The 72,089-nt window shown below is 31.2% G+C and overlaps 1 protein-coding gene across 3 annotated transcripts; it reads right to left on the bottom strand.

Moving 5' to 3' along the window:
* Nucleotides 1-17,449: 17,449 nt before the first annotated feature.
* Nucleotides 17,450-68,876, bottom strand: LOC118182735 (adenine DNA glycosylase-like). 3 transcript variants are annotated; one of them, XM_035352121.2, is made up of 9 exons: nt 68,741-68,876; nt 66,055-66,338; nt 56,992-57,317; nt 54,855-55,009; nt 47,743-47,844; nt 41,132-41,177; nt 32,579-32,843; nt 18,383-18,580; nt 17,450-17,646 (listed from the first exon to the last, which is right to left on the bottom strand). In XM_035352121.2, exons 2-9 carry the CDS (start codon nt 66,322-66,324, stop codon nt 17,572-17,574), a joined length of 1,437 nt encoding a protein of 478 aa, XP_035208012.1. In that variant the 5' UTR covers nt 66,325-66,338; nt 68,741-68,876; the 3' UTR covers nt 17,450-17,571. The 3 variants fall into 3 exon arrangements, with proteins under 3 accessions (XP_035208012.1, XP_035208011.1, XP_035208010.1); XM_035352120.2 differs by having other exon boundaries at nt 68,503-68,811; XM_035352119.2 differs by having other exon boundaries at nt 68,533-68,811.
* Nucleotides 68,877-72,089: the final 3,213 nt, after the last annotated feature.

Genomic DNA, 72,089 nt, shown 5'->3' with positions numbered 1-72,089 from the left:
GGTTCTATAAGATCCCATTCTAACAGTTCTTTAACTGTTAGAATTAGACGATCGACTTCCTCTTGAAGTGAAACAGGAACACGGTAGGGCCTCAATCTTTTCGGATTACATCCTTCTGTAACCTTGATGTCATGACCATCAACATTGGCTTGACCAGGTTTGCTACTGAAAACATCTACATAAGATTTTAGTACTTTAAATAGTCCTTCCCGTTGGTAATATTTTAAGTCACCTTTCAAATTTTGTAAATGGGTCCAGATATCATCAGCAGATTTATTCATAAGATCTGCTGGTGCATAGTGGATATCTCCAAACTCTTCATCTTGGTCAAAAATGATACCAACGTGATCTACACGAGCAATATATGGCCTTAACTTATTTATATGGAGTTCTCTAATACTTCCGTTTTCCATTTCGATTTTGGCAGAGTGTGGCCTGGTAAGTTTGATCACGGTAGCTGGTCATTGCCACGTGTTGAGCAATTTATGTGATGATGATGGCATTAACACGAGGACTTTGTCCCCAACATTGAAAGTCTTTTCTTGAGAACGTAAATTGTATCTTGAAGTGTACTCTTCTTGAGATATTTTGGAATTTGCTGATGCAATGTCATGAGCTTTTCTTAATTTTTCTAAAAGATCCTGTAGATAATTTTCAATTGAACGGGAAGCTGTAACTGGAATGCTACGTTCACCTGTCCATATCTCTTTCAGCAAAGATAATGGTCCTGGTGGTATTCTTCCATATACCATTTGGAAGGGAAACAAACCAGTGGTGCTATGTGGCACTTCTCTGTAGGCAAACAGGAGATAGGGAAGATTCAAATCCCAGTTTCTGCCATGTTCTTGGATATTTTTGTTCATCGTCTCTTTTAAGGTTCTATTCCAACGCTCGACGGCACCCATACTCTCGGGGTGTCCTGGAGTGGAGAATCATGGAGACACACCAAGTAAGTTCTCAAAGGCTCGGGTGAGTTTGGCTGTGAAATTAGTTCCCTGGTCGGAACAAATCACTTTTGGAAATCCAGTTTGAGTAAAAACCCTCATCAAAACGTTGCATGTTGTTTTCGCACTTATGTCTTTGACGGGGGTGACTTCTGCCCATCTGGTGCATAGGTCAACTGCACATATCACAAACCGATGACCCCTCCTGGATGGAGGTTCTAATGGCCCGATACAATCCACGCTCCATACTTCAAAGGGTGTTTCCGGTCTAACAATAGGTTGAATTGGAATTCGATCTTTGTACGTAACTGTTCTCCTCAATTGGCATTCTTTACAACTTTCACAGAATTTTTTAACATCTTGCTTAATAGTAGGCCAAAAGAATGAGTACTTGATTCGTTGAATTGTCTTTTTCTCACCGAGGTGGCCGGCAAGAGGGATTTCGTGTGCCATTCTTAGGACTTCCCTTCTTTTTTCTAAAGGTAACACAACTTGCTTAATGTTTTCACCACAGATATATTCGGAATGAAGTAATATGCCATCATAGAAAGTATATGAATTTTGATTTTTATTTGCCCATTCAAAGCATTTTTTCAGAGTTTCGTCTTGTTCTTGATGTGTCTTGAATTCTAGTCTTACTCTATTCGTTGTTTTCCCAGACATGTTTTCTTGGGAAAGCTGATTAACAACAGCCAAATTTGTAGTATTTTCTTCAACTGGTAACGGTTTATCATCTGTCTCTTTGTACTCTAAGGGGGATGCATCCCAATAACGATCACAGTTAAACAGTTCGATATTCCCACAGAGTGTTTCATAAGCTGAAGAACTCAATAGCAAATCGGTAACTAGCTTTTTTGAAACAGCACACGCAATGGACACTCTACCGTGAAAATCATCGTCAATTTTCATCTGGAAAATCTTTAGTGGAGTAATTTAGTTTTCACCAAAAGCAGAAGATATCTCTATTTTACTTTCTCCTTCGCAAGGTATGTTGTCAACCAATTTCTCACGGACTACTGAGATTTGTGCTCCCGTGTCTACGATTCCATTTAAAATAATATCTCCACATTTAACTTTGACAAGTTTTAATTCATCTATGTTTCTAGACACGTCCACTGATTTTGAGACAGGAATAGAGATCTTGGCAGTTAGCACTTCTGGTTTTTCTTTTTCTGTAAGGGGTGCTTGTGTTTGTATTAAGTTGTTTTGTGCTGTTGCAGAAGCACTTCTTGGTATCCGATTTTTGGTACATAACTTAGATGTATGACCTTCTTTTCCACAATTATAGCAAGTTAGTTTGAAACTAGGCTTTTGTGGTTCGTCACTCTTACGGGATGGGTACACTCTTGGCGTGTTTTCAGCGGACAGCGATTTATTTCTGAAAGCTCTTTCTGGAAGTGGAGAATGAGGTTGCCATTTTTTATTAGTTCTGTCTGCTGATGGATTACCACCAGTCCGTTTTGAGATATTACGAACACTGTCATATTCGTCAAGTTTATCAGCTAATTTGGTTGGAGAAACGAACTTCGCCCAGTCGTCAAGAAGATGGTCTCTTACTTCATAGGGTACTCTTTTCTTAATTTGGTCAGTAATAATCAAGTCTTTTAACGCGGCAAAATTTGTGATTTCAAGACCATTGATCCATTCTTCAAAATAACTTGTAATTTCGTAGCAAAAATCTCTCCATGATTTTTCAGCGCTCTTTTGGTGCATCACAAATTTTTTTCTAAAGTTTTCAGGATTTAATTTAAATCTCTTCAATAAAATGGCCTTAATGTACTCATAATCTTCAAAATTTTCTTCAGATTCCCTACCAATTAATTGAATGATTTCAGATGGCATTAAAGTCAATAAACATGAAACCCAATCTTTAGGATCAATCTTTGTCCTTTTAGCTGGTCTTTCAAATAAGGATAAATAAATCACAATATCATCGTGTCTAAAATTGAATTTGGGAATAAGCTTAATTAAATCAAAATTATGATGTCCATTTTCATTTGTTGGTGGAGTTTGTGTTAGTCGAACACGAGATTCAATTTCGAGTGTCCTCAATTCAAACTCCATTTGCTCTCTTTTCTGCTGTGCTTCTAATTCTTCTTTCCTTCGTTGTTCCTCAATCTCTTCTTTCCTTTGTTGTTCCTCAATCTCTTCTTTCCTTCGTTGTTCCTCAATCTCTTCTTTCCTTCGCCTTTCTTCAAGCTCTTCTTTCTCCTTTCTTCGCTGTTCCTCTTCTTTTCTTTTCCTCTCTTCAATAATCGTTAAAAACACTTCTTTAACAAATGCTTCATCATATGTATCACTTTGAATTATTTCATTTTTTATCGCCACGATTTTCATACTTGGATCTACTTGAAATTCTAATTCAGCAGCTAAAGCCAGCAAATCCTCTTTTTTCCCACGTCCCATAAAAGCCATGTCTCGATTTTAAATAAACCTTATTCTTTGCAAATTTAATAAAAAAAAACTAATTTCTTGTTAATGCGTCCTACAATTTATCCTTAACATTAGTTAAAGTATGAACTCCCTGACTGCGGTTTTCTCTTTCGTTGGGGAAACAAAAAAAATCGTTTTTATGTGCAACACTGTAGCAGCTGGCTGACGCTACAGTACTGATACTGTACAGTACTACAAGTACTGATTTCTGATTTTATTCAGTCAATACTCTTAGTTTTATAAAAAGCAATTTTTTTTCTTTTTCTATTCAAATATAATTCACAATGAATTTAATTTTATTCGGCACGAAAATCAATCAGTGGAATCAATACTTTATGTGTTGTTCACCTACTCTGACGAGTCACATGAAATTACATTTGAACACTGGCGTATTCATTACTTTGACAAGTAAATAAACTAAGATTCCATGACGGAAATAATAATTAACTTTTCATAATCTTAATTAATTATTTTACGTTTACAAGGTAAATTGAGCTCTCACCTGAGTTATTTTTGTTCGTAATTATATACGGGGAAATCCCGATCCTGTCGACTGCGCCAGTAAAAATCCTTTCCTTATTTCAATATAATGAATATTGAATCTTGTAGGAAGGATAAAGCTAAATTCTCAGAATGAACAAAATACTTTTATTTGAATTTTAAAACAGAACCAAAAAAAAAAAATAAATACTGCAGCTCTTAACTATCAAAATTTTAAACTCTTAACTACTACAGTTAAAACTCTTATAATTATTAAAATATTCAAAATCCTAACTCTCTAAAAAAATATATATATATATATAAATCTTTCGAATCCTCTTCTTGTTGCCACACCGTAAAATGCAAGTTCTTGTCCTATTATTTATATTTCACGTTCTCTTTAAGTCACGATCTTCACAAGTCATGATCTTTACAAGTCACGATCTTTACAAATATTATGAAGATTATTCATGTAAAAAAATATTTGCCTTCAACAATTATTTTGTTTATAATGATTAATCTCGTACTTTAAGCAAAATTTTCGACCGGGTATTTTTGCTGAAAATATTTAACCAATGAATCACCGTCTTTATGAGTGATCTATTTTTAGTCAAGGTCACCGTTTATCAGAACATTACATCAGTCAGATGTTTATATTTGTGTTGGGAAGGAAGCGAAAACAGGTGTTGCGCTGAAGCAACGTCAGCAGGAAACGGGTAAATCAATCTCCTGTTTCACTCATTCCTTCCGATGTTGTAGTTCATGTTCTGGCTGCTTTAAAAATGCCTAGAACGAGGTATCTTACATTAGAAGAAGCCCTTCAAAGATTTTTTGATGAAGAAACAGATGATGATAATCTTAATAATGACGAGAATGAAACTGATATTGTTGCTGTTCCCCCAGAAATTGCAGAAGCTAGTGATGAAGAGGAAAGGAATAGCAATGTTTTGTTATTGTTATTCCTTTCCTGCATATTCCGCAAATGTATCACTGCTGGGGAAGTTGAAATTCACGTAAGAAGTAAGTTTCAGCCTTCTAAAAGCCGTTGTAGTCATACTAAAAAGTTTAAAAAGCAGAAGACTGAAAGCTTGAAGTGGATAAAAAAGGAAGTGTTAGTTAAGTCTCAAGAAGAACATGAAGAAAGAGATAGAAGAGAAACTATAAAAGACAAAATACAAGGTAAACTAGTGCACAAATTTTCGATTTCCTTTCTGGTTTAGACATTTACTCTCTTCTCGTTGAACACACAAATATATACGCTGAGCAAGAAAAAAAAAAAAAAAAAAGCCCAGAATTTATTACATCTGAAGCCTATATGAAAAGATTTATTGGAATATTATTGCTTACAGGATATCATTCTTTACCTCAAGAAAAAATGTATTGGTCTTTTGATAAGGACATTTCTGTTCCTGTTGTACAAGAATTGATATCACGTTTGCAGTACAGGAATATGAAATAGAATTTGCATTTCAACAATAGTCAAATTGACAATACTGATAAATTATATGAGGTGAGACCGTATCTAAACTTACTAAATATCACCACTTCTTACTACTGGAAATATAAAGTCTCTTTTATATTTCAGACGCGAGAATGCATTATTCTTTTTGAACTCCTATTGAGAGTGTAGAATTAGCCAGAAATAGATCAGCAACTGGAAGACCTAGTAAATTCAGCATTCAAAAACCATTTCATGGAGATGGTAGACATTTTATCGTAAAGTCCGTTGATAACAAAAGACTTTGTTGTAAAGAGTACCATAGCCAGACTGTTTATAGATGCAAAGTATGTAATGTAGCTTTACATCATGATTGTAATCAAGATTTTCATGCTTGAATCTTTCAATTGAAATAATCTGTATTTGTAAAAGAAATACAATGTATATTTTAATATTAAATTAATTACAAGTAAAGTGATTTGTAGATTTATAAAACGTTATACAGCTAAAAAGTAATCCTGCGCTCCACTCAAAGAAAACATCGCACACGAGTACAATCCTACTCACTAAACATCCGTAGTCTTATTCCGCTGACGTTGCGCGAACACAACACTTGCTTTTTCCACAGGTAAGAGCAATTTTTTAATTTTCAATGTAAATTTGTGTTATAAATGCTTAATTTAATATTTGTTATTATTTTCATGAGAAAAGAATCATTCCTTGTAGTTTTGGCGGTTAATGGGTTAAGAAACGTTTGACAAAGTAATAAAAATAAACTGATAAAATAATTCACATATGCACCTTTTTATACATTATGTTATGCATATGAGATTTAGTTTGATAGATGATGGCAAAGCACACTAGGATTATCTGCTTAAGATGCCTCCACGATACCTTCGTGGAGACTTTATAAGGAAAATGGCTAGCACACACGTTACACATGCGGAAAACAAAGAAAACGCCTTGCAGCCAGCCCGTTTGCCTGAAATCCAAACTAGGTCGGAACTGCCAATGTTCAGCGATTTTACTACTCAGCCGCCGGTGGACCAATGAGATTTAGGAGAAAAGATCCTGTTCTTTTTCCTATTCTTTTTAAATTCCTCGAATTTTTTTAAAAATTTATTATAGTGTAAGACGTAACTTTTGAAAAACCCTTAGCCAAGTTCCGACTATCTAATTCGGGTCTTAACTGTGAAGGCAAATATTTGTTAAAAGCGCATGAGTGTTAAACAAGGTGTAGTTTAATAGTTAATTAAGCTTATTATTATACGTTTTCAGTAAGCTAAGCAAGTGCTATGGTGCAGTTGGGATTTAAAGAAAAGACTACGAACTTTGCAGCAAGCTTTAGCAATGGAGCAACAAAGTATGTTCATAATTAAGACACAATAAGACGCCGAACAAATACTAATTCAAAAGTCAAACAACAAAAATCAGCGTTAATTTTTCCAAAATTTTCACAGGACTAGTTTCGATGGTTTTACCGAACCACCATCCTCAGCTGTAAAACCGCAAAAGAACAAGATAGGAAATTATGATTAGATAAGATAAGAAAGCTTGGACAAGAATAAGCAAGTGTTGCCATCTGTTGATGAAACCAGAACTAAAGCATAATTTCTTTAAAGGGCGAAGGCAAAGATGGATTAGAATTAGGATCGTTAACTAGAACAGAAAGATTTTTTTGAATGTGAAATGCTCTTCCGTTGCTCAACATTGTTGGTCCAAAAATCACACTTTCAATATTTCTGCTGCCAAAATTATTCAAAAAACATCTTTCATTGGAGAACTGGATTTTCTAGAAGCATTTCACATTAAAAAAAATCTTTCTGTTCTAGTTAACGATCCTAATTCCAATCCATCTTTGCCTTCGGCCTTTAAAGAAATTATGCTTTAGTTCTGGTTTCATCAATAGATGGCGACACTTGCTTATTCTTGTCCAGGCTTTCTTATCTTATCTAATCATTATTTCCTATCTTGTTCTTTTGCGGTTTTACAGCTGAGGATGGCGGTTCGGTAAAACCATCGAAACTAGTCCTGTGAAAATTTTGAAAAAATTAACGCTGATTTTTGTTGTTTGACTTCTAAATAAGTATGTTCATACCCTAAGTTCAATCGCCGCTGCTGTACACTTGTATAAAACATTTATAACGTAGTTACCATCCAATATAGTCATATTATAAAAAAGGTATTTCCGCAATCAAGAAAATTAAGTGCGTTCACTTAGCGCCCAATTAATTCGGTTATTTGCAATACTCAGCTAAAGAAGAGATAATTTGAAGACCGTTATGGCACTCGAAATGAAACGCAAAAGGTCAGATGAAGAAATGACAGATGGCTTTCTGTTATTTACCCCCCACAATGAAGGGAACGAACGCCATGTAAGCATACCAACCCCAAATAGGAATCATATAATAAGCAGCGTAATTAGTCAAGGCTAAAGGAGACAATCCGTTTGCGAAAAAAAAAAAAAAAAAAAAAAAAAAAATCTGCTTATGGTAGTTCGTTTAATTTACTGGAGGTAGCTGACCTCCAAAATGGGTTCAAAACTGTAGGTGGTTAATAAGCATATGGAAAGATACATATTTTAAGTATGGATTCAAAATGATTCCTGAGATGTTTATTTATACGCTCTGAATACGTAGAAGTAAACTGCATTTCTGAAATAGAGGTTCTGTACCTTTGCACTTTGTCGAGATGTTTTTATCGTTTCATACGCAGTTTGTTTCAGAAACACCTGTAGAAACTATCGTACCAGAACATCTGCAGAAAATATCGCATTAGAACTAATTTTCTGAACACATACACTTATTATTAAAAACATAATAATAAGAGTTATGGTATGATTTTGTACAGTTACTCTTGTGTTTTAATATAAGGGTGTTATATATAGTTAACATTTAATTTGGTTGCATTTCTTCTTTGTCTTAGTTGAAAAAATATCTAGGTTTGGTTTCGCTTCCATGTTTGAATGAAAGACAAAACAGTCGGAAAAGGGCATGAATATCTCGCAATTTAATTTTCTATCTAATTTTGATCATTCTAGAAATGATATTCTCCAAATTGAAAAGTTTATTTGCAATACAGAAGAATTTTATCCTTACTAATTGTTCCTCTCATGAAGCAAAGGTTTTGTTAAAATGACGGGAGACCCTTGTCATATAATCATTTTAACAAACGAATAATTAACGTAAATTCCATTTTTATTTTTAAGCCGTAATAATAATTTGGTCAAAGTATTTAAATTAAACAAGCAAGTGTTAAAAATTTATGAGCGTATTGCGTACAAATTCGATGTAGCATTAACTACTTGTCAGATGAAATGGCCGCGTAGACAGTGGAAGGCTTCTTCTGTTAACGGAACCCATTTTCATGTCCTAACTCAAATTTCGATTAAATTTCAGAAGATCACTTTTAAGTAAGAAATATGTCTTCCTCTGTCGCTGGAGTAGAAAATTTTCAAGTGCGCATTGTGTGTGCAAATGTTCGGGTCAATCTCGCACTTCTGAAGAACAAGCAGAACGTTTCGTGGCATCCTTTATTAAAATCCAAAGAAATCAATAGAGAGAGTACTTAATAACCTAAATCTGAAAAATTTTGAACAAGAAAGAACAAATCACCTGTTTTTTCCTTTCATGTACATTGAAAGGGAAAGGAAAATAGGTTATCGTAAGTTAAGAATTTCGCCAAGTGGCGCAAACTGCAAAAAGTGCGCCGAAAGAAATTTAAAAATTTCTTGGTAAGTTTCTCACCAAATTTTACAAAATTTAATATTCAGGCATAATTTGAGTCATAGAATCGAAGTATGGGGGAAAAATCGGTATGTCAGTTCAGAAAAAGTCCGACTTTGTGCCAGAATACCTATGTTAGAATAATGCTATATACTATATAAATTTATCTCAAGTTACGCTTTCGGCACATGAAAAACGCAAATTAAAATTTCTTAATAGGCCCAAGAGAACGGGAGACATAAAACTGTCCCGCCTTTTTTTACCTTTGCAGAATGTACAGCAATATTCTGCGGTAATTTAATTTTGAAGAGGCATTTAACTTTTAAAGACAATAATGAACAGGAGTAGAGGAGAACTATAAACTGACAAAGTAGTTTCACATATGAGCTAAACAAAATATTTTATGCAAGGAAAACTAGAAATACAATAACTCATTTTAAGACAGGCAGTTTTTATTTATAGGTTACTATAAAAATAAAATAACTCATTATTATATGAAAGATGAAATTATTATCTGACAGAATTGATTTGTATTTTTTAAGTTGGTCCACTTTTTGAAAAAAATTCCAGACTTTCCATGACTTTTAGAAGAAATTTTATATTTTCACTGACTTTCCAAGTGAGTGGAAATCCTGAATCATCATCATCATTTGAAAAGTATTTTATCAAAACTAAATTAATTAGTCAATTAGAATTTTACTTTCCAGAACAGTGGAATGTAAATGTTATCTTTGAAGAAAAGGAACTCTCCGATCACTGAATTAACTGTTCGGTGTATGGAATGAGGTTTACGCCCAAAGCGGCCTCATCGAACTGTTCCCGAGATCTTCGGCAACGCCCATATTCAAAGAACAAATTATAATTGAAGTCATATGATTGTTTTCCTCACCTTTTTGTTAGAAGGTAGGATATTCGAGGCCGAATAATGACCTTCCTATAATGGCCCCCTTATGTACACCTGTGGAATTTGATTTACGATTGGTAATGGCCATAAAAGTCATTCATTCGAATTTACGTGCTCATAACCTTTTCGCAGTACTATTTTACGTACTACATTTCAAAAAAGATTAAAAAGGAGTTGTTAATTAACGAGGTAAAGAATGTAAACAGGGATTAAAGGAAAATCGCACCGTTATTATAGGTTTCAGGCAATTACTTTCTCTTATTTCTTTCATTTAAAGAAATATAATTCGATAATTTGAATTAAATGCTTATTACTGCAGTGTACCTTTACCTACGTAATATCTACAGCATGAAGCGCGTCTGTGCGCCTTTGTTTCTCAGCTGAGTTTTAATAACATTAAAATGTTACATTGAAAAAACAGGCAGTTATGTATAATTCCTTTAGTTACGTAGAATTAGAATTATTACATTTCATCTACGCTAAACACAGATGCGCTTGCAGTATTTTAGCTTTCATTTTCAAAATGAGTATTTCATAGATTTGATGTAAAAAACGATCAACATGTGCATTGAACTTAATTCATGCTGCATGTGATCATTGATGAGCTTGAATAACAAATCATTATACTTAGTTCTATCAAAAACTTATCGAACAACAACACTGCAACTGAACAAGACGATTGCAACAACTTGATGCTTCTCCATTCTAAAGCTCATGAGTTCCGAGATTCTAACAAGCTATTTAACAGTTAAGTAGCAAATAATAAACTACAAAGAATCAGCGTAAACGTCAGAGTAAATCTGTGGGATTCTAATTTCGAATGCTAAACAAAATTGGTTAAACATTTAGATTTTTGGCATGTTCTTTTCCGTTACATAAGCTATTTATCTGTTAGCTACGACTAGTATAATTCTAGAACATTTTCTACTACACAGAACTTTCTATAACTCCAGTGAATTTCTATAACTCCAGATCAGCAGCCAAAAAGATTCTCAAAGAGATACATAAAGAAGACGAAAAACTAATTTCTGAAGAAATCTGCAGTTTTGATGCAATTGATGCCATTGTAATAGCTTGGAATAGTGTTAGAAGCTTAACAGCAATTCATAACAGAAGCAAACTAATCTTTGAAATCGAAAAGAAAAAGTATCAGCATCTAGTCTTATTGAATTTATTTCTCGTATTCAAGAATTCAAAACTATAAGTGAAGAAATATGAAAGAATTGTGAACTAAATAATGTAAGTGAAATGTGAATGGAAGGAGAGAAAACTATAGGATCTTGTTTGATGAAGTCATTATATACTGATTTCACTGAGAGGGTTTGGAATGTATGTATATGTTTTACGTGTTGCAATTTTATTTCTTTTATAAACCATTTTTTCTTACGAGTTTCTTATGTTCATTTTGTGTGATTGTATGATCTGAACTTATTATCAGATTAAGACACAATAACACGCCGAATAAATACTAATTCAGAAGTCAAACAACAAAAATCAGCGTTATATTTACAAACTTTTCACAGGACTAGTTTCGATGGTTTTACCGAACCACCATCCTCAGCTGCAAAACGAAAATTTTGTAAATATAACGCTGATTTTTGTTATTTGACTTCTGAATTATTACCAGATGTTTATTAAGTTTTTTATATTCCATTATTTAACCATTAATTTTGTTATGTTTCTTTATTGTTTGTTGTTAGATTGGCCTGTCCCCTCATAGCCATTAGGTGGGCTAGGGGCTAGTACTTAGAGCTAACTAACTTATTTGTACTTCTGATAGTAGCTATTATATGGCTGAGCATAGAGTCGAACACATTTTGAGTGACAGTTAAGGACTTAGTGTAATCCAGAGAGTTCATTTATCGCACTGATTGGCAAGTCGTGCCTGTTCGTTTCCAGCCAATGACCAGAGGTTTATCAGTCGGTAACAGATCTGGATAACACGCCAGGTAAGGCAGGACTTGAAAACTCTGTACTGAGGAAACACGGGACAGCTTATGCAGGTGAAAATGTGCTTTAACCCACACCTTTGGCGCAATTTTTTAAATCAACAAAGGTATGGTGAAAACACATTTCCACCAGCATCTTACCTTTCAACAGGACATGACGTACATTGTCCTGCTGAAAGGTAAGATATTGGAGGATCTGAAGACATGATTCAGCTACGATCAATAAATCTTCAGTGATGTAATGGTGGCTGGTGAAAGTACTGGATATACAGATTAGAATGGGATGTGTACATTACGGTACCCATTACTATCAATCCAGGTACTAAACTGAAAAAAAATCCATATGATCGTTCCTTACGGCACCTGCATACGTGCATACTGATATCATGATACTGTAAGCAAAAATGTGGATTCGTCAGAAAAGTCGAAGTCATGCTGCTGATGCATCAATGAACACAGTATTACAGGCTGTTCCTTTAGGCATATTACTTTGCTACAACATCAAGAGAAGCCCAAGCAATGATTGCTTTGCTGACAGTGGGGAATGTTGCAGACGCGTTGCACTGTACGTGAAGACACTTTTATGCTAAGCAACACAGCCAGTTTCCTGACTTAGGATACGTGATGTGACTGTACGATACTTAACGGCGATGCACACAAGATGTCTATCATCTTGAGCATTGATGACTCGGACGCGTTTCAGACATTGCACGTGGTTCTGCATGGCCATCTTTCGATTCAAAACTCTACTAACAATTATGGATCTCAAACAATGTGAGCGCCTAAAATTTTGGTATTTGAATTTTGTGATGATTCTAGAATTTTGTCAATTTTGTAGTTCTTGATATAGGATTTGTCCGAAGCATGACTTGAATGTGGAAGTAAAAGCAACTGACTGTTAAAAGCATATTTGCTGGATATACTTCAGCTTTCTTTTCATTTCTTTTTTTTTCCTGCTATTGGTACTAAAATTAGGAATAACACAATTGATGGTGTCATAGAATTACATCTTATAGCAAATGGCATCGTAATCTTCAAAAACTATCATACTAAAATAAGACGAAAACATGCAATTATATTATCCATTTGTATTATCCTAATGAGATATAGCATTTTTAAACATTGAGGTAGATATGCATTTCATTTTTTAATACTTGTAATACACATTTCAATACTTATAATTAATAAATAAACAAAAAATTTAAAAAATGGGGGATGGGAAGACTTAAAAAAAATCCGAAAGCTTTCAGATTAATATTATGTCCAAAGGAGCGCCTTTTTAACGTTTTGTGTGTTACCTTTACTGATTAAATATCATGTTCTTCGCACTTAAACCATAAAATTCAGTTCAACAGCAATATCAGAAAATATTTAAAAGAGCATATCTTAAGCATTTCTGATACACAGTCTCGTGAACTGGAGATAAAAATATCCCCCCCCCACACACAATGTTGCCTCTGCTCGATTAGAAATTGTTGAATTTGTTAAACAAAAATTCCTTTAATGTCCGACAAAATATGAAATAGATAATGAAACAAATTCGAAATTAGGGCTTCCAGATGCCCATATTTGGTGGAGGATTACATTATTCAAAATTTGATGGCTCTAGATAGCGTACTCAGCTGCAAAACCACACGGTTTTGCAGCTGAGGATGGTGTTTCGGTAAAACCATCGAAACTAGTCCTGTGAAAATTTTGAAAATATAACGCTGATTTTTGTTGTTTGAATTCTGAATTAGTATTTTTTCGGCATTTTATTGTGTCTTAGTTATATTAATATATATTGATATTCCTTTATTCTGCTAAATATTAGTTGCTATTATCTTACTGTCCACCTCTTATTAGTGCTTCATGAAAAAACTCTCTAGCCTAACATGTTTCCTTGGATTCATTCAGAACCCTTTATGAATGGGTAAGGGGAGAAACATTTGTTATCAATTTTCTTATAATTTCAGAAAAACCAGTCTTTATTACAGATTCTAGAGAACTGTGTCAGTTATGCCTGCAATGTAGACAAGTTAATGTGCTCTAGTTTTTCTTCTTCAGTGTGTGGTGTGAATGTATAAAAATTCAGGATGTTTACACATGGAAAATACAAAACTCTAACTTTGGAGACAAAGGTAGAAATTTAAAAGAAAGTAGAGAAAGGCGAATGTAAAACAAAATTAACAGCTGACTATGGAATTAAAAAACAAATTTTAGCTTATCTGAAAAACAAGTAATTAATTTTAGATTCATGGAAAAAATCTTAATTCCATAGAGGAGGGAAAATCATTAGAAATGCATCCCGAGAAGACCTAGAAAAAGCTCTACTGCTATGGTTCCAGGAGACTAGATCTCAAAATTTTTCGATAAATGGACGCCTGTTGAAGACAAAAGCTGATGAATTGGCAAGTCAAATGGGTATTGAAATTTTTAAATGCACTGATGGAAGACTTTCTTGATTTAAGTCAAGACATAATATTTCTATCAAACTGTATGTGGCCAAAGATCAAACGAAATTAGTGCATGTGAAGACGTATGCACTAATTTTGGTAAGAAACTGCCAGCACTTTTTTCTAAAGCTACAAGGGGAAGGAATCATTCAGAATCTTTAAACAAATTATCATGAGAGACTCTTGCAACAAATCATTTTTTCTTCAGATTGAGCTGAAAACTACATTACTCTGCTATAAATTATCTACATGCTGCATGGGACACTCAGTGTTAAAGAAAGCACAATTAGCAATTGCTTTCATCATGCTAAATTCATGCACAGCAAAGAGAACAATCATATCGAAGAATGCTACATGAGTAATATGGCTTTTTCTGAATTAAAAAATATTAATGCGAGAATGTTACTTTTTCCAATTATGTAAGGGTAGACGGAAGCTTGGAAAACTGAGCGACAATGACAAAATAAAAATTATCTGAGAAAAAGAAGAGGTCTTTTGAGATTCAGAAAAGAATGCAAAGAAAGTTAGATGGCCCAAAGATCAAGCCATAATGGGCTCTATAAAAACTCTGAAGATATTTATTCAGGTTGTACCTTCCTCTGAACATGAACGAAAATGTTTACTTCAAATCAAGAAGCTAGCATAAAAATGTAGGCATAATAAACAAAATCACACATCCATTTTACAGTTTTTCCCAAAAGTGTAATTCAGGTTTTTAATTAAAATTTACTTTCTATGGCAGATTTCGTACTTCATTTTATGATTAAGGTAAGTCTTCATTTTATGATTGCTTTTTAAAACATTTAATTTTAGATAGCAGAGTATAATATATTTTCTAGGGTTATACATATCAAGAGATTTTTCTTCTTCTTAAGGTGTTCTTCTATGAAGATTCTTAAGGTCAGATAATTCAAACTATTTTCCAAAACTTTGATTTCAAACTAATGAGGGTCTACTGTACATCCTAATGTTCTGTACTTTTCTGTTATGCATCTGCCATGCATTGTTTTTTTTTTTTTTTTTTTTTTTTTTTTTTTTTTTTTTTTTTTTTTATTGTAAATAATTTTGGTTACAAGACTGTTTAATGAAATAGTTTACAGATGGCTCTCACACACATCTCAAAATACGTGGCAGGTGCATATTGGAAAAGTATCTAATGTTCTACTGAATAAGGATAAAAAAATTATTTTCATTTTTGCAAAATTCCATCTCTGCAGATGATTAAGATGCATGAATCCTAATTAAATTCAAAGAGTGAGCTATGAAACTCAGATATATAGTTAAATCATTTATAAGCTATAATCATAATTCAATCTCATCTCACAATTTCATTGAGCTGCTATCTTATTTATTATCATAAACTATGTCTTTTGAATGAAAAGGTAAACGTTTTATCTTTCTTGGAGTATTCCAGTTGCCAGTCACCTTTTGCAGATTTGCTTTTATATTTCTTAATTTATCTTTCATCAAAACTTTTCAGTGAATGATGGTAGGTAACATTGATTCAGTTTACATAATACATTTCTCCATTTTATTAAGAACCAGCTACAATTAAATGCAACAGAAAAATATTTTACTGTCTGAATAATAATTTCATTCTCGATATTTCCCACAGAAAATCAATAAATATGTTTTAAATTTTAAGATTACGAAGCTTCATTCAATTCCCAAAATGAAACCTAACATATTGATAATATGGAACTGCTTTTATTACACTTCAATGAGACAATATAAATCTGAATTTATTACCATTTCATTATACTACCAATAAGTAGTATAATTAATATTAATAATTTATTATACTACCAAAATATTAAATATTTCTTCCTGTTTCTGTTCTTAGTTTTTTACTTATATAAGCAAAACTATTCTATTACTTGTCATGAACAGAAAATGTAATTAAAAAATTTAAACAGTTTTTGTATGTTGGAAAATGTAAGAAGTTTCTACAAGTTATAAAATGTAAATCCATGAAATTTACCCACATAGTATACAAAAATGCAGTTTACACTTATAGTCACATCATTATCAAAAGAATTTTAACCAATATAAAAATCTTCTCTAAGTAGCACAGTTTTGAATTTTGATTTTACAAAACAAAACAAACACAATTATTGAAAATAAGCCTGAAAAAACAAAAATGCAGTTACTGTAGCCTTCTGAATGACACAATTGTTTCTCCATTCAAAAGCTCCACATATCCATTTCATATTTGTTACCCTGTTGTTTTTTGTTTGAAATATTTAGCATTCAGTTTCTTTAATACATGTTACTACTGTATTAAAAGATGTGTTATTACACTACTTTATGTACTACATTTTTCAAATATTAACTATGTGCTTTTAAAAACAGTATACAAATAAAGCAATCCCAGAATAGCATTCTAGGAATAAAATAAAATTATATCCCAAATTTGCAAAAATGAGAACGATCACTAATAAAGAAGAAAGACTGGAAAGGTTCTGCCATATTCAAATCAAACGGAATTCAGAAAGGTTCTGGCATATTCAAATCAACAGGAGTTCAGAAAGATTTTAGTTAGAACTCAAGATGAAGATGAAGATTAAAATCAAGAATTAATTTAATTTTATGCAAAAACATGATAGCCAAACAATAGCTCAAAATTCTAAAAATGTGCTTTAAAATTAATTTCATAAAGCACGCATTTGGAACTTTTGATTTACATATGCATACATATCTGTGATCATGCCAGCATACTCTTAGTACTCTCTAACTTACTCTGAGTTTATTGTATTTTGTACATTTTTATTCTTTGTGTTGCATTTTACTTTAAAAAATTTGACTAAGTGGTTAAAAATCATCTTAAACACATAGTTTATGGATTCCAGTTTATGTTTATTCATAGTTAATAAATGTGTTAAATTTTTTCACAGATAAAATTTTAAATTTCAGTATAATAGAGTTTAATTTTGGCATCAGACATTTATTACACCAAGGAAGATGCACTGTAACTTAAAAATAATTTTTGTGATTTGTAGATTATCAAAATAAATAGCAATGCAAAAAATGTTGCATAAAATAAAATATTAAGTAACACATAAGAATCTTAATTTATGAAAATTTGAAAGCTGTTACAATTCAAAGGATTCAAAATAGCAAAGAGAGAAAAATGACATGAAATGGTTAAAAAAATACGTTCTTTATTAAAAAAATACTTTGAAGTACTCTAAAAACATTATCACAGTTATAAACTACTTATTTGATAGAAAACATTACAGTTCAGATCATTAAATTAAGAAAATTTATTTATTAAAGAAGGATTTTATAGATCTCTGTTTAGAATCCTCTGCTACCAGTTTTCTTTTCTTTGAAGAGACCTACAGGGATAAGATAATAAATCAGCAAATGAATTAAATAATTTCTACTATTATACTAAAAAATCCATTAAAAATTTTATGTTAGCCTCCCTTTTTTTTCTCAGGTGATATATAATTAATTTTGTTCATAAATCAAGTTTAAACTTTAAACTGTAGTTTTCAAGAAGCATGTTTTCTTTTTTCAAAATAAATAAATAAATAAATAAATAAAAGCAAAAAGCATGGAAATAAACATAGCGGTTTCAAATATTTAACGTAAAATTTTACTTTCTTCTTAATTTAATAATTAGCTAAACTGAAAATTTTAATGTACGACATAAAAGTCAAGAATCAAATCTCAATACTAAATTGTTAATTTATTACAAATATTAAGTGCTGTAACCTATTTCTGCTCTACAAGTTTAGTTCTCTATACTCAGGTAAAGATTATGAAATATTTCTAAAAAAGTGAATGTTAACTAAAAACTGTTAGTTTGAAATTTTCATTTTATTGTATGACAGTTACAGTTTTCAGTACATTTCACCTAAATAAATGTTATACATTTATAACAATATATGTAATGAAATCTCATTCATATCAGAGTATTTAATAGTCTCTTTAGAGAAAACTCTCTATCAGTTTGCAATCTTCATTTTCTAAATAAGATGCTTAGCTAACATGCCTAAATAAATTTTAAACATTTATAAAAGTACATAACATGCAAATCTCATCCATTTTAAAACATTTAATACCTACTTGTTTCTTTGGAGAAGATTCAGATTTTCGCACAAAAGCAAGAACTTTTTTCATTGCAGTAGATACAGCAGCAGACTGAAACTCTTCTTCACTTAACCACATCAATTCTTTTGATGCATGACTAACCTTAACAGACTTATCTACAGCTAAATGCTCTATAATGTATGTAGTACGAATGTGTGAAAATATGTGGACAACCTTCAAAAAGGAAAAAAATACATGTGTTTTAAAATGCATATTGAGATTCATATAATAAGGAATTAAGGAAATCAAAATTTACCAAAAAAGCTCAACATTTACTTGTTTGCCTTATTAAACTTTTTTTTTTTTTTTTTCAATATAGTTGTTTAAGCTGCTTCATTTGTGTTAAGACTTACTCTTTAATTTTATGGATAGACATAATTTCTTGTTCAGTTACAAAGGTCCACTGTTAAAGTCCTAAAGTCCTGCAATTGCTGAACTGAGATTTTCCACTAAATTGTCAATCCAAATCTTTTCTCCTTGAAAACCTCTTTGCCACTACTGGTAGTGATATTTTCTGGATTTAAAACCATGACATATTTCATCATTCTTTAGTTGACTGCTGATTTTGGGGCATTGTCATTGCAACGGAAAACTTTTATATCTTCTTCATTTATTATTACTACTCCATAAGTTCCATCAACTGGAAAATTTTGTCTTCTATAGCATTCAAAATCTACAAATTAAGGTTACTGTTTTTCCCAATGTAGAAAATTACACTTTCTTAAGCAACTTATTTTTACAAGGCTGCATCAGAAGGCAAGCACCAAATATGCTTTTGTCTGCAGATCCTGCTACAGCTTCAGAGTTTGAAACTTTTTTTAACATAAATGAAAATTCACACTTTAACTTTGATTTCATAGTTATAATAATAGCAGTCTGCAAAAAATAGCAAGTTAGAAAGATAACAAAAAGGGCAATTATGTTAACTGAACTGAAGTTCTTTGGAATTTGATTCTTTTTCTCTTCCCCTCTACAATGCCAATAAAAGAAAACTTGTATGAGCAACATCCCATTCCAAATAAACATGTCTTGGTGCTTATTGTTTAGGTCAGATAGAAAAATGTTCCCCCACCCTTTATGCATGAAATGTAGTTGTTGCTAACATCAATTAATACTGCAATTCCTTAGGAAGTGAAATGCAAAGCTACTAAACAGCCATCTGATGACTTTTAATATGTTGAAAGTAAACGAGTAATTATTTTAATACTGAATTTTACTTACAAAGATAGACTCACTACCATATTGCCTAATGTGATTTCCTCAATTTTGTGGTATTGCTTACTAAACTGTCATGCAAAGCTCCTGGTTGCTTCTCGAGATCCCATTTCTAGCGCTCTCTCTGGAAGATGTGCTCTCCAAACCTAGATGCTCATCTCCCTCTTCATCTAAAATTACTCCAGTGATGACCACTTTTTCATGATGCAATGACTTTTTCAAAGGTGGAAGTACCTTCCTTTTTCTTTTCCAGATTCTCTTTAGAAACTATCTGAGGAATCTTCAATCCATCAGGCCCCTTCATGGGATCAACTGAGAACGTTAAGAAAAGCTAAGAATTAGCAGCTGAATTCTAGTTTAAGTACAACTAACCGTCAATCAATGTATTGTCATTAAAGGGATATACAGAAATGTCAGCTAGTTGGAAGAAAAATTGCTTTTATGGCACACTTGTTGTTTCCTTCCTATTATGTTCTCATATCCTAGACTCTGTAAAAAACATTGCTGGTGATATGGAGGTCTGGATATTGGCTGTCAAGATTTCAAGCTTCGTACTGCATTTGTTTTTAGACTGAAAATATGTACACAAACTTATCTGAAAATATAAAAAATACATTTATATATCAGTTACTAAAAAAAATTTGAGTGTTATTTTTTTTTTCCTATGCAGAAAATGCAGTACTATGTTAAAGATGAATAGTTTTTAAATGTTTCGATGTCATACTAAAATTACAGCTGTGAGCAAAAACATCCACAGAACTAAATAACTATTTAAAATTTTAACTGAGAAATATATTTTGCTTGTTCAAATAAAATGGTGAGTATGATACTAAGAATTTTTCCCCCATAAGGGTATGGAGTAGCCTGATCATATTTAAATATAATGTTGATTTCACTACATGGTGTGAAAAAGAAACGATTCTCGAAGGTTCTCAATGCCATGCAGTGAGGAATGACCACAAACAATAGTGAGATGTGTAATACTACTAGTCATTTTTAGTCAAATGACTTATATATTTAATGAGGGTGTAGCCTGTAAATGACATTTTGACTGCAAAATTCTTCAGTAATAAAAAAATACACTATCATATAATTTTTATTGTCAGAGACAATAAACATATCAGCATTTATACAAGGATGCTACTATATGTAATCTGCTGACAGATGGTATTGTTAAAAAAGCTGCCATTGGAGGATGCAAATTCAGAAGCGTGAGTCAAGAGAGCGCGAACGAATGTAATGGCGACATACTGTGTTTGAACTATGATCCCCCCAGTATACAACTGGCTATAGATATGTATAATACATACAATCTATTAGTAAAACAAAAGAAATAGTATTGTATGCCATTCTGATGATTCGAGCCAGAGAGAAAATCTCTTAACATTTTTAGAGCAGGGATATCTACACATTGTGCCAAACTAAAAAAAAAAAAAAAAAAAAAAAAAGAAAGGGCTAAATTTTGATCAAATTTGCCCATTCATTTTTTAGAAAAATGCTCTAATTTCAGTCCTCACTAAATGAAACTAAAACTGGAATTATTGCTTTTCTAAAGTGAGATTATTGATACATGCTGACACTAAATTGAAATATGAATAAATACAGCAAATTATTCACTAATAAATCATCAATACTTAAAAGAAGAGTTTTATCACTTTGCTAAATATCATACATATAAGAGATTTCCATTATTTTCTCAAGTAACAATGTTCATCATCAGCCACCAAACCTTTTGCCAAAGTTATGGCTATATTTGTCTTTCAATTTTTAAAAACCTTGAAAAGCTTAATTTTTTTTTTTTTTTTAAATACTTCAAAAACTAAGCAGTCTCTTAAGCAATAAATGCATTTTAGAAAGATATTTGGTGAACTTTTGTAAAATTTCAAGGAATAATGCTTGGTATAATAATACATGAAGAGTTTAAATGATTAACAGCATTGTTTGTTTGAGTTTTCCAACGTGCCTTTATTAGACAATAATTCACAAAGTAATAATATCTAAGTCTGCACCAACTGAAAGAATTCTGAACATTTTTAAAATATAGTAGTACATAAATTGAAGAGAATTTCATAAATGAAGACAGGGTTAAAGACTTATTACAAATCTCAAATTGATATACATTAAAAAAATTCTGCAGAGCATACCACCTTTTTCACACTTTTTTAAAAATATAATTTTAAATGTTGTAAATTCTCAATTGATTAACCTTACAGAAAGATTATTTTAAATTAAAGCAGAAAAGTAAAAGCATTACATTTAGACACATGATTAAAAGTTACTGAGATGGCATTTAGTGGTCTATGCAAAGGGAATTTTTAAAATAAGCAGAAAAGTATAATATATGGTTAATAATAGACATGAAGACAAATCCTAAATTTCTCAAACCCGAGTTCTAAAAGGTTCTGCAATTTCTTAATTCTTTCAAATTATCCTCAGTTCTTGGAGGGGGGGAGAGAATAAAAGAAAGAGAAATATGAAGGAAAAGAAATAATTCTTAGAAGTTTTTACGTCAAACAAAATTTAAAATCCACATCTAGTGAAAAATAAAGTTAAAAATTCAGTTTTTAAAAATTACTAAAAAGATGCAAATGAAGTAGATAAAAGTAGCTTGAATTGAATTTTCTCAATATAATTTAATAAAATTAATTGATGAGCCATTCAGATTTTCTTAAAAATTTAAGAGCTATGCCTGAGTACTTTACTTAATACGCAACAGGAATCATACACTTGACAGTTTTACATATCAAGCCATGAACTGATAGAAAGATTCAGGACTTTTTAGTAATAGGCTATTTATGACCATAATTACTAAGATGATTTCAGTTAGTTTTTTGGAAGTGCAGTGCACTGATTACTTGAATATTCTGACTGATTTTGCTAGATGGCACACTGAAATGGGTTGCCCTCAAGACCACTATGAGGTGATATTAGAGATCCACATCTCTAATACTTATCAATAAAATATCAAAATATCATCATCTTTACTTAATAAACATTTATGTTAGATGTAAAACAATTTTTTTTTTATTTTTTAGTCAAAACTTTTATAGCTTTCATTTAGGACAGATGTACACTACGAGGGGGGGGGAAGAGAAGGAACAGTTCTATATCTCCCATTCTACTCGGCCGATTGATGAAATTCAAATTGTGTTTTCCATGTCTTGAAAGCGCAATTTAGGATATATGTCAGATTTATATAGCTTTGTTTTAACATAAGTATTTTGAAACAAAATCAGACTTTTTCTGAAGTAACATACCATTTCTTTTATATGTTTTGATTCTACGACTCAAATTATGCCTAGATATTAAATTTTGTAATTTTTGGTGAGAAATTTAAGGAGAAATTAAAAAATTTATCTTGGCGAATTTTTTCAGTTTGCGCCAATAATAATTCATTTGGCGAACTTCTTAATTTATAGCAAATTATTTTCTTTTCCTTTTTGTTCATTGTCCACGAACGGAAAAAACGTCATCAGTCATACTTTCAAATAATTTTAACAAAGTGCATAACCCACATTTTCATTATCATTGCTTATAATAAATACACCAAATTTCAAAATGTACCAAAATGTAAAATCACATAGAATATCACTTGGGAAATTTTGAATAAAAAAACCCTAGTTTTTTGCAAGTATGCTCATACATCTACTTTAAGATGATAACAAAACTTTTATAGGCTATAATTCAAGTATTGTGAAAAATTTATTAAAGCTATTTAAAAATAAATTATAAAAAATGGGTGAATTTTATTTGTAATGAACCTATTTTTCGAAATATAAAAGGAAGGATCAAATAGGTTTAATAAAAAAAAGAGATATTAATAAATATATATCAAATTTAATTAACATTGAGGGACAAAAATTTTGAGAGCTACTTTTTTAAAACTACTCATGCAATTTTTACAAACTTTAAATACAAATTAAAAACTTGGCAGTTTGGCATAATTTGAGTCGTAGAATCGAAATATGGAAAAAAAAAAAAGCATGCCTTTTCAGAAAATATCCGATTTTGTGTAAAAATACCTCTATTAGAACAATGAATGCTATATTATAAATCTAATACATATCCTAAGTCGTGCTTTCGAGACATGAAAAACGCAAATTGAATTTTGTCAATCGGGCCCACTAGAATGGGAGATATAGAACTGTCCCATTTTTTTTTTGCAGTGCGCATTTATTGTTAGGATAGGGTTATATTACTTGTTAGGATTGCATTTATAGTTAGGATTCAAAGGTTTCAAATAACAAAAAGGTGAAAATATTCCAATTTTTAAACATTGAATCATTTTTAATGTTTCTAGATTATGAGAATTTTAATTATCATCTTTAGCTGACAATTATACGTTGAGCAACTTATTATTTCATGGAGTTAAACTCTTTTAGAAATGAATAACACAAACAAAAAAAAAAAAAAAAAAAAAAAGATAATTAAGTATACAGAGCAAAATTTATAACGTTAAGTTTTTCATAATTTTTCTTTATGACCGGGTTGTGAATTTTACATGTAATATGTTTCCAGAGTTTTGAATTATTATTTATTTAGACTACTTTAAAAAATTAAGATAATTTTTTTCAGGTATGTACAAGATAATTTACATTATAAGTGACCCACGTATAACACGGTAAATAGGTTCCTAGAATATGCTGTGTTGTATGACACCCAGAGGAAGTATAAAAATGGGGATTTCGTTCCGAAAACGTATCAAAAACAAATGTTTTTTTAATTATACATAAACAACTTAATTTTTTATTAAATATATATATATATGTATGTGCAACAAAAAACAAAAATTATTACATATTTTAATTTATAGTTTAATAAATTTCTTTGCTGTCATTACTCAGTGGCATTTTCTTCCCTCTTTAAAAAATTTGTAATTTTACTTTGCTTACTAGTTCTTACCGGGTCATTTTAAATTTCTCGAAATAGAGCTAGACACTCCCTTTAAAATTTTTGGCTTATTTCAGCGAAAGGGTCTACACTCATCAAAAATAACTCGAGATTTTCAGCTAGGTGTAGGCCTTGTTTTAATTTTTTTAATGTTAAATTATTAACTTCACAATCTTCATCAGTGGTAGTGTCCTCAGCTTAAAACTTCGGATACAATTTCTATCAAATTTTCGTCAATTTCTTCCACTAATAAATCTTGAAGATCCTCAATAGCCATGTTCACAAAACCATCGCCTCTGATTGATTTAGCAAGTTCTAATACGCCACCAATTTCATTTTCTGATGATTCACGCACTTTTTTTATTCCAGCTGAAAAGGGCCATATCTTCTAGCATTCATTTAACGTTGATGCTTTCAGTTCTTTCAGTGACAAAGATGGTTAAAGTAACAAAGTAGTGTTAGGAAGTAGGAACAGTATTTTGACATTGGGATGATTCAAATCTTGTGAGTGACATGGAGCATTATCTAATAGTATTAAAGGCCTTGAAGCTCAAATTTTTCTGCTTTAAATAACATTCAGTGTCTGGAACAAAACAATTTAAAAACCAATCTTTAAATATATTCCCAGTTCCCCAAGCTCTTGGATTTGCTTTCCAATATACCGGTAAGGTGTTTTTATTTATGCCTTTAAGTGCACGAGGATTTAAAGGTCTATAAACTAACAAGGCTTTTGTCATAAAGTCCAAGTCACACTGCACAAAAATAGCGCTAAACCATTTTTAGACACCTTAAATCAGGATGCAGTCCCCCCCCGATATAAAGGTTCTGCTAGGCATTTTTGTTCCACCAAAGACCAGTTTTGTCGGCATCGAAAACTTGAACTGCTGGGTATTGTTTTTCTTCTATAATATTTTGAAATTTTTTAGGAAACTCTTAGGAGCTTCAAAATCAGTCGATGCAGATTCTCCTTGAATTCTTATGCTATGAATTGCAAAATACTTTTTGAAATTTTCGAACCAACCTTTACTTATTAGAAAATCTGGGTTGACAGAAGGATCTCCATGTTCTTTGAGGTGTTCGAAAATTTTTTGTTTAATGATATTAACATCCAACAAAATTCTTTTTTGACAGCTATCATCAGCCCAAATGCTGAATGCCTTTTCTCTCTTCTCAATTATTCGCGCCACCGGGAGCGAACTGTACGTTTTGGTGACGTAGAAGATCCTGCAGCAACTGCACTTCTTATTTCTTTTTCATTTTTCTCAATAATCCGGACGGTTTCTTCATTCCAACTAAAACTTTTGCCAATGTTAGATACTTTCTCCTTTTAAAAGACAGTCCAAGATTTGTATCTGTACTTCTAAAGAAATTAATTTCGTCTTAAACGTTTCTTTATCTTTATCGGACATGTATGGGGACTGAAACTTAATGTCTTAAAGATAAAAACGTTATTCTTTAACACACCGTGGCTCAACACAGTCTGCAGACCAGCATAGTGAGACACTTTGGCTTTCAGGCCATGGAGACGAGGAATCGAATTTTGGAAGCCAAACGTGCAGGTTGTGCGTTTTAGAGCACTTATTGTGACCGCATGTTGTTCACCTTCTGCGATAGTGAGGTTTCTTCATCGTTATCTTGGGGAATTTGTACTTATGGCTACTGGATCTTAGAAGACAGTTGGCAGAAATTACAAAACAAGGATTCCTATGCGTTAAATGACTATATAGGTCTTTGCTCAATATGAAAAACTTCGTGCAAAGTTCGTTAAAATTCTTTGTATTACTTGAACAACTTTCTTATCATGTTAGAGCAAAACCATGTTATAAAAGGGTTCTCACAATTTATGAATCGTGTTATAGGATGCCGTGTTGTAGGAGAGCTACCTGTATTTGTAACTTTATGATTAATTAGCAACCTTTTTAGTTATTTAGCAATTTTTTTTTAATTTTCTCAATTTTGAAAATTTGGAAAGTCACTAAAGGTGACCAAATCTTGCAATAAAAATATAAAATAATGAATGAAGAGAAAATAAGCAAAAGATATACAGTTTGGCTGTCAACAATGCAATATAAAATGGAAAATTAAATAGAACTGATGAAAATTTAATTTTTTGAAAAATTAAATCAGAATACAAAAAACTCTGAAAATCATTTTGCTGTGGAAAAATATCTCATACTGTAGTTATCTTAGGGCAATACTGATAATACATACTTTTATGTGATAATAAATGTGCTCACAGCAGACTGAATATATAGTACAGATGAGCTACAATAAATAATGTTACAAGCAGTAATTTATTTTATGTCATCTCCAATTAATAAAATAAATGGAACTATAAGCTTTAGAACTGCAAAAGAATGTGAATACAAATCATTTTATCTTGGAAGTCTTAATTAAAAGGTATTCATACTTAAGGTAAATTTTTTCTACCTTTCTTTTCGCCAGCTTTTCCTTAATGATGAAATTCTGCAAATTTTGATCTCCCTAACTTTACTTTGGACACATTTACAGTTACATTTTGATGTGTTTTTTCTTTTATTATATATATATATATATACAGTAGACTCCCGATTATCCGCGGGCGGATTATGCACGGAGCAGATTATCCGCGCCTGCCGCACAAAGTTTTTTTCTTTTTCTTTTCTTACAAGCGTAAAGCAAAGAAAATAAAAATGTTCACAAAACTGAGCGAAACGTTAAATTTGATGAACATTGTGCTTATTTATGGCAAAAATATTCCAGGCCTTCTCGGAACCTTCCCCTCTGATGAGTAAGTGATTTCTTACTCACCTCTGCAGTGCCCGCTCCACCGCCCTCTCTCGTCTTAATCTTACTGACACGTACGTCCACTTCCTCTCACTCGCCATTGTTAATTTAAGCCTGATAGTGTTTGCGAACCAGTCAGAGTTAATTTCTTATCTTTTATTGTGTTCAGTGCTTGTGCTTTTTCGTTTTGTGTTTTTCGTTACCGATTTAAAATGTCAGGAAAGCGAAAGAAGGTTGTGTTGACGATTGCGCAAAAACTAGAATTAATTTTCAAAGTAGCAAACGGCGCTACAAGGCAGCAGATGGAATTGGATTACGGAATCACGGAAACAACAGTGCGTGACACTCTAAAGACAAACTGGTGAACTTTGCATCAATGTCGGACAGTGCTTCCACAATGAAAACGCGAAAAAATATGAAGGGTTCTACCTTCGATGAGCTAGACACGGCACTGACAGAGTGGTTAGCTCAAGTTCGAAAAGAGGGTACTTCTGTAAATGATCCTATCACCTAGGGGGAAGGCAAAAACCTTTTTTGAGTTGTTAGGCCTGAAAGGAAATTTTGATGCGTCTTCTGGCTGATTGACTCGTTTTAAGCAGCGACATGGAATTCGAGAAATTGGACTTCATGGGGAGAAACTTACTGGTGACCAACAAGCAGCCGACGATTTCCACCATGAATTTGAAGAATTTGTTTTAAAAGAAGAGCTATCTTTTGAACAAATTTACAATGCCGACGAATCGGGACTTTTGTGAAAATGTCTTCCCACTCGCACTTTAGCATCTGAAAGTGAAAGTAAAGAGGCGGGTCATAAAAGCGGCAAGGAAAGGATCACTATCACATCTTGCAGTAACGCTACCGGTGGGCATAAACTTAGACTTGTTGTCATGGGAAAGTAAAAAAAAAAAAAAAAAAACGAGATCTTTCAAAGGCACAAGGCTAAAAAATTTGCCCGTTGATTACTTTAACAACAACAACAAAAAAAAAAAAAAAAAAAAAAAAAAAAAGGATGGATGAACCGAAACGTTTTTCAAGATGGTTCGAAAAAATCTTTGTTCTTCAAGTGCGTAAACATCTTAAATCGAAAAACCTGCCTGAAAAAACTGTGCTATTGATCGATAATGCATCTTCTCACTAAGCAACAAGCGTGCTAAAGTCTTCTGATGGACAAATGTTTGCAAAGTTTCTCCCCCCTAACGTTACTGCACTAATCCAGCCCATGGACCAAGGAGCCATTGCAAAAATGAAGAGAACATACCGAACCAAGCTGCTAATGACCAAAATTGAAGAAGGTTATGATCTGAAAGCATTTTGGAAACACTACGCAATCTTGGACAGCATCTATGATATTGCATCTGCATGAGATTCAGTGAAACCGTCAACCCTCATAAAATCATGGAGAAAACTCATGCCTAATGTTGAAGCCAACAACAACCTAACCCCCTTGAGTTGTGAAGAAGAGAATGAAGATTTAGACATGCCCACGGTAACTTGCCGGTATGGTGAAAACAGTTCCAATTGGTGAGAACGTCGATGCTGAAAACATTAACGAGTGGTTGGAGTGTAACGTCAACGAACCTGGCTTCGAACGCTTGACGGATGACAAAATTGTGAAGAAAGCAAGGGAAGAGACCGAGAATGAAGGAGAGCGAAGTGAAGGCGAAGAAGAGCCTACTGTGCAGATGCGGAAGACTCGCGAAGCGGCTTTGCAACAAGTCGACGGACTGCTGAGCTATTTGGAAGAACAAGACGACGCGGAGTTGGCCGAGAAACTTATGCTACGAAAAATGCAATCTTGGATCAAGAGAAAATGCTTCCAAAGCAAGAAGCAAACACAAATGACTGATTTCTTCTAAAAGGTGTAGTTTTACAGTTACGCTTTTGTAATTACATAATACATTACGGTATTAAAACAGTATATATGTTTTAATTTTTCTGTGTATCCTTAATGCCTCTTGTTAGTACAAAGCACTTTTCTGTTTTCATTAACATAATGCATTTTAGGTTAGTTTTGAGTGATATACTAAAATAATAAGCGTTAGTTAAACATTTCCTGCTGTTTATTTTATGTTTTATTGTACATAAAACGATTTTTCAAAGTTGGAATGACTGTTTTCTCTTTTGCTATACCCGTTTTTAGCTTTTTTCGGATTATCCACGATTTTTGTTATCCGCGGCGGCCGCGCCACCCAATTCCACTAATAATCGGGAGTGTATATATATATATATATATATATATATATATATATCACCAGAACTGTAACCATTTTCTTTCTCTTATAGTCCCACAATATATAATTAAGGCTTTGATTTCCTTCCTTCAGTCTTGATTTGATGAAATACATATGAATTTACTTTCAGATGTATTACCTAATTCATTTTCAGAACTGAAGGGAACTGAGGGAGAGGTTTTATTTTTTGATCATCAGTAATTTTCCTTGGACTTTTAAATTTCAGAAATCATATTTTTCATTTAAATATCTTCTTCTGTCTGTCAATTTCAAGTGCCTGGATGTATAATTTGAAATAATATACCACCATGTTGTAAGTATTTATAAATTCAAATAAAGACATAATTTAGATTGAAATTCCCGTCTCCTTCATTTTTAGACTTTAGCAATCAACTTCACGTGACGTAAATAAAAAAAAAACTTGTATCTTGCCCTTCCCCCCCAAAAAATATTACAAATTATTGACAGCAATATGTCCAAACTCCTAACAGACTCGGGGAGAATTATTGCTTCATCAGAAAAAACTACAAAGCCATAAGAAAGTTTTAAAACAAAGCTTTTAATTAAATCAACATTAAAACAGAAATGCATGACTCATGCTTACAAATCAGCAAACCACTTGTGGTGATGTAATTTAAAGTAACAGTGATAAGGTTATTTCTACCTTCTTTCTACATATATTTCAAGGTAACAGTTAACACGATACATATTTGAGAGATCCAGGTTCGAGTCTGTGTGAAAGCATTTGCTCATTTTTCACATCTCCTGATTTAAAAATAACCTAATTTCTCTACACAGAAATCTGAAATTTCAAACTTAGTAGCTAAGGGCTACACAAATGACTTAATGTGAAGTTGGCTGAAACTTCTCAAAAGCGTAACAATTTAAATGTCGGCAACTTTAACACAAAGCTGAAGAATATAGTCTTATTCGAGCTAGGTAAAACATCTTAAACCTAAGCAAGCTAGTAATGTGGCCTTGAGAGGCAGAAATACATCCTGTCTCACAAGCTAACAACCTCACCTTGAATACTCTCAAAATAATTTGCATTATGGTATGGAAAGGAGAGGTGACAATAAAAATCTAAATTATAACTAGTTAGATTAACATAATAGAATGTTACAAGCTGATTAAAGACTTTGATTCAAAGGACAGACTGCAGTGTTTGCAAGGCAAAACTTGATATCAATATTTTCTTGAATCAAGGCTATCTAATGAAAAGAATTCTTAGAGCTGGGCAAACCTTTACAGGAAGTTTGCCTTTGGTAAGTAAATACATTTTATTTTATTATTTTGTTTTATCTACAGGAATTTAGCAGTTAAGATTTACTCAATAGCTTTCTTTCTGAAGCTTTGAAATGTATTATACTCTTTCTTTCAAATCAGCTTAAAGTTTATGCAAGTTCAGATTAAAATTTTACTGAAAAACTAAGGAAAATTTAACTGAAATTATTGGTAACGAAGAAATACAGAAAACAACTACAACTGATTTTTTTTTTCTCATTTAGAGTTAAATTATATTAAAAAAATTATTGCTACATCACTGTTAATGAGAAATTGAAAATGTACAAGCCTAACTTCATCTGGTGATGCAGCACTGTTTCATGAAATTTTAAGCTTTCATTGGAAAGTTTGCTATTGGTGATCAAATTTGTCAAAAATTTCACCACTGTCAATCAAAAACCCTCTAAGAAACAATTTATTTTGGACTTTCTATATAATATGAGCAGCTCATTCTTTCACTATTATGCATTTCTTGACAGGTAGATTCATACTCTTTGTTTAAAAAAATTTATAGTTCAAGGTTGGGAAGCTTCCCTGTAAAACAATTTTTTCCAAAGGAGAACAAAATCATCTGACATACTATAGGTGGCCATCTAAGAGATGGCTCACTATATTTTAGGTTCACACACAATTAAAACATTTTACTGATCCAATAATGAATATTTTACATAATCTTAATTAGGCTAAAGAGTAATCATTTTACAGAAGAAAATTTTAAGTATCAATACTGATATTTATGTTCTCAGAAATACTGGTTACATTTAGAGGGATCACCTACAAATCCGGACTCGTCGGGACTTCGGCGATTCCAGATTATAGATCATCAGTTTAAATCTGGTTAGATGGCATGCAAAAATTACAAAATTAAAAATATGAAACCGTAATTTATGAAATAAAGAACAATTATGTTCTAAAGGTTATGAAAATTTACAAAAAAAAAAAAAAAAAAAAAAAAAAAAAAGCTTAATATTTATTTGTTTACTTTATTAAACATTTCTTTCAATGTAAGTTGTTTAAGTTGCTTCGTTTTATGTGATAATACTTTCTCTTTAATTCTATAAACAGACATAATTTCTTGTTCAGTTACAAAGTTCCGCTGTTCGAGTCCTGTAATTGCTGTGCCGAGAATACCGACTAATTTGTCAATCGAAATTTTTTCGTTTTCACTAACCTCTCTGTCACCTTCGTCATGTCTTTATCCATTTTTTGCAGCAATTCCACTTTTTGTTTGATGGACATCGAAACATACTTTCGTTTTGTAGATCCTTTGGGAGCTCCAGCATCGGAAATTCTATTTGACATAATCGAAAGTTCAAGTTTACTTTTATAAAATTGCTCTTATAGTCTGCAAAAAAAAATAATAAGCCGGATCCAATTCAAAGATTAAGGAACAACGCAATCATCAACATTAACTGAAATAGATAATTAGATAATTTTAGCTTATGCCGTCCGTTATACATTAAACGTGCACGCAAAAACGTATTCTGCGCTTGCGCACATGCATATGCGCAGTCGTAAAAGTCTTATGCGCACATGTAAACGTCTATGCGCATGTGTCAACGCGGCGCATGCGCAGAAAGTTTTTAGCTTTGAGGTCCGGATTATAGATCATTCCAGATTATGGGTGTGCGAATTAACAACTTTTGACTGTATTACCTTTATAGTAGTATTTCATACTTCGGCATATGTAAACATATAATAATGCATATCAACCAATAATAAATGTGACAGACACGCAACAAAATTAATTAAGTAAAACATAAACAAAACTTTAAAAAATCCTTACTTTGCCAATGTACTTCCTTGAAGAATGTAAAGCGATTGGAATACTTATTTCTATGAGGACTTGATCAACTGCAGAAGACTGTTCTTTGACACTTGCATCTTCAGGAAAAATAACACTAGGAAATTCCAATAAACCAGCAAGCAAACCTTTCTCTGGTCGTCGCATCATCAAAAGTTTATTTCCTTTTTCAACCACAACAACACCCAATTTTTCAATTCTAGATTTTTTCTTCTCTGCTTTAGGTGGGTATGCAACTACCTGGGGACTAAACCAATTTGAAAATTTTTACTTTCAAAGGTTATTAATATACTGCTCTTAGTTAGTAAGTTATTTCTTAAAAAGCATCACTGAAATGCTATTTTTAAATCTGAATGTATGATAAATGGCTGGAAAAAGAAATGATTAAAACAACAACCAATTTTGGCACCATTATATATAAAAAATATATATATATAGCTAATTAAAGCAGTAAATTGCATAGTATACCATTATTAAGTTATTACTAATAATGGCATCAAAATATTAAAAACCAGTAGTGTGTCTGGACCATGACAAGCAGCATCAGGTCTAGCAAGCAGCCATCTAAGGCAGTGATATCCAAAGGGTGGCAGCTAAGGTATTCTCATAAGCCACAATTAAATAAAAGTATATTTGCTTTGGATTAATATGTTTAATTTTTGTGGGGTGCAAGAATTGCTGAAGCCAGGCAAGAACAGCAAGTAGTTCATGAACAGTTTCTGCTATGTAGAAGAACTATCCAGCTTTATACAAGCATTTTGCATCAAACAATAAATCTAAAAGTTTTTCAAAACTGACTCTTAAATCAGGAATTTCTGAAAGACTTGCCATTGTTGACCAATATTCTACAGGAATTATCGTACCTGATATTTTGCAAGTTTTTAAAAAATTTTAATAAAAGAAACACTTTAATAAAATTTTATATCATACTTTTATAAAATAAAATGTAATTATTTTTTACTCACTTACGGATTTATTTTGTTCAAGGCTTCTAAAAATCGTTAAAGAAACATTTTGAAGTAGGTTAGTGTATTAGTCTATTTATGTTTCTTTTTATCTCCCACCCTTATCATTTATGTGCAACTTTGTTTTCGTCTAGGGTTTGTGTTACTTACTACCTAATTATTATTGTTTATTAATATTGTTAAACAATATTTTCAGACCTTTAATTTGTGACACATATATCGAATTTTTCACTCTTATTATGAATTCCTACTAGAAAGAGACCTTACTATCATCTTACTTTATATTCCGGCAAATATGCCTACGCATTTCTGTACCATTTATTAATTCATAACAGCAAATTTCTTGCATTTTTAATTATAAATTATGATTGATTTGGCTGCTGCTTTTAAGGCAGCTAGAGTTAATAAATTATTTATGATTTAATTTGTTTATATTTTTTTAAATTGCTTTCTTTTGTTCACAGTTTATAAACATTGTTATATTAACAAATTGCAAATTAATCACTAGAGAAGTAGCAAAAATGAAGTTTAAAAAAGTCCTTTGGAAAAAATTTATCGAGTTCTGATAATCTGCATGTCTTAGAACCAAGAGTTATACTTATAATGAAATTAACTGATTATAAGACATTCTTTCTAAGTTTTGTTTACACAGGGTTCATAGCCACATTTTAGTTAAAAAAATAAGCACTATAAGCACTTTTCAAGCACATTTTAAGAAAAAAAATAAGCACCCGCCTAATTACATCATACACAACTGCATAACCTTAAAAATTAGACTTGTAATTTAAAATATGAGAAATGAAGTACTTATTAAGAGAGAATAAGCATTACCTCAACCATGGAAAATAATTACTTTTTTTTTAATTTTTTTTATTATTTTTTTTTATTTTAAATAATAGTTCAATTTACAGAACTAGTTTACAATGAGAGGAAAAAAAAACTATGAAGAACTAAACTATATTACAAGATTTAATGATGAAATTTCAGTTCAAAATAGAGAAAATAAATAATAATAAGGCATATTTATTGTATTCGCTTGGAACCTAATAATAAATAAAATTTATTTTTCCACTCATATTGATATTTCAATAATTTAAATCTAAATTCTGAACATTTTCTAAATTTTCATTGTATATCAGTTTTTTCTTAACAGATATTGCAAGCAAAGTAATTTAAGTAAAAAAGAGGAACATTTCTGTAATCAGAAGACAGAAATTTGCTTCATGCAGTCATCTTTAACAGTAAAAGCTTAACTAACCCGCATACTTGGAAATTGGCGAATATTCGGACAGTCGAGCGTAACTTGAAGGAGCAGAGTGGGGGGGGGGGTAGACTGTAGCCGCCCTTTAGGTTTTTCTGCTAAATAAATGCTTTTGACATTTCAATATGTGCATCATATAAAAATAAACCAATGGAACTAAAAAATATTCCACTTAGCAAGCACAGTAAAACTCTTTTAAGTTCTCATAAACAAATCTCGGACTGAACATAAAAATTAATTATCTCTGCAAAATATCGCAAACATTATTGCGCAATACGTGCGCCGTAATTCTTCCCTACGTGATATTACACAATCGGAATCAACAACTGCCGGTATTGGGAGAAAAAAGAACTAAATAACTGGGGTGTTTTTCATTCTAATTTTCAACAGACGGCGTTAAATTTCCGGAATAGAATCATTCTTCGCTTGGGTTGGTAGACCGCAGGACTAGGATTGGAAAGTGACACCCCCCCCCCGAAAAAAAAGGTTCGTTGCTTGTTTTGCAGCGAACTGTAACAGTTTCAATATTCAAGATTTTGCAGAGAAAGGGGAGACCTCCCAACCTTCGTACTGTATAATGTATTGGCCAAACAAATGAAATTATTTTGACTATTCGATTACTTTCCCTTTATTTAAACCATTCCGAATATTATTCCTTAGAAAACTAATCTGTGTTAAAACACAACCATTTTTGGAAGTTTACTATACTTCAGCAGTTACTGCAAGTATGTTATTATAAACATTCATACATATGCTCATAATATAAGCATAACGATCACAATAAACACGAATACGAACTGACCAAGCAGCAGGAGAATGCAAATTTTTAAGATATTGATAGAAATTCAAATGTGTGTAGTATTTGGGTGGGAGGAAAAGAATGCCGAATGTAGCGGAATTTTCTACTGCTTTCGCAATTCTTTGACCAATAGAACGATGGGCACCTGTCTGTACTCTTTGTGCACACCAAAGGTTAAAAAAAAAAAAAAAAAAAAAAGCACTAAAAGCAAAAAAATAAGCACTAAAAACAAAAAAATAAGGACTTTAAAGAAAAAGTAAGCACCTATAAGGGCCTTTATATTTTATTTTCAAATATAAGGACTTATAAGCACTTATAAGGACCGCTACGAACCCTGTTTACACTTTTTCTTTTAATTAAATTTAGATTATATGTACATAAATAACTAAAATATATCTTAACTTATTTAATTACGATTTATGGAATATAAAACTACTATATTATTTTAATCCAATTCAAAAAAAGAAAATATCAGTAAGCACAGTGAAGAAATGTGGAAACCTTAATGAAGTACAAACACACTGAAAAACTTTATGTACAAAAATTGTACATCCTCCAATGAAATTATTTTAAAAGTAACTTTTATGCTTTAAATATGCTACAAACAACCCTCTACCCATAGTCAAGAATTCTCTAAATTCACCTAAAAATTCTACCATCATATTTTGTGAAAGTACAGTTAAATAAAACTTATAGAACTAAAATTTTGTATTTATTGTACTTTCGAGAATCTATCCTTATTAGCTGCCAATGTTTGTTACGGCATATAATTGAATGCAACATCTGAAAAATTGTAGACATATAAATACTTGACAAAGGCCATAAATTTTAGATGTATGTATAAATGCAAATAAAGAAACAATGCAGTATCCACTCAAAAATAAGGGTTTGTCCAAAGCAAAAAAACTTTGATAATAAATTTAAATCATGAATAGCCACAGGTGTTAATGCTGACACAACAAACACACGAGTATGCTGACACAGGCACATAAAATGTAATTTTATGCTGCACATAAAATGTAATTTTATGCTGCACATTTCACAATGAAGGCTAGCTCTGAAAAGTAACACAGTAAGCAACATCTACCTTACCTTACCTCACCTCAGTAACTCCTAAAATGTAGAGATACTAAGACACATAACAAAACACAGTTTAATTAAATGAAAATTTATATTGAATACAAACATTTGCTGACTACATCTAGTTACCAAGAAGTTACATAGTTACATGTTCACAAGAATTCAAATGTATTAGTTCATCACATGACATCATCACATGCTTGATTCACCCTGATTGGTGAGTGAAATTATGCCATTCACAACATGCTAAATAACATTAGTGATAAAATTAATTTGCTTCTTCAATCTAAATATTTTATAAATATAACAAGTTTTTGTTAAAAAATTAATTTGCATATACATGTAAGAAAAACGTGCTGATTAATTTATCAGGCTAAATTTCTCAAAATTATGTGCGCATTACAGGCATTTGTGAATTGAATCATCGAAATACTACTGAACTAAATTTTCTACTCTACTTTAAAAAATTATATTTAAAAACATAAAAAACAGATTTTAGTGTAAAGGGGGAAAATCTACAGAAATCTTACATGACAAAGTACATTTAATAATTTTAAAGCACTCATTAGAATGCAATTTTTTTCCCATTATTCTTTCCTAAAACATTCTGAATTTCATAAAATAAATTAACTATCTTATTAATATCAACTATTTATTACACATTTTTGCCAATTTCCTTTGTGAGAGAATGTTGGTGACATCTTCAGTAACTCTTAGTCGTGTTTCTAAATTTAACACTTTTTAATTTAACACTTTAACTTAACACTTTTTTAATTTAACACTTTTTAACTTAACACTTAACTAAATTTAAAACTTTTTTTTTTTTTTTTTTTTTTTGTTTTTGACATTCTACTGAGATTTCTGAAATTTAAAGCAGAAAAAAATAAGCATGATTGTTATTGTTTGGTTTATGTGATTATGGCAAAGCAATGATGTCTGCCTAATTGAAGGGATGCCTCAATGGAGGACTTTCGAAAGGTAATTGTCTCATAGCCACATCACAGATAGGGAAAAACCATAAAAAATGCTTCTGCAGCCAGCCTGTCAGCTTGGAATTGGGCCAAGGTTTAACTACAAGCATTTAGTAACTTCACTGTTCTGCTGCTGGTTGACTGTTGTTTTTTTAAATAAAGCCCATAGATCGCAATAACCTAAAAACAGAAATTAACTGTTTTTGGCACCACTTGAAGACTGATTTTTGTCACATTGCTATTTACAAGTTATTACATGTATCCCACCAATAACTTTAAACACAAGAAAAGAAGCCATTAAAATGAAAATTATAAAACTAAAACAAACAGTATACTTCAACAATAATACTTATCTTCCATCCAACTATGAAGATCTGAAATATAAATTTGACATAGATCCCTTGCAAGTGTTTATGGAAAATCTAATACTTTAAACATCCTTAAAATATTTTCCAATACATGTATACACAGACGGCTCTATAATAGAAAAATATTTTCCAATACATGTATACACAGACGGTTCTACAACAGAAAAATATTTTCCAATACATGTATACATAGACGGTTTTATAACAGAAACAGGAGTGGTAGTGCTTATCATAATGGTACCCAAATCAAAAAGTACAATATTGAATAATAATAATTCAGTTTTTCAAGCTGAACTACTAGCCATTAAAGAAGAAATAAAATTCATAAAACAATTCTCAGAAAGAAGTCTTATTATCACAGATTGTGCCTCTGGAATACAAGCTATAACAGACAACACCAATCACCACTAATTCAAGAAATTCAGCTACTACTGACAAATTTTCCTCAAAAACTAATACCAAAACTGCATTGGACATGAGCCCATGTCAGCCAAATGGGCAATGAAATAGCAGACCGAAAAGAAAAAGAAGCAGTGAACAGTTCCCATAATGCAACCAATAAACATGCCTATTAAATTACCACTATTAAATTAAATTTATTTTTTAATAATATTTGTTAAAAAACCCTATTAATATCACAATCTCATAAAATTTCACAGTTTAAAATACATGCAATTTATGACATTGATTTTAAAACAATATTAGGATAATTACACATTAAAAGCTACAAAACATAAAACTCAACAAAATAATTATGCATCTTTTTAATTTGAAGACTTGCCCAGACATTTTGGCTAATTTATATCGATTTCCTTCTCCTTAAACATGTTTTCTAACAATTAGAAATTTGTCTCAATATGCAAAACAATGTTCTCATTAGTTTCTGCATGTTTTATCTCCCAACTGCCAACCTCTCTACAATGTACTACCTATGAGGGCTTACTTGATCTGGTAAAAGTTAAATAGTCCAACTTCCCTCCCCCCGACAGATGTGAAACAAATTATCACTATGTCTGAAAGTAACTATAAATCACATAATAAATTTAAATAAGCTTCTTATTCAAAAAGAACTTGGGACATATAGGCCTGTTCTTATGCTAACAAAATCATTTACAGTTTGTGGTGATATAATTAAACAAGAAAAGTCAAATTCAAACTAAAAATATGGACTAGTGGTCAAGGACTATACGATTTAATTTCAATTTAATCTGGTTCAGTAACTCTATTGTCATAATAAACTCAAATGTCAACAGCAGTAATGGAAAGACTAATAATTACAATTTATCAGAGCTGACACAACTAATCACATTTTTCTAGAATCTTTTAGAATCGCGGGTCTATAAATTTTCCTTAAAATCTTTCTAAAATTTTCCAAGCTTCAATGTCTCAAATCCTCAAGAAAAATTACCCCTACCAATTCTGTAACAGCAAAAAGCCAGAAATGTTTTTTAAAAAAAAATCAGAGGAAAAAAGTGTGAAATTAATTTTATAGAGAAAACTAATGCATTTTCTGAGAATTCTGATCATTCTGAGAAATGGGAAAAATTCTTACACCATGAAAAAATTAAAAAGACATTTTTAATTAATTACATAGCTATTTTGCTTTTGCTAAAAACTGTTAATAAACTGTACTTTATAGCATTATTCCTTGCTTATTTTTCAGATCCAAAAAATTGTACAATATGTGGCCAAAATGGAACTTTATAATATGACAAAGAAAAAGAAAAATGCTTTATTTTAATGTTATTTCTTAAATATAATTCCAATATATTACCATTATTTTAATGAAATTTAACAATGTTAGAATGTTCTAAAAAATCGTCAAAAAATTCCCAGATCTCGGAATTAAAAATTTTCTATACAACCAATCTTAAAATCGCCAAAATGTTGATAATCGCCAAATTTAGAACCGTTTAATAAAAGAATTCACATCCCCAAAAGCGGAAAGTTCTTTGAAAGCTCTTCACTACAAAAAATGAAATAATTTTGAAATGCTTATGCTTCACTTCTTGTTCAGAAACTCGAGTATCCCACCATCATTTATATTACAAATAGGAACAAATTATAACTCATGAACCCATTAAAAAAATAGCCATATTTGTCAGTGAATTGCCAAAAATATTCCTGCAAAATGCTAATTCACACTCAAAATGGCAGTCGTAAAAACAGACAGAAATTTCAGATGATTAAAATTAAGGACCTTCTGCCACTTTTGGCCAAAATTAAGGACTTTTAAGGACCAAAAATCGATTCCAAAAAACTTAAGGACTCTTAAGGACCGTACGAACCTTGTAATAAAGAGCAGATAGTGGATGACCCCATATAATAAGCAAATAAGCTGATAAGTCTTCATGACAGTGCAGCTGCTTATTTCATGGTTTCCTGTCCTGTCACATTGCTATTAACAGAGATAGGGAACAGAAGAAAAGTATACGAACTTAGTAATGTAATGATCATTTAATACTGTGTCACAAACTTATAAAATAAGCTGCATAACATATAACATAAACTGTGCATAAGTATACTGTGTCACAAACAAACTTACACCATAAGCTGCATCATGCCAAGATAAGCATAAAATTCATGCTTCAGATATATAGTATATAAAACATTTTTTTCATACAAAATAGTTCTGCTGCTGGAAATATATTTCACAATTTGTACAGACGATATATATAAATATTTATGTACATTAATAGATTTTAGGTTGATACCAAAAACTGAAATGTTTGAGTGATCATGAATAAATGTATTTAATGGTCTCAATCAGGTTTGATAGTGATTGTCTTATAAAAACATTAGAGATTCTGGTCAGTACATAAGGGCCTACTCTATCTACATGAAATTCCAAAATGTTATCACTGTTTAAAAATAGTGGATTTATCATTCATTTCAATTTTGTATTGAATGTTATTATGAGCCAGTTGAGCACCGATTTTTATTTCTAATTAATCACTGATAAAATTAGAGAATAATATCCTATAAAATAACTAAAAATAAATCTGGAATACAACTTATTTTTCTTAAAATTATAAAATTGGAGAATAATATCCTATAAAATAACTAAGAATAAATCTGAAATACAACTTACTTCTCTTCCCATACAGAATCAGGCAAGCAAAAATAACAATCAGCAGCTGAAAATATATTATTGCAGTTATCAAAATAAAAATTAAAATGAACTAGGACAATTTCAGAAATCCTGTCTGAATTGATTTGCATTTTTATATTTCAATTCAAAACTAGTGATAAGCAATATTCAAATTAAAATTCTAAACTCTGTTTTTAAACTACACAATGTCATTCTTCATTGGATAAATAATTTTTAGCCAATAAAGAATTCTAAGAACTACTCTGATATGCGCCCTCAAGTCACCAAATTTCTCGCCCTTCACGCTGCCATATTACTATCTAAATTTTTTGTCTATATTTCGAACTTTAAGCCAAAAATGTCTCCAAAAACGCGGTTTTCGCTACAAAAACTACGCGGTTTCGCATGCAAAAACTACGTTTTGAACACACGATTTAAGCTAAAAATCCAAAACAAAAACAAAAAATTTAGATAGCAAAAACGTAAAGTTTCTAACCAAAAATATTTGACAAGAATCCATGTACACAGTGACATGTTTTAACTTAAAAAAACGTCTACGAATGGCACAATGTAGGCAACGAACAAATTTACAAACTACACACACCTCGCTTTAATAAATTAACATAACAACAATAAATTTCAAAGAATACCACGTACACAGCATCCTGTTTAAACTTAAAAAAAACATCTACGAATTGCACAATTTAGGCAAGGAACGAATCTATGATCTATGCACACCTCGCTTTAATAAAATAACATAATAACAATAAATTTCAAATAATACCATGTACACAGCGTTCTGTTTCAAAAACAACAATAACGACAGAAATGCAGACTAAATAACCAATGAACATAACATTCTACAAAATAAGAACAAGAATAAAATAAAATGCACTTACCATGAATTAATGCTTTTTCGAGCAGCAGAAATACCAATTTCATACCGCCTTTAACATGCCGCCATGTAATCACTATCGTATTTACATGACAGCCAGACACACTCCAGAAAATTCATATTATGGTTCACAAATAAATAAAATCACATATCCCTTCTATCATGCACAGCCATTAAAAATAATCTCTCAGACCCTCTTTCCACACCTCCAAATACCCACTACCCCTCAACAGGATGGCCACAATGATATTTCCTTTTGCCGAACTTCAATTTAACAACTACCATTTTATCTTTCCCTCCCATCTTCTCAGACACAGACGCGAATCAACGAGCTCCAGCGAAAGATTATTTAACGTCAACAGGGTTGCCATAGAACACGCAATCGCGCCAAGAACCAGCGCAGAACACATATCGCCACATTTGGTGAAATTAGAGCGTATATCAGAGTTGTACCGAATTCTATAATATGTCGTATCTTATTGCCTAAATATTTTTTAGTCTATGGTTTCAGTCTAATAAATTAATCAAATACAGTAGATATTTAGCATATGGAAACTTTGATAATTTAAATTTTCCTTTAAATAATAAGTAATATTAAAAGTTCCTTTAAATAATAAGATTTTAATCCTAATAAAGATTTTTTAGGAAAAAGGGGAGACTTTTGTCATATGCAAAACTGATGCTAAAAATGTTACCAGAATTGTATGATGTAAACTACTTTCACACAGGGGGAAAATTAATAAAACATGTTTAATTAATGAAAAAGTAATAAAACAAGTATTTTATTATCAATAATGAATTTTAAAATTCAAATATATAAAGACTAACATTTCACCTCTCATTTTATACACTGACAGGATATTATTTTTTTATTTGTGCACAACAGCCAACTGCACTTAAAAATATGGTATTTCAGAACAGTTTCTCTCTCTGTGTGTATGTGTATTATGAAGAATATATAAAGCAAAATTATAACTAATATATAATACCCCCTTAAATCTCATTTTTGATTTTATCATTTCTACCCTAAAATTACCCTAAAATTAATCACATACTTATACTAAATTTCTTTGAAACACGTTATTTCAAAATTAATCCATGTTATATGATTCGCATAACAATATAATTACATAACGCAAGGAATCTTTTAGCCAATAATAATGTTTAACTTTGCAAATTAAAACTTTAATAACCATACCAGATGTTCCTGGTATGGTTGAGCTACGTAGACGATACTTTTACCCTGCTTGACGGTAATAAAGATAATTTAAATAAAGTCCTTTCCATAATGAATTCAACTTATCCTGCTATTCAGTTCACTTTTGAACTTGAGACATCCAGTTCTCTTCCGTTCCTCGACATTTTGGTCACATGTAACACATTCAACTTCAGTACTACTGTTTACCATAAACCTTCATCAGTTTGCCTTCTACCACACTTCAAATCATGTCATGCGACTAAACAGGAGTTAATTTCATTTCATATCTTTGTTTTCCGTGCTTTTAAAGTTTGCTCCTCCAAACTGGTTCTTGATCAAGAACTAAATTATTTAAAAGCAGTTGCTATTGACAGGGGCTTTTCATCCAACATTATTAACCAAACAGTTAAAAAATTCTCATCTCAACACACCAAAAAACATATTCTTGTTTTAGGAGATTATAAGAATTCTGTTGTCATTCTTTTCTTTCCATCAGTTAACTATAAAACAGCACATATTTTACAGAATTTTAACTTTTGGGTCATTTATTCTCCTACCAATAACATTCTCAGTTCCATACCCCATTCCGTATATGAATTCCTGGGATATTTACAGGATTCCTTGCCAATGCGGTTTCATTACATTTGTCAAACTATGAGAGCTTTAAAATTTCATGTTAAAGAACATGAGGCAAATGTTAGGAAAAAGGAAACACAGAAGTCCTCTATTGGTCTGAAAATCACAATTTCCATTTTTCTGCAGCCAAAATTATTCAAAAAACATCTTCCATTGGTGAATTAGATTTTCTAGAGGCATTTCACATTCAAAAAATCTTTATGTTCTGGCTAATGACCCTAATTGCAATCGGTCTTTACCTTCAGCCTTTAAGGAAGTTATGTTTCAGTTTTCTTGTTTCATCAATAGATGGTGCCATTAGCTTAACTCCTGTCCAGCCATTCTTATCTTATCACATCTCATTCATTTGCACTTTTGCAGCTGAAGAGATGGTTAAGACCATCAAAACTAGTCTGGAAAATTTGCAAATATAATACTAATTTTTGTTGTTCGACTTCTAAAATAATCGTTGTTTAGTGTGTTATTTTAACCTAAATTATTAGATTATCAGTTTAAATCTAATAAAATGACGAAATTTTAAAATTAAAAATATGAAATATGCATTTATGATTTTAAAGAAACTCCCCCAAATAAATCTCAATATTTATTTGTTTATTAAATGAAATTATTTCAATGAAAGTTTTTTAAGTTTCTTTGTGTTAGTACTTTCTCTTTAATTCCATAGATACATAATTTCTTGATCAGTTACAAAGTTCCACTGTTGAAGTCCTGTGGTTGCCATGTCGAGAATTCCAACTGAATTATCAATCTAATTTTTTTTTTTTGCTTTCAACAATCTCTCAGTCACTTTCTTCATAATCCATAGCAATATTTTTTACATTTAGAACCATACTACATATTTTGCAGTCCATTAGTTGATTAGTAACTGGGACATGGTCATCCAATGAAAAACCTTTGTTGCATCATCTTCATTTATTATTAGCATTCTCCACAAATTCCATTTATTGGGAAATTTCTCTTTTTGTCTGCAATATCTGAAAACCTTCAAATTTGCAACTATCATCTCAAAGATTAGTTAACATCCACTATACACTATTCATGATGTATCACGAGATTAACAACAATAGGCATGTTCTGCTCAATTTCATCTTGTTTCTATCACATGTTGATGAAACTGAACTATATTAGTTATTTATCATAATTATGCCTATTTCCAGCATATGCTTAAGGCTTATCTGAGTCCGAAATAAACGAACTCCCACATACACCTAAAGTTTATCCAGCCAATGCAAGATATTCTGTGGCCTGGTGCAGTCTCTATGTGTCAAATTCTGCTACCAAATGCCTTCCTAAATTCTAAAAGTTTTGTACCTAAATACCTTCTCTAAATTCTAATGAATATGCATAGTGGTGATGAAAGCAGTTGGGGCATGAGATAGAAATTATTTAGTAGGTGTAATAATAAACAATCGTTTCTCCAACATGGTGGTATTTTATTTAGGGCTGGAGGAAAACTAAAAATTTGGGCTCTCTAAATGTTTTCTATAGAAAAGCATCAAATGTATATAAGTAAACCATACACACAAAAAAAAAAAAAAAAAAAAAAAAAAAAAAAGAAAGGTTGGAATGTTGCTGGTGGACTAGAAATCCAGATTTTAGATCATTCTGGACATTGGGCATCTGGATTTCGGACTCTATCTGTCCGTTTGTTTCTCATTTTGTGTAAAAATGGCAGCACTGATAGCCTCCTTATTTTTGAACACAAAAGGTTTTCCACCTGAGCACCTTGAAGCCCAAAGTTTAAAGTTTGAATTTTTTTTTATTTCATATGTTTTTCAAATTTCATGAATGTTTGATTAAAAACTCATAGATTTAAAAGCAACATATTACCACTGCTCAAAATAAAGCACTTTTATGTTCCGCGCCAGTGCGTTGCTGCTCTGCAATGCATAAGATATTTTAACTAGCAAATTTAATCTGTCTGCTATTTATTGATTGACAAACTAAGTGATTTAAAAAACAATAAATGCAATTCTTAATATGTTTAAAAAATTTTAATTTTACTGAATTCAATAAAAATGCATTTTGTTTGTGACATATCTAAATAGGAATTGAAAATTTTTTCCCTCAATGATTTATAACAGATTTTGCTAAGCCCTTATATGTAATTATATGTAATTGATATAGAATTCTTTTTTAATTCTATGCCCTTCTCAATTTGTTTAAAGGTAAAATCTTCTTTGATATATTATACTGTAATTTGAAGATTAAGCACTGTCCTAGATGAACAAATTGTAACTGCAGATGCTAACCTAACTGAACTTGTGCTAATAATTCATATGAAAATTCTTCAGTATTCATTATGTTTAGCCTGTCTAGGATATCTTATATCTCATTATAATATTGCATTAACACTCCTTCCACGATGCCTTTCTTTGAGAAAGATTTGTCAGAACTACCTCATGGGCCTTTCATAAAATTCTTCAGAAGCAAAATAAGAAACAATCAATATCTGAAATAATATCAATACTGCTAATATAGTATATTAAAAAACAGAATAGCATACTAAAAATAACATATAGTTGCATAGAGAAAATCTGCAGGAAAGAAATAAGCAGATTCATATTTCATTTTTGGTATTTAATAAGATGTTTTCATGCATGGAAAAATAAAATGCTTAAAAAAATTTTTTTTTCATTCAAGTCTTTTTCATAGTTAAAAATGGTGGTAGTAAATTTTCTAGTGCATAACCTAACATGTGGTGAAGAACATAGTTAAAAGCGGTAGCAGTGTTAAAGAAATTATACAATAAGTCATAATTTTGATGACAACTCATTATATAATTTATATTGCACATTTAGAGTCTAGAATTGCTTGACTGGAATGATTAATTAAATTAGTAAAATAATACTTTTGAGTTAAAATAAATACTTAAAAAAATAATACTTAAAATAAAAAATAAGTAAAATAATACTTAAAAAAAGCAATACTTTTGGATTATTATTAAAATTTAATGAAATTATAGTAGCTGAACACATTAAAATCAATACATAGTTCTTTTTTGAGGGGGATAACTGCTTTAGGCAGCTGGCTGTGTAAGTGGCTAGAATTATTAAAAAATAAAATTCAAATGCATTTATTGCTTTTAAATATCTATTTAATGAAGCACTTATAATTTTAAAGATAAATTAAAGATCATATCCTATGCTGAAGGGCAATCCCCAATAAGCTAAGTACTTGTCATTCTGCACGGAAGAAAAAGATCTTATATTTCATATAATGGCAACATTTGCCAGTTCCATTACAATACATGGTAAGATAAAGTAACATAAAAAAAAAAAAAAAAAAAAAAAAAAAACATGGAAAGATTCCAAAGACATTTTTTATGTCAAAGATTCAAGCCACAATTTAAAATATCTGATTTTTGTATGCACTTCAGTTTTATGAAAAATAAATTCAGAATTAATATTTATGGACAATATGGTTACATACATGATGCCTATCTAGCAGAATCACCCAAAAAAACATATTAAACTTAAATGATACACACACAACTGTCAACACAATTCACTGTATTTTATTTGATTAAAATTTATACCCAAGTATTGTGGCATTATATCCTTTTCTGAAATTGAACAGCTTAGATAAAAGGATGTAAAAAATTTAGGATAGAATCAACTTTGCAACTCCTCAGTATTTTACTGAGTGCAACAAGAGACATTATTATTGTTCAACATTTTGATACTTCTGCCTTTCAATACAAATTAATTTTTGGATATGTTATGTTTTTCTTTCTTTTCTTTAACACTGTAAATACAACTATACACGTATTTTATTATACTTTAATAAATATTCCAAAATTACTTCATTTTTTCTCTTTCACATTTCATCATATCATACACAAAAAGACAGATTTAAAATAATCTATTATATGTAACTCACCATTTTCAATATCAGGAACACTATCTTCAGTAGATGGTTTTACTTTGCCTCTCGTCCATGAATTTTTCTTTAGATATGAATCTAATTTTCCTGTTTTAGTAGCTGCAAAACAATTTAGAATATTGTAATATTTTATGAGCAAAGAAAAAATACACAAGTTATAGCTACAATTATTTACAATTCCTTTTTCTTTTTTAATTTATTTATTTTAAGTACAGGGACAATGCAAAAAACTTTAGATTTCAGAACTTGCAGAAAATAAAGAATTTTAAAAATGCAACACAGTTATAATATCTGTAACAGTAATTAAGGCAATATATATTCCCATACATTTAATTTAATCAAAATGAATTTTTCTTCATTCATATGCTAATCTCACAATAATTCAAAGGTAAAAGTACCAAGAAAATAATATCATCATTTTTGTGCTTTCCCTCCCCAATATACTTTACCAAATAGGCAAGCATTTACTAACATAAACATACCTTCTTGGCTTTTCACTTCTACTTTGCTGATGGAATGCTGTAAAATGCCAGCTTTAGACAAAGCATACTGCATTTAGATTCCTTTTTTAAATACTCTGAAGAGGTACTTATCAGAAAATAATGCACAGAAATAAATGAAAACTAAATGTACTGATGGATTTACTAATGAATAGATTAAATCATTCAACCTATATGTTGAACAGTTAAATTATTTCCTCTATTAAATGAGAGTACAAGTAATCCAGTTATGTTAATTTATGATGAGAGAGAGAAGAAAATTATTTTCTTGTCTTTCGGCTTTGTCATTTTTAACAGCTCATTTCAAATATCAAATTTTATACTATTTTTAATTTCCTTGATTCTTAAATTAGTTGGCCTATCTTAACTGCTTAGCTTAAAACTGCTTTAGGTATTAAACTGAAATCTGAATACCAAACTCAGATTACAGTTCTTTTTAATTTTATCATTTATATATACATGCATAATATTCCTCCCAGCCTTTTAGTGAAAGGTTCTGAAATTTTTTAATACAGTACAAAGTCCAATATCCGGATGTCCAATATATGGTATGATCTAAAAAGCCACCAACAACCTTTTTATTTTTGTATGCTTTACGCATGCGCACTTGATTTTTTTCCTCCTACAATAAAACATGACGAAAGTTCCGATTCTTAATTTCACTTCAGCATCAAATCAAATACCTTTTTATTGAAGAAACAATTATTTTAGCATAAATTTGTGTGATCAATAATTTGCCTCTGTAACTGCGTATCTGCTTGGCATGCATCTCCAACCAAAACATTCTACGTAGAAACATCGTTGATTTTACGCTACTAATATTTTATATTCCTAACGACAACCTGGGAAATCACAATTTATTATATTTTGTTTCCATCACTGCTTGCTTATCAGCATATGACAACTTGAGTAATGACTTATACAGCAATGCCTAAACAATTTTTTATATTAGTAACTGAATAAAAAAGAGTGTGATAACCTTTTATGTTGATATAAAGGTGATGATTAAAGTTAAATGCTCTAAGAAATTTTGACAAGGAAAAATTTAACAAAAATTTCTGCCCATATGCTGAAAATAGATTTTATTCATGATACTCATAAACCAAAAGATATTTGACATTTAGTGCTATTTGAATTAAGAATAACTGATTTGTTTTCACATAAACCCAGAACCGGCGCTATAGCTCGTATTGCCGAATTTAGGGAAGATGAAATTTTTGGAATTAAGAGAAACACCGAGCAACAAAATTAAGGGATGACAAAATTTTTAGAATTTAGGGAAAGCACTGGGACACGAAATTTAGGGGCGGCAAAAATTTAGAACTTAGGGAGACACTTGGTAACAGAATTTAGGACCCACAGAGACTACATCAGGCGGTAAGATATCTAGCACCAGCTGTCGATAAGCCTTAAGTATATGGTGGAAATTTAATTATTCACGACTTAGATAAGCCTTAAGGATGTGCAAGAAATAGACGTAAGTATAATAAACAACTAAACTAATACAATTCAAGCTTAATTGTCTCAGTGCATGATAGAAGCAAGACAAAATTTAGCGGAACAACTTTTGTCTTCCAATCTCATCATACACAGCCAATAACGTATAGCAGACACTATTAAACTAAGCTAAAATTATAATTTACAGATTCCAATGAATTTAAATTAATATAGCGGATTCCATTGTTCCTTAACTTTCCGAATTGATCCAGCTCTTTTTTTTTTTTTTTCACGTTATTATTACAGCATTTTTATGAACATTAAAGTTTGAACTTTCGATTATGCTGAAATAATTCTAGAGCTGTAACAGGATCTATAAAGTAACAGCATGTTTCATTGTTCATCAAACAAAGATTGGAATTACTGCAAAAAATGGATAAAGGTATATTCGTCTCAAAATCTCAAAGAGTATGGCATGGGAAAATCAACTGTATATGACATAAGAAAACAGAAAAAGAAACTTCTTGAATTTTTGTGGGATTCTGACACCACACTTGCAAGGAAAACAGGAAAAATTTAACAAATTAAATTGAAAAATTATTCGTTATGCTAAAAGTGATGGTCAGACAACTTTGCAGCATGGCGATTTTTACTTCAGCCATTAGCATTGACAGGTCCAATGCTAATGGCTGAAGTAAAAATATTTCCTGAAGAAATGAACTTAAAAAATGAATGCACATATTCGACAGGTTGTTCAACAAAATTTCAAAAGGCAATTAAAAATTTAAGGTCAACAAAGATCAGCTTCAGCTAATACTGAAGCTTCTGAACTATTTGCATATGAATTCCTTTAACTCATTAATAGTGTAAACCTGGTCAAACTGGTCTTTTCTGGCCAGGAATTGGTACCACGAAACACCTTGGCAAGCTCTACAGAAAAGACTCTAACTGGTGTCAAAAAAGTGAGACTAACAATTTTAGGATGCGCAAATGCTGCAGGAACGCACAAGTGGAAACTTTTTGTAATCAGAAAAATTACACGACCTCGAGCATTTAAAGGAGTAAAGATTTTCCTCACTATATATCGTGCAAATAAAACCACATGAATGACAATAGCGTTAATGAATCATTAGTTTGAAAATCAGCTCATACCAGAGGCTCGACAACATTTGAATTCGGTTGGTTTACCTATTGACGCAAAAATTGCCCTGAATGTATAGATAACTGTTCGGATCACACTTCAATTAAGTTTTAGTGAAAGATAATGTATCCATACTATTATTTTCTTCAAACTGTATGTCCATCATTCATCCTATTCAAGAATTTTGTTAATATTTTAGCATAATCTGCTGTGTGGAGCACTGCAAGACCACGGGTGATGTGTCTCCAGATACTTTGAAAAGTGCTCGGCATAATTTATAGCCAGTTTCCACATTTCACGGTAGGATGATGAAGATGGTAGCCGCGAATTTGAAGATTTTTAGATATCGCAAACCAAAGGTGAAATTTTCCAATTAACGGATTTCGTAAAGAAATGTAGAGAAGCATTAATAAATGAAAAGATATATAACAGAAGAATAAAGATGATATAAAAAATTTTTTATTACGATGAACCCCAATTATCAGTCAATTAATGGACAGCGAAATTTGTAGTATGGTTCTAGATCCAAAAAATACCACTACCGATGGTGAAGAAAGTGACAGACAAGTTATTAAAAATGAAATAATTTTGATTGGCAACTTAATCTGAATGCATCACACGGCAATTACGGGACTTGAACAATGGAACATTGTAACTGAACAATTATAACTGTCTATAGAAATAAAGAGAAAATATTAGCATCAAAACGAAGCAACTTAAACAACTTACATTGAAAGAAATGTTTAATAAAGTAAACAAATAAATATTAAGCCTTTATTTGTAAATTTTGATGCCTTTTAGATCACAAATGCTTCATTATTTCTTAAATCACGACTTCATATTTTTAATTTTATAATTTCTACATACCATCTTACTAGAGTTATAACTAATGATCTAATATCCGGAAAAATCCCAAATCTGGAATTCCTGAAGGCCCGACGAGTCCGGATCTCAGACTTTGCACTGTATTTACATAATTCTTCCTTTCTCAAGGCATTCAGAAAGTGAGTTCTAAATTTTAAAATGGATTTGTCCACATAGAGCTCATTTTTGTCTTACGAATTGATCTACTTATGGTGAATGGGCTCTGACTGATGAAGCAAATATAATGAAGAGCTTCACGAAACCAAGGATACCTGATGCTTTTGATGGTTCAGAAAATCGCGGCAGAAAGTAGACTGAATGGTAACGACTTGCAAGCTGTAGCAGACAACACAGAACTTAGACCTGCAGATAGCGGTGGATAATAAGAACGGAAGAGGATCAAGATATAGGGAAGTAGAAATGAAGATATCTTATTAGATACTGCAATATAAATATGACTATGCAATCTTATTGGAATGTAGATTTCTGTTAAATAAATAGTATTGTGAAAGTTATCAGTAGTTTATCCATGAATACTTTTTATTTGTTACGCTCTTTTTGTAACCAGATACTTCGGCAGTTAAATTATTTACATCATTTTTTACTCTCGATTTTCTTACAATAAAATTAATTTTAAAAAAATAGAGTACAAATGAATAATTATGGCATAAATATGTATTTTATAACTTGAAGTTTAATAGTAAACACTGACACTACGTAAATTGCTTTTTTGCCTAGTTTAAAAAGCAGATTATGCTCGACTAGTATAACATGAAAGTTAATGGCACATATTAATTAATAATGTAAATTATGGAAAGCATTTCCCTAGAATGCATTTTTGTAATAAACAGCAATGATCTAAATACATCCAATTAAATTACATATTAAATTATATTGCAAATCAATCACAGCTTTTTGATTTAAATACCAAATATTAAGCCCTTCAGTGGGTCTTCTGTATCAGATGGTAATTAATATCTTACAAAGTAGCTCCCTTAGCATTCAGAATATTAGTATTCTAATGATTTATGTAATCATTATTTAAAGTTGAATAATGTCACACAATTTTATATTTTAAACATGGTCTTTTATAGATGCTCACATGAAAAGATCTAAACATACTATGTAAATTAGTTTCTAGGGTAACTTATTCTGCAAATAATTCTAACCTCTAAATTTCTTTACACAAAACAGAGTTGATTAAACTCTCTTTATGTAGCCAAGTTAAATGACACTATCAAACTTAAAACAATGAATTCAAGAAATCATTTGAAAAATAAAACCCTGAAATGATAAGAGGGCATATAATAAAAAAATACATAGAATATTGCATATGGCACCAAAGGAACACATACCGAAGTGTTTCAGAATTTAGTGCAAGTTTTGACAAACAAGTCATTGAATAACTTTATGTATAATATTATAGGATATGCTACTCAGATTATTTACCATTCTTCAATGAAATCGTTTAATTGCTCCTCAACTAATACATTATTAATACATAAGCAACCAAGCATATAAACTTGATACCAAAATAAAAATCTGCATTCCTACAGGAAGTATCAGCTGATATTTTATATAAATGGAACATTTTCAAAAAAAGGTGGGGGGGGGGAGAGAATTGATCATGGATGTTAAACGCTGCTCTTACTAAATTGAGTTATTAATTCCGTTTCACAATTATGAATTTTTGTAAGAGCAGAACGCACTTCAAATGCTTACATATTACAAGGTCATTATTTCACTTACACCAGTTGGCATTTCCTGTAGATAATGTAAGTTTATCTAGGATCCAACACATTATGTCTTTAACATATTACATTTAATAAAGAAATTCATAAATTATTTATTTAATACAATGAGCAATGCATAATAAATTTCTGTTATTATATAAGTGTCTGCCACAGCATTTAACACCATAAAACATACACATGCTAAATAAACTGACCCCAAATTATACAAGTTACATGCTAAAAGGCCATATTATGCTATCGTAATAAATATCATGACACATTTTATAGGACCAACATTTTCTATTTTTAAAATTTTCTAACAATGATGTTATATTTTTCAATATACACATCTTACACCAATTAAAAAAATGGTCTTCAAAGTGGACACAGTTATAACAAGCAAACATCGCAGCTCCTTCAGGCTTATTTTAAGTGAGTTTGACTAATGTTAAATAAAAATTACTTTGATTATTTGCACCCCTTTCCCTCCCCCCCAAAAAAAGCATTCACAAGGCAATCAACTAGATTGGCATAGGCAACCCAAAACATCAGCAAAATGTATTTATGTTGGCAACTTAGGTATTTGAACACGTGGCATTTATGTGGCAACATTTAGAAGACAAGCCTCAATTTCAACCTTTAACCTCAATTTTATGTTCAGTGCCGCATTTGAACTCAGTAAGCCCGAGATAACTCGGGAGCGGCACTGAACAGGTTAAATTCGATAGGCATTAGTATTCATTTTTGTTTAATTGAGGGCATATTTTAATTCCCAGGAATCATTATGAGACTGTCGAGTTTGCTGGTTGATAAATATGAAAGCTTTACATTTCTTTAGAAATATATTGTTTTACCTAAATATACACTGCAAAAATTTACATTCCATGAAACTGTCCTTTGTAAATCATCAAATTTTATGGATCAAAGTTTGTGCAATTCTCTGATGGTTTCTAAAGCGAAAAAAAAAATTGCTGTGTACATGGGAAAACTACAGCATGCGCAATGCCAAATTTGTGCAATTCCCAGATGTCTTTGATAAGCAACAGCAGTTTGCTATGCACACAGGCAGAATGCCAAATTGTTTATGATAATAAGTTTCTGCAATTTTCTGATGCATTTAGAAGTTAAAACAGGTTGCATGTTTTTTGCATTTTTTACTTGGTACAGTTTTACAGTACCAAGTAAAAAATGCAAAAAGTGTTAAAGTATGTTGACTGAGTACAGTTTTATGTAATTCTTAGTGTGTCACCATTTTCAAAAATGGTTCTTATCTTTTGCATCTTAGCTACGTGCAAAATTTGTTGCCAACAGTTGGCAAATTTTCAGGTAGAGGGCCCTGTTAATCAGAAAGTAGCAAATAAAATTCTAATTTCAGTGATTATTATTTAAAATTATTTAGCATAATATTTATGTAATATGTAGAAAGGTTATTACATTTTTTTACTTTTAAGTAAGCTTGACAAAAGTCCTTAACAGAGCAGTCTGTGCAATGAGGATTCTGAGGGGTGCATATCTCAGCTCCAAGTTCCATCAATGCTTGATTAAAATCACCAGGTCTTTCTTCAGAAACAAGTTTGTTCGCAAGGTCCCTAAAATGTTAAATTAAATAAAAACTTCACAAAAATAATTTAAATATGAAAATAATTAATTACAAAGATCTCCGTTTCTTAAAAGTCTATCCACATGTTATATGTAGCTCACAATCGCAAAACATTACTTGGTACTTACATATTGTACCTACGAGTTGCTTGCTGGGTTGGCTAGAACTTCATACATTAAAGCACTTTTTAGATATTTGACATCTGCCATTCACAGGGCCTCTGTATCTCAAGATCTTGGATGCAAATGACAACATACTCCAGGAATAGGATTTCCCTTGTTTCTGTTGGGCAGTCCTAAAAGGTGAGATAAGATAGCCTTTCAACATCCATGGCGAGTTCCTGGAGTGTTTCTGTGGACATCTGTAGGCAAGTCTTTAACTGAATCCTATTATAGTCTTTTAAACACTTTTCCCCAAAGTTCAGATCCAATGCACGAGATAGAGCTTAAAGTTTTGCCTCTGGCTTTCAGACAGAGTTTCAAGGATATCCGCTGCATCTGCTACTGGAGAAGTGGCATGTTATAGAGACCTATGGATTTCTTTAAGCTGTCAACTTCTTTGGCAAAGTAGAAACTACATCACTGATTTATTGTTCAACAGCAGAAACTCTTACTTTGATTTCATGTTCGAAAGCTGAAACTTTTTCTTCAGTTTGTTCATTTCTTATGTTTCATATCGTAACTACTGCACCAGGAAAGCATTTCCGACCATGCATTGCTATGTGATTTTCGATCGTCTAGGTGTACTGGATATATCTAGATGTATTGTTTTCTTTCTATGTCTAGGTGTATTGTTTTACAACACAGGAGAGATAGATCTCTCCTGAAAGTTTGTAACCACTATGCTGAAACAACCTGTATATATATATATATATATATATATATATATATATTGCACACCGGTAACTTCTTTTAGCTCATTACCAACTTTCAAATAATAATTCTGAATATGCTTTGTAATTTTAGTAGATATATAACAAGCATGAAAGTTTTAAAAAAAATGGGGGGGAAAAGTCCACTAAATAAAATATAGTTCTAAATAAATTTATAAAATAATAATTTGTAGCAAATCAGGCTTCATGCTCAAAACAAATAAATAAATAAAATAATTTAAAGCAAAAATAATGCACATGACTATGTTGTCACGTGTGTTCCAGTGGAATCTGATGCATAAGTAATTATGTCTGAGGTATAAGAAATGTCATCCAAACAAAGTAAGGAGCACAGTATCCTTCCTCCCACCCACCAGTAAGTTATAATGCCTTAGACACTTCAGAAAATTTTGCAGTAACACCTGAATTAGTCACTAGCTTTATCGAAGCCATAAGTACATTGGTCATGAAGTTACCATGCATCCAGTTCAGTAATTCATGTATTACTGTAGTATTTTCTATGATAACATACATAACTTACTATAGTATGTCTGCACCTATTTACTGTAAATGGTTAATATATAGAAAAAACTTTTCCAAAAACAAAATTTGGGTTCCCAGTTAACATGAAATTTTTAATGTGAACCTCAATTTTTTGGCCCTTTGGGATTTGTGTTAATGAGGGTTTACTGTAAGTAAATCATCTAGATTTCAATTCCTAAACCATTTGCTTTTACCAAAGTCCCTCCCCCGGTCTAATGTTAAAGATACATGAAAAATGACAATTTTTATAACTCTGAAGATCTTTCAGAATATAAAACCATTATATCAGTGATCTTCCCAACACTGGAAAGAAAAACCAATGATGTTAGAATGTTCTTTTAAAAGTTTCTTAAGAAAAATCTCCACCATTATTCAAATACATTTAAGAAATTAAGATTCTTTAAAAGCTACCAACCTTTTGAAGAATACAATTCCAAAAAACAAATATTAGATTTAAAACTGGTTCATTTTAGCACATTTACAAAGACTATGCACAGATGAAATCTATCTCATTTAAATATACAGATATTATATTAAAAACTAAATATCATCTTTACCATAAATGATCTTTAACACCTGGTTTTGAAACATGAACTCCTATTACTCTCATCCTTGATAAAACTCGGATAACATTGCCATCAACAACTCCAGATGCTTTTTGAAAAGCAATAGATGCAATTGCTGCAGCAGAATATGCACCAATTCCTGGAATTAGCTTTTCTAATTCTTCTGCAGTTTGAGGAATATTGCCATTCAATTTCTCAACTATGATCTTTGCTCCTTCATGCAATCTTCGAGCTCTGGAGTAGTACCCAAGTCCAGCCCATTGCTGATTTACTTCTTCTAGCTCAGCTGCAGCCAAAGATGAAATTGTAGGCCACTTCTAATACAAATAACATTATTTAGTTCAACGAAAACAAAATTAAATAAATATTTTACACTCATTCACATGTATAAATCATATCAACAATTTCCAGTAATTTGAAAAATTAATAACCGTGAATCATTAACAAAAGTTGTGATAAATCCTAATAAATGCCTATGAAAAAGTTTTACAATTTAACATTAGATTATTTTAGAATATGAAAAGCTCAAGAAAATTGTGGCTTAGTTTAACCTTTTGTAACATCATGCTGTTTTTGCCTGACACAATGATCTTACCAAAGCTATTGTGGTTAATAAAATTAAGCAAATAGTTTCAGATTTTTTCTGAGTGTCTTGTAAACTGCAATACACATGCATTATATTTACTTTATATCCATATGGCACTAATACACTTGCTGCATGATATATTATTGAAAAAAAGCATTTTTATTATCAATTTAATTTCTGATATTACCATTTGTCTATGCGTGTGCAGTCTATGCAAAGCCAGGACTTAAAAGAGAAGGGCTAGCTCATAGAGCTTTTTCCCCTGAAATAGGCAGCGGGGAGTGATGACGTAGCCATGATGATACTGAGCACGCAGATGCAATTGACAGCATAGAAATTAGTGTTTTAAATTTGAAGAACCAGCGTTTAAAATGAGCTGTGTGTAAAAGATAGTTATACTTTAGAAGAGGAATACTGCAGTATGCGTTTTACACTGAACGTTAAAAAATTTAATAGTAATTGCTCAATTTAATATTACTTACTCAATTTTAAAATAAAAAATAAAATACGCTACTCTTAACATTAAGTTCCTTTTTTTTTTTTTTTTTTATTTGCAGGGATTTTTTCTTTAAATGCCTGTTTATATCTAATCATTTCTTTATCTGAGATTTAATTAAGAGAACTCTACTACTGCTTCTAAGATAACTAATAACAGCTATTTAAAATTAATAAAAAAGCAACCTTAAATTGGCATAGTTTTCAAAATTTCTGCTAATCTAAGTTTGAGTTTCAGCCTAATTGTTAATTTTTACATTGGTATATTTCCCGATTCAATATAATAACATATATTTTTTTAAATAATTTTGTAACTTAAGCTTACATCAATATTAGATTTAAATAAATACATGTAAGATTGTTATCTTAATTTAGACAAAACAACTTTACTCACAGTACCTAAAAAAAATTACTTAATTTTTCAAAAGTAGGGGTTAAAGAGGCAGGTCTTCTTATGCCAATTACTTTAATGTTATATTATTATATTTTACCTAGAATGCTAAGTTATCACAAAATGGAATCAATAATAACACAGGATACAATAAAAATAACTTTAACAATAACTTAACAAAATTAGTTCTCATTTGAAATATGCTTTACGCTATTAACTTCTAAAATGTCATCTACAAGTATTTCAAATCAAAACATATTATGTATCTTTCTTGTACAGTCACAATGCAACTACAAGTTGTTGAAATATTATTTATTGGCTGCCACATTTGAAGCAATCCACTTTTTGTCTTTTGGGCTGCTTTTCTTTGGGAAAAAACATATGCATTTCTATTTAAGAAACGTATTCTAATAAAAGTTCATACTTTGCAAAATAAACGAATTGCTTCTCTGTTAACTTCACGATAATGTTTCTCCAGTTTATTAATTAAAGAGCCAATTACATGCTGCCCTTTATAGTAAGCTGTACCATGAATTGCACAAAATATGTTTTTGAACTCATAAACTGTATTCATCTATGAATGGGAAGGTGTAGTCAAACCTCCTAAAGACAATAATTTAATCCATTCTGAATTAAAATACAGTCAAAAGTCGTTAATTCGGACACCCATAATCCGGAATGATCTATAATCCGGACCTCAAAGCTACAAATTTTCTGCGCATGCAGCATTTACGCGTGCGCGTAAGACCTTTACAGCTGCGAATATGCGTGTACGTAAGCACATAATACGTTTACGCATGCGCGTTTAATGTATAACAGACGGTATAAGCTAAGCTAAAATTATCTAATTCAGTTAATGTTGCAGATTGCATTGTTCCTTAATCTTCGAATTGGATCCGGCTTATTATTTTTTGCAGACTGTTAGAGCAATTTTATAAAAGTAAGCTTGAACTTTCGGTTATGTCAAATAGAATTTACAATATATATTTACTAATATGTAAAGGATCTACAAAGCGAAAGTATGTTTTGAAATCCGAAATCTGTTTATCAATTTCACGCTGTTCTGCGGCAGGGGGGCGGGGAGAAACGCCGCGGCGTGCAATGAATTGGAAGTTGATCTGTCAGCACTATCCTTATCTTCAGGGCAGATGTTTTTATTTTATTTGGCTTATAATTCCTTACTAAATGTAGTATTTCATCTCTATGTACTCCGTCTTTGATATGATTTAAATCAAGTTCCTCGTCATTATAATTCGCTTCCGATAGTGAAGAAAGTGACAGAGAGGTTATTGAAAACGAAAACATTTCGATTGACAAATTAGTCGGTATTCTCGACACAGCAATTGTAAGACTTGAACAGCGGAAATTTGTAACTAAACAAAAAATTATGTCTGTTTAATAGAATTAAAGAGAAAGTATTGTCACATGAAATGAAGCAACTTAAACAACTTACATTGAAAGAAATGTTTAATAAAGTAAACAAATAAATATTAAGCTTTTTCTTTTTGTAAATTTTGATACCCTTTAGATCATAATTGTCCTTTATTTCATAAATTACGGTTTCATATTTTTAATTTTGTAATTTCTGCATGCCATCTAACCAGATTTAAACTGATGATCTATAATCCGGAATCGCCGAAGTCCCGACGAGTCCGGATTAACGACTTTTGACTGTATTGGTTCATCAGCACTATTTTTAGATATTATTCCCAATGATGGGTCTTTGTTTCACACACGGTAGGCAATATAACCTGCAACATATGTTAATGCTTCTTTTTCGACGGTCGAAAATTGTCTGGCGGAATTCAATTCTAATTCCCAAGCCATAGAAGAAGGTTTGGCTTATCTTTACAATATGGTAACTGGTAGTTTGGCGACATTTTGGAGGCGATAAAGGTTACTACCTGGGACTTTGGTAATAATGTGAGCAGTACTCAGTTCCGATTATGCATTATTTTGTGCGAGGGAAATGAGAGATCATGTGATATGTCATGTGATATTAATGGACGAATTACGGTTCTTTAATCGGAAAAGGGGGAAATCGGGAAAAAATCTGGAAATTTTGTATTTGCCTTTATTCTGTGTTGTGTGAAACAGTGTTCGTTAATTTTTGGATCCCATGGCCCTAACTAAAGTGAATTCGAAATGGGTATTTAAGGGATTGAAAGAAGTAGTAATAAGTGTTTCTTTAAGGTTGTGCGAGATAGAAGTAAAGATGTTTTATTAAGTTATTTATTTTACCTGGTACCTTGGTGTTAACTATAAGTATGATACAGTGTTCGTTAATTTTTGGATCCCATGGCCCTAACTAAAGTGAATTCGAAATGAGTATTTAGTGGGATTGAAAGGAGTAGTAATAAGTGTTTCTTTAAGGTTGTGCGAGATAGAAGTAAAGATGTTTTATTAAGTTATTTATTTTACCTGGTACCTTGGTGTTAACTATAAGTATGATTTTAAAGATCCTGAAACAGAAATAAGAAAAGTTTATCGGACACGTAATCAAGATTCTGAAGAAGAATAGGTAAGTTAGTATTTTTAATTATTTGAGGATATTATTTTTATGCATTGTTCTAAATGTAAAGTGGAAGTAAAGTAATTTGCGTGAATGTGCATGGAAATAATTTAAATATTTGACACTAAGTATTTGTAACCATTTGTAATGAAGTAAAGGTATGAATTAGTTAGTGACGTTTGTAATATAATAGATAATGTAGAGGTAAAAGTTTTTGGATATTTTATTTATTTTATACGGGGAAATGTTCATATTTGGAAAGGGTATGTACTTTTACGCGATCAGGTAAGTTCATATTTGAAAATTTTTCGCGATCAGGTAATTTCATACATGTTCTTTTTACCGGGTTTAAAGATTCAGAAAATTGTCATGTATTTTCGTGAAATTTTTCTAATTTATGAGAAAAAAGCAGTGTACATGGATATAGTGAACAGTGTGCGCAATGCCATTTTTGTACAATTCTGGGATGTTTTTTTAAGTAAAAATAAGTTGACGCGTACATGGTTTAGTGATATTTTAATTAAATGATAGTTATTTTGTGAATTTTATGTTTGTAGGAATTTGGTATACATTTAAGTTGAAGTAAATGTGCATGGAAATAATTTAAATATTTGACACTAAGTATTTGTAATGCTTGCGATATGAATTCGTTGGTGACATGTATAATATAATAGATGATTTAGAGGTAAAAGTTTTTGGATATTTTATTTATTTTATATGTGGAAATGTTCATATTTGGAAAGGGTATAAACTTTTTCGCGATCAGGTAATTTCATATACGTTCTTTCTACCGGGTTTAAAGATTCAGAAAATTGTCATGTATTTTCGTGAAATTTTTCTAATTTATGAGAAAAAAGCAGTGTACATGGATATAGTGAAGAGTGTGCGCAATGGCATTTTTGTGTAATTCTGGGATCTTTTTTTTAAGTAAAAATAAGTCGGCGTGTACATGGTTTATGTGTATGTGTCATTTTGAAAAACGCGTAAGGAGTATGGTATTGTGCACTTTTTCCCAATTTTGCAGTGAATATTTGTCATGATTAAGCAGTTTTGTTAGAGAAAATTTCTAGCATAAGTGTAATTCGGCTAGTAGATTGTTGGAAGAAGTGTTCAGTAGATAAAAAGAAAAGAAACATGTTTTTACTTCGTGAAGACAAAATGGCGCGGGGAAAAAAAAAATAGAGGGTTGCTCTATTTTTTTTTTTTTTAAATAGAGAGTTGGTCGCCAAATTTTTGCCAAAAAAACGCCAAGTTACCATAATGTAAAAATCAACCGAAGGTTCCATAAGAAAAAGTGGTTTCTCAGTAATTTGAAGCAATGCGCTAAATCTGCAAAAACCCATATTGTTTTTCGTTTGTAATACTGTATTTGGAAACTGAGAACTATTAATCAAAATCTGTAATATCTCTTTCCACAAAGTACTAGATCCTCCTAAATCAGACACTATTGCTTTCACTTCTACTCCAGATGATTGAATATGTCTTATGAATGAAAAAAGAAGTTCTTTCTTCATTGGAGTGTTAAAATAAAAAAATATCGGTTGTTTTCACTTCGAAATAAGACCTCTGATTAAAACAAACTGCACTTTTTGAAAAGGACCCAGAATTTGGTTCAGTTTGGAGTCATAGCAGAGTTTAGAATCTATATGCTTTCGTTGAAACCGAGAACGCATATTTTTTCTACAGAATTCAAATATTCGCATCGTTCCTTCATTACAGCAAGAACATCACTCTGAATTCCTGGACTACATAAAAATTTAGCGCACCATCTCGTTGATATGTTAGTGCTAGGTAAAGGAATTCCTATTTTTTCTTACCAAAAACCGTAGCTTTTAGATGACGGAGCTCTTATGACAATGCAACGTGAAATATCTTCACTAGTCCACCTGATTTTTTTCCTTCTTTTCTAACAATGCGTTAATCTGTGTCTTTCTAAAAATATGCTTTAGACCACTTTTCCAAATTCTCCAATCCGTGCTGTTTTTTCCTAAATTTTGCTGGTTGGGATTTTAATTTCTAAATTTCCGATACAAATTTCTTTCTAGATGTCGTCCACCTTCTTTGTCGCTGAGCAAACATTCTAAAATTTTTCTTTTCTCTATTTTTCAATATTTTATTACAATTTTCTAAGGATATTATTTTGTTCTTCAAATTATAAATACATTCTTGTTTATCTTTACACTTAGGGCATTCAGGGATACTATCACTTGTAAATTTTATTTCAAAATCCTTGACATTTGATTTATTATTGTCAGCTTCAATTTCGTTCTCGGCCTCAAAATAAATTTTCTTTGGGCTTAATTCGTGTAGTTTTTCAAAACCACTCTGCATTAGTTTTCTTTTCAAATGTCTTCGATTTCTTGGTGTTATTTCATTTATTGCACACGATACATTTACTTTCGGCACAGTATTGCATTTCAACAGTTTCTTTCGCGGCAATTCAAGCAAGCGATTTCTTCATAATCACTGCACAGAAAATGTTCGCCACAAATTCTTGCATTTTTCACATTAATAGAATCCTGTCTTCGACATTCATGTATCCATTCTTTCGTCAAAAGCAAATTGTCCTTTGGGAAAGCATGAAATACAATATCTCTTCCTTTCGTATTTCTATAAGCGTTACGGCACGTTGCTACAGCACAAGAAGCCATATTACATAAAGGATACTTTAAATATAGAATTTAAAAGGAAAACTGACAAAAACTATATCGATATATATACAAATTACTAAATATTTGCATTATTATAAAACAAATATGTATGATTAAAATTAATTTGGGATATGCAACCTCCAGAAAATCGTTTCGCAACTGAATGAAACTACAGTTTTAAACGCGCGAAATAAGAGCAGGTGCAACACAGATACGTCAGATTACTTCCAATTCACCCCCTCCATGAGGCTCGCGTTGGCGAGGAGTCGAACAAAGAAATGACCTAGCCCTTCTATTTATCCCTGATGCAAAGCAGTACTATCAAAAAGTTGAAAGCACATTTTCAGATTTAAAAGTTAATTATCTTGTTGTTGAGAAAGAGGCATCTTCTATTTGAAGGAAACTGCAAAAAATGCACAGGAAGCCCTATTTTTATCCATAAGACTTAAGTTTAACATGAAAGGGCAGTTGGGCTGATGGCCAATACACCAAGTTGAGATCACAAAGAGACATTACTTAGCATCAAATAATTCATGACAAAACTAAAAAATTCTAAAATAGTGTGCCAAAATTTTCAATATGCTTATTATCAATAACAGAGGTCTGCCCCACAAACTCTACACAAAATTGCTACAAATATTAATCATAATGTTTTTACAGCTTAAAGAGAGTTCGTTGTAGTCATAATGCAAATGAGTTGTGATGATATGAATGCTAAAACACATTTTAGCTCAGAAGAAATAGCACTGCAGTCAATCTTCTGCTGGCGCTTGTTGACTGACATAGTAAGCGAGAAGGAGAGGATTGAAGAGTGACTGTAGTGCCACTTCTGAACTAAAATGTGTTTACAACACTTTCATAAATCCAGGCAAGTGAATTAAGACTGGCAAATGGTAAAAAATGCATTATGGTGACCCAAGCTAAAGTAAGGATGAGACAAGTGAAGCACTTCCCTCAGGTGAACAATTAGAAGCAGCACTAATTTAGATTCAGAAAGAAATTAGAAATTCATTTAAAAAAGAAATTATGATTATTAATGTCATGTCTAACTTTGTAACCAAGACATATTAAAAGAATTTTCTGTTATAAACAATCCTACTCCACTAAGAGAAGAATTAATAACTTGAATTTGTTCTAAAAAATGTTAAGGTTTCACAATACTATATATTGTTTTTTAATACACTATACTATAAAGTATAACCGTCTTCTAATATTAATTGTTAGAACTAATGTATTGAAGTTAATTTATGCTTGTTTTATGTTAACCCATGAAGCTACATACAGTAAGCATGCACAGAAAGCATTATACTGTTGACATTAGTAACTCTCTATTACTGTCCTTTGATTTAAACTAGAGCTCTTAATTCGCCATAACAAGCTTTTTAAAGTCCCCTATAACTAAGTATGGAGGATGATGCCCACAGTTCACTGGAGCAGACCTAATGCATAAAGGCCCAAAGAAATAGCATCACGAAACTAAATAAGAATGTCTGAAAATGTGTGGTATTCATCAGTCTTTTTCTTCATTTGGGGGGGGGGAATTAGCCCCTAAATGCAGAGTCGTAGCTAGGGTTTTCAGTGTCCAGGGACAACTGAAGATTTCGTGCCCCTTACTGCTTGCCAAGGATGGACAACATTTAATTCTAAAATGTCGTAACATCAGTTTGGCGCCCCTTGGATTCTGCGCCCGGGGACAGATGCCCCCCTCTAGCTACGCCCCTGCCTAAATGACATGCATGGTTCGAGTTTTGGCTTATTGCATCAATATCCAATTAGTATTTTGAATAAAGTCTACTTTTTGACTTTCAGTAAATATTTTTTGGCGAAAAAAAAGACTAAGAACTGGTTTTACTTAGTAATTTTACTGCATTACAGATCTGCACCTCCACCAAAAAGTCATGAAAAATATTCATCAGACAAAGCAGTACTCTATTTAAATAGTTTTGTGCCTACTTAAGATTCTGCCAAAAATTATTTAAATGGCAATCCAGCTATGCAAACAACACATAATTTTGGCCAGTGCTCAATGCCAAAGTTATATGGATGGCAAGTTTGACAATTCTCTTAGAAAATCATATCCATCACATTTTTTTAGTTCAAACGTCACTGCAGAGACATTAGGTTCTTTCAAAGCAAGAGTCGTAAAAAATGAGCAATGCTCTCACTGGAACTTGAACCACGGAACTCTCAAATATGCGTCAAGTGTGCTGACAACTATACCACAAAGGCATGCCAAGAAAGGTCGACAAAAAAACCTTATGCCCTTTTTTTTTTTTTTTTTATATAAACTGTTATTATTTGCCAAGTAAAGTTTAGAATGGTTTCTAAAAACATTTTCAACATTTTGTAATAAATTTTAAAATATTCTTTTTTAAAACAAACGTTTACGTTTGAATAGAAAATGAGTAAGAAAATTTACCTTAATCCATTTATTGAAATATGAAATAACAGTTGCCACTTGTGTCTGCTGCAACATAACCTCAGATACCATAACAGCATAACCTCGAATATTATTATCCACTTCATCTTTTGCTATATCTCGCCATGGCAAAACTCGTTGATTTTTGTCATACCATTTTAAAAGCTCTTCACGAATCTTTTTTACATCTGCATTAGTTACATAATGTTTTTCACAAATAATATTTCTGCTCTCTGTGGCTACACCAGATTTCTTTTTTACAGTTTTCATAGTCCGTCTAAATCCTGAAAAGCAAAAAGATCAAATAAAGCATGAAAAGTCATATAAAAATATTAAACAATTTTCTTACTACATCTTAAAAGGCTCAGGCAGATCACAGAGTGTCAAACAATTTATCTTATTACATCCTAAAAAAGTTAGTCAGACAGCAATGTGTTAAAGATTTACAAATAGTTTATTGAAAATGCCAAAGTTTAAAAGGATTATCAACATTAAGAAGATGCTTCATGGAGAACTTATCAACAGAAATTGGCTTGTACTTGTATTACATGTAAAAAAATCATAAAACTCCAAAGCAGCCAGCCTACATACAGTGGAACAAACTAATAATGTTCAATTACTTAAGTATTGGTGCACTTTTTTAGTTTAACATTATCAGACAAGTATAAATTTCACATCATTAAACATCTGACTGAATTACTAATGCAAAATCAACACTTTTTATATTTTTTATGTTAGTCTTGAAAACCTTACAGAACATATACTAAATTTGAAATAGTTAATTTATAAAACAAACTCAAAATCACTCCCATTTTAATTCAGTTTAGGATTAGTGGCATTAAATTCCTATATGCCTTAAGATTTATATTAACCCCTTAACTGCCACGGGCGTATATATACGCCTTGCTCAGCCGATGCGTTAACTTTGTGAATAATTTTAGGTGTAGCAGCGCAAAGCAAATGATAGCAGTTTGGAAGGACGTATATATACGCCTGGGGCAGTTAACGCATCGGCTGAGCAAGGCGTATATATACGCCCGCGGCAGTTAAGGGGTTAAAATAAAGATAAAATACTTCAGTATTTTCATTGTCAGTAAGAATCTACCTCAGCTAATGAAATGAAACAAAATTCTTCTGATGTAGTACAGCAAAATTTATCTGATTCAGTATAGCAAAATTTATCTGATTCAGTATAGCAAAATTTATCTGATTTAGTATAGAATTTAGTTTCTGATTTAGTAAAGTATTCTTCTAATTTCTGATTAATATTTTTTCCAATTTAGCATTATAGTATTTTGTTCATTCATCCCCCCCTTTTTTTTTAACTTTTTATATAAAAGCAATTAAATTTGCTCATTGATGATTCTTATTTTAATCATAGAGAATGTAAAATTCAGGCTCTTGAGATTTGCTTCATTTCATTTTTGGTTGATGATAAAATTTAGCAACTCCAACATCTAATCTCAAAATGCAATACAAGGGAATGCTGCAAATAAAAATATGAGACAGAAGAGTTCGAAGGTAGATTTTTCAGTCAACTTTCAAAAATATTCCAAACATGATTTTAACATACCACCAAAATTACAATCTCTGTATTATTTTTTTCCAAATAAATATTTAATGATGAGTAAATAAAATAACTATTATTTCATCATTTTAACAAGAAAGATTATTAATTAAACTAAAGTGCAAGATGCAGAAAAAATAAAAACAAATATTGTAATCAAGTGATAAGTCTGATGATATCCTTCTAAGGATGAATTAGTTCATAAACTAAATAATTGATTATGATTACAGGTGCAAACTACCAGTCTAAGGTACAAGGTAAGCCTTTGCAGAATTTCTAAATGAAACTAGGCACATTAATGTTATACATTATTAATATTTAAAACAAAGCCATGTTACCCTATGCTAATTAACCTATTTGCTGGAAATATGAATACTACTCAAACATTGCTAAGTGTTTAGGTCCAGAGAAAACTTGAGAATCAAATTTTAAAAAGATTCAAATTTATAAAACTGTCACAAGTTTTATGGAATTAAACAAAAACTGAATTGTTATAAGGTATTACTATTCTAACATTCCTTATCAAACTGGCACTTCTTTCAAGAAGTTTAATTATAATGTTAAAAAACAGCCACCGAATTAAAAAAAAACTCCATAACATAATATCCCTCTAAGGATGAATTATTTCATAAACTAAATAATTTTTCATATTCTGAATTAAAAATTATTCTGAATTAATAATGCATCAACTTCTCAACAGTACATTTATTCCATAAAAAACCAGTTTAGTGAACCTTCAATTTTCATATTATTGATAGTTGAGCGATTACTACAGATGAACGTGTTTTACTACATCTGATATAGCCATCTGAAAATATAAATTTAAAACCAGTTTCTTCTTAAACAGAAAGTTCAATTTAACTAATTAAAATAGTATATACCTAATATAAATAAAAATCTAATCAATTTACTTTCTTAACGGACAGAATCAAGATACAGCCAGAAGTAACCCTCTCCCCTTACTTTCGTACGTTTCTAATACACTTGCAAATTTAGTCTCAAATTTTGTATACACAAAGTGACAAACTGTTAAAAATAAGACCTTCACACATCCATTACAAATAGGACGTAAATAATAACAATCGTATAGTCAGATATGAAGTTACAACGCAATCTCACTTCGTATTCCCGCGAAACATTTCACATGCAACACGCACTATGTCTAGGCGTCCCAAATATCTAAGCGAAATAATTGGTTACCAAGCAAGGAGGTTAGAATAGAAGGAGGGAGGGTTCGTAGTCGGGATTGAAACTTCACCGAACAAGCGGCGTCCATGTTTGTAACTTCAAAATATTGCATTACGGCAGTGAAACGTACGTGTTTTTAAGCTGTTCCGTGCATGTATTTTCCACTAAAAATATGTAAAATTTATAATGAAATACTTCGCTATTGTTAGTTTTTGTTTTAAAGTTATAAAGATAATATCCGTAATTTACTACGTACAGAATATCATTAAGAAATAGTTCGAAATCTAAATGCATGTGCATAACATTAAAGCCTTTAAAAATAATGTTTCTGCATATTTCAAGAATTTGTTTAGGTTTTATTAGCAACCTGTTAGGTGTACTTTCCAATTTTTCCTTTAAAAAGTGATATTTCTGATTTATTCATAATATTGTAATTTATTAAAAAATCATTTAAAATAATTTTAACCTGAAATTAATAGCAGATAATTTTCTAAAAAAATAGTCACAAGTTGCATTTTTTTTAATGAAAGTTTAAATAGATTCTTTTCATAACCAACAACCTTATAACAACAAGAAAATAAATATTAATAAAATAAAACAGATTTATGTGAATTCAGTGATTTCAGTTTATGCGCCTTTCATATTTATGAATCTCAAAGTAATTGCCTTGAATTAAGCTGAATTACAGAAATATACCTATACCTATATTTTTGGATACATCTTTTCACATGTTCAGTTGTGTAAATATTTAACTTACTTTTATCGCTATGCTGCCCACAAATTTGTAAATTTATGCAAAAAACAAAATTTTTAACAACAGAAAAGCAAGGAGGTTAGAATAGAAGGAGGGAAGGTTCAACTCAAACGGTGAAGCTTCGCAGCCATGTTCCTGTTATCGCTGTGACTTGAGCAGAAAGTCTGTAATTGCATTTTTTTTTTTTTTTCTTTTCTTTTTGAAGCATGTCAGCTTGTGTTGCATATGGATGCACAAACAGATTTTCGAAAAAGATTCCTAAGACTACTTTTCATTCGTAAGTATTGATTTTCTTTTTCTATGTAATCTGATATGTTAAAAAATATCACAATGCCATGTTGATCACAATGCCATTCCAGATGTGAAAAAAAAGTACTTAATAATAATCAAAATACCTTAAATACATTTTAATGTTTCTGTTTATAGCTGGTATCTTCGTTCCTTAGCATAGAATGATATACGCTAGGATTTAAACTCTATAATTTGAACATTTTAAATAATTCGTTTTATAATTTTCTTTAAAAGTAAGAAATCAATTGTTACTGTTTTTATGAATTGTAAAGGTGTTAAATAAAGTAATGCTTTTCTTTATGTATTAATTATTATTCATTTTTAAGTTTTGTGAACTGTTAGGAATATAATTTGTGCATTTGATCAAGATAAACTAACTGTTCTGTTCTTAAAAATTTTTTGCATAAACTTACAAATTTGTGGGCAGATTAGCAATAAAACTAAGTAAAATATTTACACAACTGAACACGTGGAAAGATGTATCCAAAACTTTATATAGGTATATTTCTGTAATTAAGCTTAATTCGAGGCAATTTTTTTGAGATTCATAAATATGAAACGCGCATAAACTGAAATCACTGAATTCACATAAATCTGTTTTATTTTATTAATATTTATTTTCTTGTTATAAGGTTGTTGGTTGTGAAAAGAACCTATTAGAACTTTCATTTAAAAAAAAATGCAACCTGTGACTATTTTTTTAGATAATTCTCTGCTATTAATTTCAGGTTAAAATTATTTTAAATGATTCTTTAATAAATTATAATATTGTGAATAAATTTGAAATATCACTTCTTAAAGGAAAAATTTTAAAGTACATCCAACAGGTTGCTAATAAAACCTAAACAAATTCTTAAAATATGCAGAAACATTATTTTTAAAGGCTTTAATGTTACGCACATGCATTTAGATTTCGAACTATTTCTTAATGATTTTCTGTACGTAGTAAATTACGGATATCATCTTTATAACTTTAAAACAAAAAACTAACAATAGCGAAGCATTTCATTATTAATTTGGCATATTTTTACTGGAAAATGCATGCACGGAACAGCTTAAAAACACGTACGTTTCACTGCCGTAATGCAATGTTTTGAAGTTGCAAACATGGACGCCGCTTGTTGGGTGGAGTTTCATTCCCCGACAGTGGAGGAAACTGTGAACCCTCCCTCCTTCTATTCTAACCTCCTTGCAGAAAAGTTAGTTTATCTTGATCAAATGCGCAAATTATATTCCTAACAGTTCATAAAACTTAAAAAAATTAATAATAATTAATACATAAAGAAAAGCATTACTTTGTTTAACACCTTTACAATTCATAAAAATAGTAAAAATTAGTGTCTTACTTTTCATGAAAATTATCTAACGAATTACCTAAAACGTTCAAATTATACAGTTTAAATTCTAGCATACATCATTGTATGTTAAGGAACAAAGATGCCAGCTATAAACAGAAACATTAAAATGTATTTAACATATTTTGATTATTATTAAGTCCTTTTTTCACATCTGGAAAGAAAACAACATGACATTGTGATATTTTTTACCTAACTTATCAAATTACATTAAAAAAAAAAAGAAAATCAATACTTACGCGGAAAAGTAATCCCAGGAACCTTTTTCGAAAATCTGTTTATGCGTTCATATACAACACAAGCTGACATGCTTCAAAAAGAAAAGAAGAAAAAATATTGTAATTACGGACTTCCTTGCACAAGTCACAGCGATAACAGTAACATGGCCGCCAAGCTTCACCGTTTGAATTGAACCTTCCTTCCTTCTATTCTAACCTCCTTGTTACCAAGTTCCTTGATAGGTTCATATTCCACTCTCTTTTCGCGAACGGTACGAAGCAAGGACAAACTGGATTTACATTTCTTTTTTCTATTTTGAGCAAAATTGCCATATTATGCCATCCGCGATTCCAGCGCTCTGATACGCCATCTAGTGGCTAGGAGGTAGAAACATTAAAGCTCGGTATTTACGTTTGACAATGCTACCTAGTTTGTGAAGCGTGTTGTGATCGAAAAGTAATTAAACGTTTTATTTTTTATTGTTGTGGGCATATGCATAACTTAGAAAGAAGTACAGTGCACACATTTTGTTGTGTACACCAGTGTAAATCAAGAGCTTGCAGGGAACCTGAGTTATGCTTCCATCGCATTCTTGGTTCGAAAAATATCGAACGAGATAGCAAAACTTCTAGAACACTATAGCAAAACGAAGAGGGTGGAT

Source organism: Stegodyphus dumicola, chromosome 2 (genome assembly GCF_044657685.1).
Source record: "Stegodyphus dumicola isolate Sdum_Otavi_A_Nest chromosome 2, ASM4465768v1".
Classification (NCBI taxonomy): domain Eukaryota; kingdom Metazoa; phylum Arthropoda; class Arachnida; order Araneae; family Eresidae; genus Stegodyphus; species Stegodyphus dumicola.
This window is presented reverse-complemented; position numbering and strand designations above follow the sequence as displayed.

Excerpts from the sequence above, each read along its gene's own strand:
- LOC118182735 (XM_035352121.2), bottom strand. The coding sequence starts at position 66,324 with ATGAAAACTGTAAAAAAGAAATCTGGTGTAGCCACAGAGAGCAGAAAT. Across the intron at positions 55,010-56,991 it reads GGTGTTAAAGATCATTTATG|GGACCTTGCGAACAAACTTG; the intron begins GTAAAGATGATA and ends TTAACATTTTAG. Across the intron at positions 47,845-54,854 it reads TTACTTAAAAGTAAAAAAAT|CTACTAAAACAGGAAAATTA; the intron begins GTAATAACCTTT and ends ATTGTTTTGCAG.